Source organism: Pseudophryne corroboree, chromosome 1 (genome assembly GCF_028390025.1).
Source record: "Pseudophryne corroboree isolate aPseCor3 chromosome 1, aPseCor3.hap2, whole genome shotgun sequence".
NCBI lineage: Eukaryota > Metazoa > Chordata > Amphibia > Anura > Myobatrachidae > Pseudophryne > Pseudophryne corroboree.
In genome coordinates, this window is record NC_086444.1 from 88,618,758 (window position 1) to 88,690,846 (window position 72,089).

The window sequence follows — 72,089 nt, forward strand, 5'->3', positions numbered from 1 at the left end:
TACCAGCTTGATTAGAGCAGTTTTCCACTATTTATTGCAGTTCAGAGAGGCATAGATGGAGCCAGCATTAGGAGGGCATGCTGGGTCCTGTGGTGCCATTTGGAGGATACAGGGGTGCCTCCAGGTAAACTAGCTCTCAATCTGGATATGTTCTGTATGTGCCATTATCATGTGGCCATACATTAAGCAATTGTATGACCCATAGTGGATGTTATTATTATTATGCTGTGTATGGGTTTGGGGGAGTGGTACCCCCCAGGTCTGGTGGGGCTGGGCCACCTTGGGGTAGCATGCCATATTATTTATTTAGCACTTATGTAACACTCCTATTTTTTCACTAATATTACTCTTTTGAGTAATTTATTAACACCCTTATTTTTGTAGCACTTTCTAACCCATAGCCTCTGCTTCTTTCTTAACACATATTAACACTTTAGTATTTCAATGGTGTGCTGCCCTGGGATGGTCGGGCCTGAGCCGACTTTGTGGGGTCCAAGCCCTGGACCTATGCTTAGTTAGGGACCTCCAGTAATAGAGCAGCCGTGAAGTGGCCTGGAGGCTTATCATATCTTTTGCAAAACATATGTAACGAAGAGCTCTAAATTTCCTATTATTACATAGTATATAGTTCTTCTTACTAACAGCCAGCAGAGTGCGTGGGAAAAATCCCTTTTGTATTTCTTGTCTATAGTAACCCCCTCCCGCAGCACCTGGGGATTGTTACCAGCTTGATTAGAGCAGTTTTCCACTATTTATTGCAGTTCAGAGAGGCATAGATGGAGCCAGCATTAGGAGGGCATGCTGGGTCCTGTGGTGCCATTTGGAGGATACAGGGGTGCCTCCAGGTAAACTAGCTCTCAATCTGGATATGTTCTTTATGTGCCATTATCATGTGGCCATACATTAAGCAATTGTATGACCCATAGTGGATGTTATTACAGGTTGAGTATCCCATATCCAAATATTCCGAAATACGGAATATTCCGAAATACAGACTTTTTTGAGTGAGTCTGAGATAGTGAAACCTTTGTTTTTGATGGCTCAATGTACACAAACTTTGTTTAATACACAAAGTTATTAAAAATATTGTATTAAATGACCTGCAGGCTGTGTGTATAAGGTGTATATGAAACATAAATGAATTGTGTGAATGTACACACACTTTGTTTAATGCACAAAGTTATAAAAAAATATTGGCTAAAAAGACCTTCAAGCTGTGTGAATAAGGTGTATATGAAACATAAAAGCATTCTGTGCTTAGATTTAGGTCCCATCACCATGTTATCTCATTATGGTATGCAATTATTCTAAAATACGGAAAAATCCCATATCCAAAATACCTCTGGTCCCAAGCATTTTGGATAAGGGAGACTCAACCTGTATTATTATGCTGTGTATGGGTTTGGGGAGTGGTACCCCCCAGGTCTGGTGGGGCTGGGCCACCTTGGGGTAGCATGCCATATTATTTATTTAGCACTTATGTAACACTCCTATTTTTTCACTAATATTACTCTTTTGAGTATTTTATTAACACCCTTATTTTTGTAGCACTTTCTAACCCATAGCCTCTGCTTCTTTCTTAACACATATTAACACTTTAGTATTTCAATGGTGTGCTGCCCTGGGGTGGTCGGGCCTGAGCCGACTTTGTGGGGTCCAAGCCCTGGACCTATGCTTAGTTAGGGACCTCCAGTAATAGAGCAGCCGTGAGGTGGCCTGGAGGCTTATCATATCTTTTGCAAAACATATGTAACGAAGAGCTCTAAATTTCCTATTATTACATAGTATATAGTTCTTCTTACTAACAGCCAGCAGAGTGCGTGGGAAAAATCCCTTTTGTATTTCTTGTCTAGAGTAACCCCCTCCCGCAGCACCTGGGGATTGTTACCAGCTTGATTAGAGCAGTTTTCCACTATTTATTGCAGTTCAGAGAGGCATAGATGGAGCCAGCATTAGGAGGGCATGCTGGGTCCTGTGGTGCCATTTGGAGGATACAGGGGTGCCTCCAGGTAAACTAGCTCTCAATCTGGATATGTTCTGTATGTGCCATTATCATGTGGCCATACATTAAGCAATTGTATGACCCATAGTGGATGTTATTATTATTATGCTGTGTATGGGTTTGGGGAGTGGTACCCCCCAGGTCTGGTGGGGCTGGGCCACCTTGCGGTAGCATGCCATATTATTTATTTAGCACTTATGTAACACTCCTATTTTTTCACTAATATTACTCTTTTGAGTATTTTATTAACACCCTTATTTTTGTAGCACTTTCTAACCCATAGCCTCTGCTTCTTTCTTAACACATATTAACACTTTAGTATTTCAATGGTGTGCTGCCCTGGGGTGGTCGGGCCTGAGCCGACTTTGTGGGGTCCAAGCCCTGGACCTATGCTTAGTTAGGGACCTCCAGTAATAGAGCAGCCGTGAAGTGGCCTGGAGGCTTATCATATCTTTTGCAAAACATATGTAACGAAGAGCTCTAAATTTCCTATTATTACATAGTATATAGTTCTTCTTACTAACAGCCAGCAGAGTGCGTGGGAAAAATCCCTTTTGTATTTCTTGTCTAGAGTAACCCCCTCCCGCAGCACCTGGGGATTGTTACCAGCTTGATTAGAGCAGTTTTCCACTATTTATTGCAGTTCAGAGAGGCATAGATGGAGCCAGCATTAGGAGGGCATGCTGGGTCCTGTGGTGCCATTTGGAGGATACAGGGGTGCCTCCAGGTAAACTAGCTCTCAATCTGGATATGTTCTGTATGTGCCATTATCATGTGGCCATACATTAAGCAATTGTATGACCCATAGTGGATGTTATTATTATTATGCTGTGTATGGGTTTGGGGAGTGGTACCCCCCAGGTCTGGTGGGGCTGGGCCACCTTGGGGTAGCATGCCATATTATTTATTTAGCACTTATGTAACACTCCTATTTTTTCACTAATATTACTCTTTTGAGTATTTTATTAACACCCTTATTTTTGTAGCACTTTCTAACCCATAGCCTCTGCTTCTTTCTTAACACATATTAACACTTTAGTATTTCAATGGTGTGCTGCCCTGGGGTGGTCGGGCCTGAGCCGACTTTGTGGGGTCCAAGCCCTGGACCTATGCTTAGTTAGGGACCTCCAGTAATAGAGCAGCCGTGAAGTGGCCTGGAGGCTTATCATATCTTTTGCAAAACATATGTAACGAAGAGCTCTAAATTTCTTATTATTACATAGTATATAGTTCTTCTTACTAACAGCCAGCAGAGTGCGTGGGAAAAATCCCTTTTGTATTTCTTGTCTAGAGTAACCCCCTCCCGCAGCACCTGGGGATTGTTACCAGCTTGATTAGAGCAGTTTTCCACTATTTATTGCAGTTCAGAGAGGCATAGATGGAGCCAGCATTAGGAGGGCATGCTGGGTCCTGTGGTGCCATTTGGAGGATACAGGGGTGCCTCCAGGTAAACTAGCTCTCAATCTGGATATGTTCTGTATGTGCCATTATCATGTGGCCATACATTAAGCAATTGTATGACCCATAGTGGATGTTATTATTATTATGTTGTGTATGGGTTTGGGGAGTGGTACCCCCCAGGTCTGGTGGGGCTGGGCCACCTTGGGGTAGCATGCCATATTATTTATTTAGCACTTATGTAACACTCCTATTTTTTCACTAATATTACTCTTTTGAGTATTTTATTAACACCCTTATTTTTGTAGCACTTTCTAACCCATAGCCTCTGCTTCTTTCTTAACACATATTAACACTTTAGTATTTCAATGGTGTGCTGCCCTGGGGTGGTCGGGCCTGAGCCGACTTTGTGGGGTCCAAGCCCTGGACCTATGCTTAGTTAGGGACCTCCAGTAATAGAGCAGCCGTGAAGTGGCCTGGAGGCTTATCATATCTTTTGCAAAACATATGTAACGAAGTGTATAAAAAGGGGGTGAATGGCGCTCGTGTGTCTGGATATTTTGTTTGGGCTGCAACCTATGGATGAAGCACCTCCAAGAGTACTTCACGTAGACAATAATGATAACGGGTTTTCACAGGTGCGCCTGATACCTATGGTGTGTGCAAAGAGGTTTTCTAATGATTTGATTCCTAAAATAATATGTAGTATGACAACCTTAACCCTATGCGTAACGTGATAACGATAAGGAAAAAATGCAATAAACAGTATTATAATGATAAAGATTCTGTTTTTATTATAAATGAATAATAAATGCTGAGAGTGTGATAAAAAGAAGAAAAAAGAAGAAAAGGGGGGGGGGGTCAGGGGAAGTGGGTATGAGGATAATCCTCTGCTGTCAAAAACAGCGATGGAGTTCTAAGTTAGAAAAAGTGGATTTTTTTCTAAAATGTTGGTCACTCCAGAATGGTGGCGTCCCACCTCTGAGTGAATCGTTATTATGTGCAAGGCAAAATGTCCAGAGCTTCAGGTGAAGTAGTCTATTGTCTTTGGATCCGGAAAAAAGGAAAAAAAGAAAAGGAAAAAAGGAACAAGAAAAATATGTGGGGTACCCCTGGGTTGCCGCTGGCGATGAGGGGTCAGGGTATGGTGAGTGCTAAGGTAGTTAGGACTCCGGACAGGCTGTGCCCCTCTACGCCCTGGGCAACCCTGATGTCGCTCTAATGAGCGCAACACGGTGCCCTGGACAGAAGGGGAACAGTCATGAGTCTTGGAGAGGGAGGTAGGGGCTGCTTCTAGCACAGTTAGTGCTGTCCGCCGCGCCTTCTCCTCTCCTACAGAGTCCCTTACCTTGTAGCTTCTGTTCCATCTCCTTGTCCCTCCGCCAGCGGTCTTCTCCGTGTCGGTCGTGGCCCGGCGTTCTCCTGCACTTCCGGGTTGGTCTAACCACGTGACCAGTCTCGGGTGCCTCCGGGTCCCATCTATCTCTCGTCGTCCTCTCGTTCTCTCCGTCCTCCGTCTTTCTGGTCTCTTGTTCTGCCGCTCTGTTAGTTAGATGGTCAGTATATAATTGATGTATGAAGGTAGTAAATGCGTTTGCTCCAACGCGTATCGGCCAGTGTTGGCCTTCGTCAGGGAGTCCGTCGGACTCCCTGACGAAGGCCAACACTGGCCGATACGCGTTGGAGCAAACGCATTTACTACCTTCATACATCAATTATATACTGACCATCTAACTAACAGAGCGGCAGAACAAGAGACCAGAAAGACGGAGGACGGAGAGAACGAGAGGACGACGAGAGATAGATGGGACCCGGAGGCACCCGAGACTGGTCACGTGGTTAGACCAACCCGGAAGTGCAGGAGAACGCCGGGCCACGACCGACACGGAGAAGACCGCTGGCGGAGGGACAAGGAGATGGAACAGAAGCTACAAGGTAAGGGACTCTGTAGGAGAGGAGAAGGCGCGGCGGACAGCACTAACTGTGCTAGAAGCAGCCCCTACCTCCCTCTCCAAGACTCATGACTGTTCCCCTTCTGTCCAGGGCACCGTGTTGCGCTCATTAGAGCGACATCAGGGTTGCCCAGGGCGTAGAGGGGCACAGCCTGTCCGGAGTCCTAACTACCTTAGCACTCACCATACCCTGACCCCTCATCGCCAGCGGCAACCCAGGGGTACCCCACATATTTTTCTTGTTCCTTTTTTCCTTTTCTTTTTTTCCTTTTTTCCGGATCCAAAGACAATAGACTACTTCACCTGAAGCTCTGGACATTTTGCCTTGCACATAATAACGATTCACTCAGAGGTGGGACGCCACCATTCTGGAGTGACCAACATTTTAGAAAAATTCCACTTTTTCTAACTTAGAACTCCATCGCTGTTTTTGACAGCAGAGGATTATCCTCATACCCACTTCCCCTGACCCCCCCCCCCCTTTTCTTCTTTTTTCTTCTTTTTATCACACTCTCAGCATTTATTATTCATTTATAATAAAAACAGAATCTTTATCATTATAATACTGTTTATTGCATTTTTTCCTTATCGTTATCACGTTACGCATAGGGTTAAGGTTGTCATACTACATATTATTTTAGGAATCAAATCATTAGAAAACCTCTTTACACACACCATATGTAACGAAGAGCTCTAAATTTCCTATTATTACATAGTATATAGTTCTTCTTACTAACAGCCAGCAGAGTGCGTGGGAAAAATCCCTTTTGTATTTCTTGTCTAGAGTAACCCCCTCCCGCAGCACCTGGGGATTGTTACCAGCTTGATTAGAGCAGTTTTCCACTATTTATTGCAGTTCAGAGAGGCATAGATGGAGCCAGCATTAGGAGGGCATGCTGGGTCCTGTGGTGCCATTTGGAGGATACAGGGGTGCCTCCAGGTAAACTAGCTCTCAATCTGGATATGTTCTGTATGTGCCATTATCATGTGGCCATACATTAAGCAATTGTATGACCCATAGTGGATGTTATTATTATTATGCTGTGTATGGGTTTGGGGAGTGGTACCCCCCAGGTCTGGTGGGGCTGGGCCACCTTGGGGAAGCATGCCATATTATTTATTTAGCACTTATGTAACACTCCTATTTTTTCACTAATATTACTCTTTTGAGTATTTTATTAACACCCTTATTTTTGTAGCACTTTCTAACCCATAGCCTCTGCTTCTTTCTTAACACATATTAACACTTTAGTATTTCAATGGTGTGCTGCCCTGGGGTGGTCGGGCCTGAGCCGACTTTGTGGGGTCCAAGCCCTGGACCTATGCTTAGTTAGGGACCTCCAGTAATAGAGCAGCCGTGAAGTGGCCTGGAGGCTTATCATATCTTTTGCAAAACATATGTAACGAAGAGCTCTAAATTTCCTATTATTACATAGTATATAGTTCTTCTTACTAACAGCCAGCAGAGTGCGTGGGAAAAATCCCTTTTGTATTTCTTGTCTAGAGTAACTCCCTCCCGCAGCACCTGGGGATTGTTACCAGCTTGATTAGAGCAGTTTTCCACTATTTATTGCAGTTCAGAGAGGCATAGATGGAGCCAGCATTAGGAGGGCATGCTGGGTCCTGTGGTGCCATTTGGAGGATACAGAGGTGCCTCGAGGTAAACTAGCTCTCAATCTGGATATGTTCTGTATGTGCCATTATTATGTGGCCATACATTAAGCAATTGTATGACCCATAGTGGATGTTATTATTATTATGCTGTGTATGGGTTTGGGGAGTGGTACCCCCCAGGTCTGGTGGGGCTGGGCCACCTTGGGGTAGCATGCCATATTATTTATTTAGCACTTATGTAACACTCCTATTTTTTCACTAATATTACTCTTTTGAGTATTTTATTAACACCCTTATTTTTGTAGCACTTTCTAACCCATAGCCTCTGCTTCTTTCTTAACACATATTAACACTTTAGTATTTCAATGGTGTGCTGCCCTGGGGTGGTCGGGCCTGAGCCGACTTTGTGGGGTCCAAGCCCTGGACCTATGCTTAGTTAGGGACCTCCAGTAATAGAGCAGCCGTGAAGTGGCCTGGAGGCTTATCATATCTTTTGCAAAACATATGTAACGAAGAGCTCTAAATTTCCTATTATTACATAGTATATAGTTCTTCTTACTAACAGCCAGCAGAGTGCGTGGGAAAAATCCCTTTTGTATTTCTTGTCTAGAGTAACCCCCTCCCGCAGCACCTGGGGATTGTTACCAGCTTGATTAGAGCAGTTTTCCACTATTTATTGCAGTTCAGAGAGGCATAGATGGAGCCAGCATTAGGAGGGCATGCTGGGTCCTGTGGTGCCATTTGGAGGATACAGGGGTGCCTCCAGGTAAACTAGCTCTCAATCTGGATATGTTCTGTATGTGCCATTATCATGTGGCCATAAATTAAGCAATTGTATGACCCATAGTGGATGTTATTATTATTATGCTGTGTATGGGTTTGGGGAGTGGTACCCCCCAGGTCTGGTGGGGCTGGGCCACCTTGGTGTAGCATGCCATATTATTTATTTAGCACTTATGTAACACTCCTATTTTTTCACTAATATTACTCTTTTGAGTTTTTTATTAACACCCTTATTTTTGTAGCACTTTCTAACCCATAGCCTCTGCTTCTTTCTTAACACATATTAACACTTTAGTATTTCAATGGTATGCTGCCCTGGGGTGGTTGGGCCTGAGCCGACTTTGTGGGGTCCAAGCCCTGGACCTATGCTTAGTTAGGGACCTCCAGTAATAGAGCAGCCGTGAAGTGGCCTGGAGGCTTATCATATCTTTTGCAAAACATATGTAACGAAGAGCTCTAAATTTCCTATTATTACATAGTATATAGTTCTTCTTACTAACAGCCAGCAGAGTGCGTGGGAAAAATCCCTTTTGTATTTCTTGTCTAGAGTAACCCCCTCCCGCAGCACCTGGGGATTGTTACCAGCTTGATTAGAGCAGTTTTCCACTATTTATTGCAGTTCAGAGAGGCATAGATGGAGCCAGCATTAGGAGGGCATGCTGGGTCCTGTGGTGCCATTTGGAGGATACAGGGGTGCCTCCAGGTAAACTAGCTCTCAATCTGGATATGTTCTGTATGTGCCATTATCATGTGGCCATACATTAAGCAATTGTATGACCCATAGTGGATGTTATTATTATTATGCTGTGTATGGGTTTGGGGAGTGGTACCCCCCAGGTCTGGTGGGGCTGGGCCACCTTGGGGTAGCATGCCATATTATTTATTTAGCACTTATGTAACACTCCTATTTTTTCCACTAATATTACTCTTTTGAGTATTTTATTAACACCCTTATTTTTGTAGCACTTTCTAACCCATAGCCTCTGCTTCTTTCTTAACACATATTAACACTTTAGTATTTCAATGGTGTGCTGCCCTGGGGTGGTCGGGCCAGAGCCGACTTTGTGGGGTCCAAGCCCTAGACCTATGCTTAGTTAGGGACCTCCAGTAATAGAGCAGCCGTGAAGTGGCCTGGAGGCTTATCATATCTTTTGCAAAACATATGTAACGAAGAGCTCTAAATTTCCTATTATTACATAGTATATAGTTCTTCTTACTAACAGCCAGCAGAGTGCGTGGGAAAAATCCCTTTTGTATTTCTTGTCTAGAGTAACCCCCTCCCGCAGCACCTGGGGATTGTTACCAGCTTGATTAGAGCAGTTTTCCACTATTTATTACTACTTCAACTAAGCAATTGACTGTCCAACAGTCCTTTGTAAGGAAGATAAAATATGACAGCAGTCATCCTGTTGCAAAGCGTGCGTCCGGTATCCGCGATTAGTTTAGTGGGACTTAGAGAATTGATGGAGGTAGTGTGTTAATGGAGGTAGCGTGTCCCCGTTACCAAATCCCATCTAGATTCCACTTGACTAGACAGGCGATACCGAGAATGTACAGAGACGTCAGAAAAAGTGTTCTCAGTGTCCTAAAAAATGCAGTTGTACCCACTGTCCACTGACATGTGGACAAGTGGAACAGGGCAGACTAAGTACTATATAACTGTGACAGCCCACTGGGTAGATGTATTGCCTCCTGCAGAAACAACAGCAGCAGCACCAGTAGCAGCATCTCGCAAATGCCAACTTGTTCCTAGGCAGGCTACGCTATGTATCACCGCTTTCCGTAAGAGCCACACCACTGACAACCTCTTACGGAAACTGAGGGACATCATCGCACAGTGGCTTACCCCACTTAGACTCTCCTGGGGGGAATATCAGACAACGCCACCAATACTGTGCGTGCATTACATCTGGGTAAATTCCATCCCATGTTTTGCACATACAATTAATTTGGTGGTGCAGAATTTTTTGAAAAATGACAGGGGCGTGCAGGAAATGCTGTTGGTGGCCCAAAAAATTGCGGGCCACTTTTGACATTCAGCCACTGCGTGCCGAAGACTGGAGCGCCAGCAAACACTCCTGAACTTGCCCTGCCATCACCTGAAGGAAGAGGTGGAATTCAACACTCTATATGCTTCAGAGGATGGAGGAGCCGCAAAAGGCCATTCAAGTCTATTCATCTACCTATGATATAGGCAAAGGAGGGGAAATGCACCTGACTGAAGCGTAGTGGAGAATGATTTCTGTCTTGTGCAAGGTTCTCCAACCCTTCGAACTTGCCACACGTGAAGTCAGTTCAGACACTGCCAGCTTGAGTCAGGTCATTCCCCTCATCAGGCTTTTGCAGAAGCAGCTGGAGAAATTGAAGGAGGAGCTAAGATGGAGCAATTCTGCTAAGTATTTGGGACTTGTGAATGGAGCCCTTCATTCGCTTTGCCAGGATTCAAGGGTGGTCAATTTGTTGAAATTAGAGCACTACATTTTGGCCACCGTGCTTGATCATAGGTTTAAAGCCTACATTGTATCTCTGTTTCCGGCAGACACAAGTCTGCATCGGTTCAAAGACCTGCTGGTGAGAAACTTGTCAACTCAAGCAGAACGTGACCCGTCAACAGCTCCTCCTTCAATTTCTCCCGCAGCTGGGGCTGCGGGTTAAAGGACAAGATTTCCTAGCCCACCCGCTGGCGGTGATGCAGGGCGGTCAGGAGCGAGTGCTGACATCTGGTCCGGACTGAAGGACCTGCCAACGATTACTGACATGTCTACTGTCACTGCATATGATTCTGTCACCATTGAAAGAATGGTGAACGATTATATGAGTGACAGCATCCAAGTAGGCATGTCAGACAGTCCGTATGTATACTGGCAGGAAAAAGAGGCAATTTGGATGCCCTTGCACAAACTGGCTTTATTTTACCTAAGTTGCCCTCCCACAAGTGTGTACTCCGAAAGAGTGTTTAGTGCAGCCGGTAACCTTGTCAGCGATCGGCGTAGGAGGTTACTTCCACAAAATGTGGAGAAGATGATGTTCATCAAAATGAATGATAAATTCCTCCAGGAAGACCTTGACCAGCAATTGCCTCCAGAATGTACACAGGGACCTGTGATGGTGGATTCTAGTGGGGACGAATTAATACTCTGTGAGGAGGAGGATGTACACACTGAAAGGGGTGAGGAATCGGAGGGTGAGGTTGACATCTTGCCTCTGTACAGTCAGTTTGTGCAAGGAGAGATTGATTACTTCTTTTTTGGTGGTGGCCCAAACAAACCACTCATTTCAGCCACAGTCGTGTGGCAGACCCTGTCGCTGAAATTATTGGTTTGTTAAAGTGTGCATGTTATGTTTATACAACATACCAACAACAATTCCATCTTGCACCTCTTTTTCTTCTTTGCATCATGTGCTGTTTGGGGACTAGTTTTTTAAAGTGCCATCCTGTCTGACACTGCCGTATAAGTCCAGGGGTACTGCCGTATAAGTTTAGTCCAGTGGTGCTGCCTTATGCTGCATCAGTCCAGTGGTGCTGTCTTGTGCTGCATCAGTCCAGTGGTGGTGTCTTGTGCTGCATCAGTTCAGTGGTGGTGTCTTGTGCTGCCATAAGTCCAGTGGTGATGTCCTGTGCTGTATATTATTTACTCCAGATAAAAGGGTTAGATACATTACTCATATTATTATCCAAATAATGTTTACAGGGTTTGCCCTGTGTGGTGTAGGGGTACGCTCGCCTGTGCTGCATATTATAATAGCTTCAAATAAAAGGATTTTATTATCCAAATTAATTTTACAGGCTTTGCCGTGTGTGTGTTTTAAAGGTTCGCACTCCTGTGCCACCAATATTGTGCGTGTATTACATCTGGGCAAATTCCAGCACATCCCATGTTGTTTGTGCCGCACACTTGTGTTGCTTAGCTTGGTCATACAGCTACCTCATTGCACCTCTTTTTCTTCTTTGCATCATGTGCTGTTTGGGGCCTATTTTTTAAATCTGCCATCCTGTCTGACACTGCAGTGCCACTCCTAGATGGGCCAGGTGTTTGTGCCGCACACTTGTGTCGGGCAGCTTAGTCATCCAGCCACCTTGGTGCAACCTTTTGGCCTAAAAACAATATTGTGAGGTGTTCAGAATAGAGTGGAAATGAGTGGAAATGAATGTTATTGAGGTTAATAATACCGTAGGATCAAAATTACCCCCAAATTCTGTGATTTTTAGCTGTTTTTTTATTTTTATTTTCAAAAATCATCCAGATTCAAAACCAAAACAGGAAAGGGTGGTTTTGGCAAAACTAATCCAGATCCAAAACAGGAGCATGGAACCTACGATGTCAAGCCTAAGTAAGCTCAGGCTCACTCAGCCTGCCGTTGCAGATGAACATTGTGATCGATGGTATCCACCTCCTCCTGCATCTGCATTGCTAAGGATTGCAATCACAAAGCTGCTGCAAACAGCTCTGCAATTGCAATCCTTAGTGAATTTTTGGGCAAACGTGCTAAAACTTTATAATCTTATAACTGTTTTGATTATCAGTATTCTTAGTGCTTAGAGTGTGCGCCTGCATTTTTCTTTTTTCTGCGTGGCACTGCAAAATCCAGCATGATAGCACCTCTTATGTTTAAAATTAAGGTGAGCAGTCCAGCTCTCCTTTCCCCCTAAAACACTATCAGTTACCTATTGCATACCCTCGAACATGACCCTTTCCATCAAAATACAAAATACTGTGCTCCTGGACTTACCACTTAATTTAAGATTACAGTCACCTGTGTTAAAAATATCAACCTCATAAATAATTTGTCCATCACAGGTGACTGTAATCGTAAATTAAGTGGGAAGTCCAGGAGCAGAGCATTTTGTACCTGATGGAAGGGGTCATGTTTAAGGGATTGTGGTGTAATAGGAGGAACCAAGTATCAAGATGGCAGCTGTCACCAATTTCTTTTGTTTACTGCTCTCATCTCTGTCTCGCAACATACTGGAAAGTACCAGAATGTTTAAGTCACGTCACCACATCCTGGGGTGATGGCTTAACTGCTACCTGATTATGCTATACTACATATAGAAAGACCAATCAAGGTTTCATTTACGTTTATAACCTTATTTGGCTACTCATATCCATGCTTTGTCGTATCGACATTGTCACTGTTGACATTTTGACTACACCACATTGTAGGGTGTGCTATTGTGGTAAAACACAGATTCCATTAGATTCTGCCTTCCGGGTTAGCTAGAAGCAATCACAGTTACTGTATATAGTCTCTCAACATCTGGACCATTTTCCTACAGTATTTCTTATGCGATGGATCATGAATATGTGCCATTAGAGGCTCCTAATTTATAGAAGCTCTCTGTATAACTAGAACAATATGGAAACATACAAGAGTAGGTAATTCACTTCCTATCTGAATGGCTGCTTTCCAGGCCTCTTTGGCTCCTACTACTTGCATTCCAGTTTCAACTTCTCCAGTCATAGAAGCTGATGCTGAGAGATGGGTGTGTGTATGTATGTATGTCCACTGGCGTCACAAGGTGGGTGCAGGGGATGCGGCCCGAACCCGGGTGTCATCCGCCGAGGGGTGACACCAAAGTGCCGGCTCCTGCTCAGTGAGAGGTGCCGAGTGCTGCACTGTAACATTATGTTGCCGCAACCTGGCTCCTGCCACCATGTGGGAGCTGGCACTGCAGACACGTTAGTCTCTGGGAGCAAGCAGCAAATCCCGGACCCCCAGAGTGCCAAAAACGGGGGTCGGGGCGCTTAGCCATGCCCCCTCCCGTGAAGCCACGCCTCTCCCACGGGTCATCCCATGAAGCCACGCCCCTTTGCGCCCACTGCCGCACCGGGTTCAGAAGAGGTGAGTGACGGCTGTGTGTATGTCTGTTTATTTGCAGAAAATACACAAGTTCTATATATTTGATCAAATTACTATATATATATCAATATGTGCGTGCCCAGAAATAAAAAAGTATATGTATGCAGGTCTGACATTTGTACCTCCTTACTCTCCGAGAGCTGGGCCATGGGAGGTTATTGGTGGTCAAGCCTAGTCACATCTGACTAGTAAGTAATGTTGTGTTTCCGGGATTGCTGCTGAGGCTATCTCGCACAGAGATGCAGATTTGCTGATCTGTAGCTGTATCACTGAGCCTGAGAGCTGCACAAACGCACTGATGATGATGACGATGACCATGACCATGATGTCAGTAAGCATGTCTAATGTACGCATGACATCTGGAGATACATCCGATGCAGCATATGGGTGTAAATATGCTGTTTTTATGTGGGTCCTTGTGAACCTCAGTCAGTCTCTGATGTCTTAGGCAGGGCACCATGACAGTGGGTCAATTATGACAACCAGGGCCAAATTAACAATGGGAGATATGGGACTAGAGCCCCAGGCCTTCACATTAATATAGGTCCACCATCATGACAGCATGATGATGATGATGATGAGGACCTGCCCAGCTGGCCACAAGGTTGACCATAAATCACACTTATTAAAATTGTATTTTCATTTTTTTTTCACAATATGATGCAATTTTTTTACTTTTTTTTTTAAAGATTTGTTTATTAGAAGTTCACAATACAACATAAAGAAACAAGCTGCCAAAATGCAGAAAAAGAAAAGCAACTGTGTAAAATTGAGTAAGCAGGAGATGGGTCCTGGGGTGCACACTGGTAATGAGAGGTGCGACCCTGCGGAGACCTTTCAGCAGTACTGCATACAAAGACAAGGTTGCAGGTGCATAATTCAAACACTACCAATTTATTAATAATAATCATTGCAATAAAATTTTGCATTTTCAGCGAGGTTCTACGCATAGTTATGGCCATAAGTAATGGCTCGCCCACCGCGTCTAGGTGACCTCATTAGTCGGGCAAGTCCCTAACATTTTGGCGGGTACAAATCTAGAGCGTGAAACACCCCAAAGTGAAAAAATATATAGTGAAAAAGTGAAGATAAGTTAGTGAGAGAGGCTGCTGAAAAGAGCAGGGGTAAATTAGTAAGAGGTAACGAAGTGAGAAATAAAGTAGTGAGAGGTAAAGTAGTGGAAAGTGAAGGTGAGAAATTAGTTACATTGAAACAAAACACACGATAGGGATGAAAGTAAATATGAAAATAAGTGTTAATCTGTGTTGCTCCTGAGGCCAAACAGCCACAGCAGTCCAGGGGGACCCACACCCCGGAAATCCACCCCCCATCTGATAATCCGATATACATTTGTGCAGGACTCACCTTGCTCTGCATGCAGTCTAAGAAATGTCAGGAACCTTAATTAAAACCAATACAGAAATTGAGTAAGACAATTTTGAAAAATATGAAATGTGGTCCATTTTAACAAATTTGTAAAGATATAATAAAGAGGAAGAATAAGAATAGAGGTCTATATGGAGTGGTAATTGAAGAGGGAAGAGAGAGAGACCAGAAAAGAAGGACAGTAAAAGAGAAAAGACGATGAGAGGGAGAAATAAAAGGAAATTGAAAAGCTAAAAGAAAAAGGGGATGAAGAAGGAAGGGTAGATCCTTTGTGAAAGAGAAAAATGTAAAATAATTAAAAGTCAGTGAAAAGGGCTAAATATCAAAAAGCGAAAGGGAAAGCGATTTGCTGAAGGAAGATCCATGGGGACCATTTAGTATTACATTTTTTAGAGGAGTTGTTAAGGATGCTCGTCATATATTCCATGCGATACACGTACCAAATGCGGGATAATATAGAATGGAGCAGCTGTATGTTTCCAGTCCATCGCAATTTGGCAGGTAGTCGCAGAGACCACATGACGCATCAGTTTATTATGTTGTTTGGATAATGCTAGGACGTCTAGCGGTAGAAGAAAAGCAACTTTTTTACTTTTACGTATTCAGGGATACATTAGTATCTTGTCACACCTTCCAGGCTCTAATGTGCCTGGAGTTTTCAAAACTTTGTAAATTAAATATTTCATGACCTTATGTATCATTTTGTTACTGTTTGCTTAGATGACATAGGATACATGTACAGATTGCACTATAATGTTTATTAGAATGTGCTAATCTGTAGCTAATTTAAAAATGTACTTGCCTTGACCTTAGCCCAGTGGTTCCCAAACTTTTGTGAGTCACGGCACCCTGGAGTGTCAGCTTTTTTTTTCACGGCACCCCTAGGCCACAAGTTTCTTATTGAGAAATTTAGAAAAAAATATTAGATTAAGTAAATTATTTTTATATGTCATCCTTAGGGTCAGTTGTGTGGTGAGGGACAAGATTTGCTTCTGTATGTCCTCATATTTTATAATTGGCAGCCACCAGCACTGGTTTTGCCTATTAAATTGACAATAAATAGTTTGAATTGGTCCTTGACAACCAACCTGAGGCACCCCTGCAAGTGTCCCGCGGCACCCCAGGGTGCCACGGCACACAGTTTGGGAACCACTGCCTTAGCCTATAAGTCTAAAAATTATCCAAATATTTCTTGGCTCTGCTAATCATAGCAAAGCTATTAAAAACTGCTCACTGCAACATTTGGGCTTTCCTGAGTATTACACCCTAACCCTTCCCAAGTATGTAGCATCATTCATAGCTGGAACTATCCCAGCACAATTGTCAGGACAGTGGACTGGGTGAAGCCTCTTGAATGCTACAGTATGCTTATCCCAGTGACTGGATGGGTAATTTAAATTGAGATCACATGATTGCAGATCAAATCATTTTCTAGAAGGGCCTGGCTATTAGGGAACGTTCTTATTGGCTGTTATTGGCTGTCTGCACTTTTATAGCACAGACAGGTGGATGCACTCCTTATTTACCACGTAGGTGCAGTTGCCATATATCCCTTTCACACCGCACAAATAACCCGGTATTGACCCAGCATATTGCCGCGTCGACACGGGTCAGTGTGCGGTGTGAAAGCGCCATGTCAGATTTCCCGGGTCGCCTGACCCGGTTATTCAACCCAGGTTATAAGCAGTGTTATTCCCGGGTTGAATACCGGGTCAGTGGCTCTATAAACGGATTCCCGGGTTGAGCTGATCTGGGTCCCATTTACAAGATAGGCAGAGGCGGCGCTGAGATGAGCTCATCTCCCAGCGCCGCCTCCACCCCCGCTGCCAACTCAGCCTCCCGCCGCTATGGCAACCGACCCGGCATATTGCCGGGTCTGGAATCCATCAGAAAGAGGTAGGAATTACCTGTTTCCAATTCCCGTGTGGGATCCGGCATTGGAGATGTGAAAGGGGTATTATATAGTATTTTTGGTCTGTTAAGTTGCCAGTCTCTGATTTTGCATGGATACTGATTATTTTCTGGTTTGCTGCCTGTCCTGACCTTTCTACTTGAACTTTGGATCTTTCTATGACAGTTAGGAGCTGATTAGCTGGTACTTTATGTCTCTCCACTTTTTCTATCTCCAAGGCTTAGTACATATACCCCTTAGCCACCAGTCCATTATTAAATGGATAGCGTAGTCAATCATTATTTTATTATTTCCGCTCAGCACCCCATGCATATGGTAGGGGTAACTCAATAAGATTGTGAATAAATTAACTTTTCCCCTTAATTATAACTGTTGTACGAGCTTTGGTTCCTCAAATTCCTATAAAAAAATTGCCAAGTTTTTTGTTTTTTCAGTTATTATACATTTACAGTAGTATGAACATCAGGAGATGGATTCTACCTACCATTGAGCAAAGAGATGTTATGTACAATATCTAATTTAATTTGTCCGCAGTATTCAAGAATTGAGGGGTCTATGTACTATGCCTTGGAGAGGCATAAAGTGGACAGAGATAAAGTACCAACAAACCACCCTATCATTTTTCAAACACAGCCTGTGACATGGCAGTTAGGAGCTGATTGGCTGGTACTTTATCTCCGTCCACTTTATCTCCATCCAAGGCATAGTAAATAGACCCTAAAGTACCAACCAACCATCCTAACTCTCATTTTTCAAACACAGCCTGTAACATGGCAGTTATTAGTTGATTGACTGGCACTTTATCTCTCTCCACTTTATATCTCTCCAAGGCTTAGTACATAGATCCCTGATACACAGAATGGTGATTGCTCTTTCAAGTTATTAGTCCATCATAGGTTCATGAAAGGGAGCTGCTAATCTAAACAAGAAAAAACTAATTATGTGGGATAGGCATATGAATATCCTTACAAAGAACTAACGATCAAAAAGGGTTGAGATTACCTAAAAGATTAAAAAAAGGGGTAGACTAGATGGGCCAAGAGGCTCTTATCTTCGGTCAAAATCTATGTTTCTATGGGGTAAATTTACTAAAGCTTCTAAAACAGAGAATTGGTGATGTTACCCAATACAACCAATCAAATGCTGTCTATCATTTATCTGTAAAATGATAGACAGCTTCTGATTGGTTGCGATGGGCTATGTTTTAAAAGCTTTAGTAAATTTACTCCTATGTGTCTATTATCATGTAGCGTTAGTAAATACAAACATGCATGACCCAAAGTGGTTGCTATTGTCATGTAGCACAGGACCTCCAAAGCAGAGACACCTTGCCATGGCTGGTGGCTTACCATATGTTTGCAAATATATCCAACTGCGATCTCTGCATTTTTATTATTATGTAGCATTTAAATTTAATTTGCTGGTCCTTTGCAGTGTGCTGGGGGAATCTGTGTTTTTTTCTTAACAGTATTAAAAAAGACTGATATTGTTTTTTCTTTAAACCTACAGTATATGGAGGACATAAAATTGTTATTTGACTAAATGACATGAGAATTTTTTTTTTTTGCCAGATATCTGAATCACACGTATTTCCAAAACCATAAACGCATTTGAATTTACATCATGTCATTAGGCTAAGTAGAGTTAGAGGTACAGTATGTGAAGAACTTGTTGCCAAAGAAAACGATCAACAGGTCAAAGTTCCTGAGAATGTATTGAAATTGTATCTACAAAAGCAGATTGGCCGAAATCTGTAACACACTACTCAAGTAAGTGTCAAGGAGACATGGCTATGGTCAAAGAGCCTTAGCATTTCAGACACACACACACACACACACACACACACACACACACACACACACACACACACACACACACACAGTGTGTGAGATGAATTTTGTGTCTGGTTTGCCAACCGGGGGACCCATGATTGTCTCATGGAACATTTACGGGAAAGGTCAATATAATGCCAACAGTGCAGTGTATTCATAAATGAAGTTGGCAGGGGCGCTTTAAGAGAGAAGGAGGCCCGTGTTCAGCCTCCTCCATACGGGCCCCCTCCTCTCTGCAGGAGCGCTGTAGAGTCTGAGCACTAGAGGGCTCAAACTCTACTGCGCATGCGCAGATCTCCGTGAAAATGGCGCGGCGTCCATTTTCCCAGAGATTACTCTACTGCGCATGCGCAGAACTCCATGAAAATGGCAGCTGCGCCATTTTCACTGAATTTTAACAGCGGCGGTGATGTCGGTGCGGGACTCCGGAGAGGTGAGTATTAAAAAAATGGGTGCAGTGTGTGCGGTATGGCGGGGGGCCCATGTGCACCGCACACACTGCACCCATTATAGAAATGCCAGTGGAAGATGGGTATTTTGTAAACTAGGATGCAAATAGGGAAATAAACAAAAATAACAATATGTATGGCTTAAAGGGAGGCTGACCCTCTAGTATTGTACCTTTCCATTTTATCAAATGCAAAATATTAAGTATATATGATTTCAAAATAGTTCTTCTTATAGGACCTTTACCTAATTTGTAAGATGACAGAAACAAATTCTGCTAGAAGATTTTACCAGTCAGTAGTATAGCCAATTTTATGTTCTCTTTCTCATAATCCCTTTATTCCCCCCACCCAAACTCTCCTGTCAAGCCTATTGAGGTTTCAAAATGCAACAGCTTGTGGTATGGTCTAGAGACCAGGGATGTGTGTGAGCTTATTGAGGACAAGTCATGGCCGGGCATTGACAGAACTGAATAAGTGACAAAGAGACAAACCCTGATATGTCTATCATATACATTCGCCTTGTGAGAGACTGGTGGGGTTGCAATTGGTCTGGATATACACATTAAAATTTGGCTCTTTTCAGATGACGATGCATATAACAACAACAACAACAACAACAACAACAACAACAACAACAACAACAACAACAGTTATATATGTAGCACACAGATTCATCAGTGCTTAACAGAAAATAGAGACCAGAGAGCTCATTCACATCAGTCCATGACCCGGGAAGCTGTTAAAATACAGCTAGTTGGGAAGACTTCCGGTTCCGGCAGCGCATGGAGTAGCTGCGCCTGCGCTCCGTTACAGCTCCGGTGCCCGCTGCTTCAAACTCGGCGTTTCGCCTATTTAGGCGCCCCCACCGCAGCCTCCTACCTCCTCAAGCCTCCAAGGGGTCCCCCTCCCTGTGTATGGAGAAGTACCTGACCGGCACCATGCCTGGGAAACCTACAAAAGCCGCCAAGGAGAGTGACCGCATCGCCACACCTAAGATGGCCGCCACAGCAGTACCAGGTCCTGGGCTCTCAGACCCTGCAGCTCCTGTGGAACTACAGGTACCAAAACGACCCCAAAAAGGTTCTACACCTGATGCAGCGCTTATATCTACACCAGACTGTGCATTGTCTTATGCTGATATTGTGCGGGTTGTTAAGGAAACAGTGCAGCCTTTATTGCAGGAACAGGCTCAATCACAAGCGGCTGCATTACAGCAAGCAGTTTTAGATATTAAAAGCCAATATAAACAGCTCACAAAACGGTTAGCTCATGTGGAACAAACGGTGGGCTCTAATTTTCAGGATGTCGCTGATTTAAAAGAATCCACTGCAGCCCTTCAAAAATCTGACGCGCAAGTTTGGGCGGAGCTAAACGATTTAGAAAATCGATTTGCTTGCCGGAGACAGTCCGTGGCCCTGAATTGTACCGTTTTATACTCCACACGCTACCTGAGTTATTGGGTGTACAGGAAGATTGTGCTGATTTAGTTGTGGAACGAGCTCACAGAACTGGTCCCTCCTGACTCACTGGCCCGAACTCCAGACCACATGTGGTCCTATTTAAATGCCTAAATTTCCTCCATAAGGAAGCATTATGGTCGGCGTCTCGTCGCCTCAGGGATCTCTCTTGGGAAGGAAATAAGCTTCAACTATTTCAAGACTATTCCCCAGAGTTAACACGGCTGAGAAAAGCTTTCAAGCCTGCCTGCTCTAAATTGGTGAAGGCTGGTCGCAAATTTGCCTTATTATACCCTGCCCGTCTGAGAATCTTTGACGGAAATTCCTTCAAAGACTTTTCTACCCCGGAAGATGCTGACTCGTACATCACTGAGGGTTCTGCAGATGATGTCATGAACTAGTATACTCTATACGCTCTATTGTTGTATCCTCGGCGACCGGTTGCAAGATAGTTCTGACGTGGAATATATGGAAGTTTCTCTACCCGTTGGTGAAGGACTCACCGATGATACTGCTATGCTTTCCTTTTATTATTTGCCTTATTGAATCTTTGATACCGATCCTCCCCCCCCCTCTCCCCTGCTGATATACTGCTCTGACGCTGATATTTATTAGTGATCCATACAGTTGGCTCGCTCTCGCTAGCACCTCCCCCCCCCGCCCCTGTAGGCTTGAGGTCAGATTTCTATTAAGTATTCTTTGTTTTTCTAGTTCTTTGGTAGGTTGTGGTGATATTTATTTATTGCATCTCACTATAATGGGCGGTTGAGGCCAGGAGCTCTTTTACTCCTTACTTCTACTACATTTCATTGTTGCGCCGTGAAGTCAATTTACAGTCTATGTAATGGGAGCGCATGTTATGTGTTTCTATTATTATGTTCTCTATTTTGTTGTTTGTCTTGTGTCCCCCTTTCCCTCCCCTCCTTTTGTTTCCTTGTAACTAGGTGTTGGGTTGCACTATCCCTGGTTATGCGCTGTGGGTATTGTTTCTGTTCCCTCTGCGGGAATGATAGCGGGTCTTCATCTTCCTGGAGGGATCCTCCTAACAATAGAATTCTGGTCTAATGTCCACATTTAAAATAGCTACGTGGAATGTAGGTGGTATCCACTCCCCCATCAAAAGAAAGAAGGTGCTTTTATATCTTAATAAACTCCGTTTAGATCTGGTCTTTTTGCAGGAGACTCACCTCCTTTCCCCGGAGTCCCAGAAATTGGGCACACTTGGATGGTGTGTTGTGGCTGATGCTCCTTATACGTCTAAGCCTAGAGGGGTCCTTATTCTGGCTAAACGTTACTTGGGACTGGAGGTGATTTCTTCTGTAATTGACCCGGAGGGACGATTTCTAATTTTAGAAGTTTCCATTTATGCCTCCCGCTATGTGCTCTGTACGGTCTATGCTCCTAATAAGTATTCTAAAACATTTTTCTGTTCCCTGCTTACTAAGCTGTACCCATTCTCCTCGCTCCCTCTGATTATAGGCGGAGATTTCAATATTATTGTTTCAAAATACATGGATACTAATTCTGTCTCCTCCGCTCGCACCCCCCCTAAATGTGGGATTTCATATATGGAGCAGCAGCTTCCGATATCGGATATATGGAGATTTTTGCACCCAACTGAGGAGTACACCTGCCTTTTTGCCGCCCATCACTCTCTTTCCAGGATTGATTACTTGCTGATCTCTGATTCCCTGGTTGTTATACCCTAGATTCTAATATAGAACCAATGGCGTTGTCGGATCACTCCATTGTCTGGGTCTCCTTGTCCACTGCATTAGACGTGGGCTCGTTTAAACGCTGGCGCTTCCCCACGGACTTCTCCTCATCCATGGAATTCCGTGGGGAACTCGAATCTTTCTGGAATGAATACTCCACTCTGAATGCCCAAATGGTTCGAGACGATCCTTTGGTTTTTTGGCAGGCCTCTAAAGCAGTCCTTCGGGGACGTCTTATTGAATATGTTTCATGCAAAAAAAAGAAGTTTGCAGCGACCTTTAAGAGGTCCCAGCAACAATTGTCAGTGGCCTATCAGAGATTCAAACAATTTTGGGTTATGGATTGCAAAAGTAACATGATTTTAGCCATACCTCTCAACTTGTGTAGATTAAGAACCGTGACTGGAGGGCCATCTCTGTTCTCCTATGACTGAATCTGAAGTTGAGAAGGCTATCAAACACCTAAAACCCCTTAAGTCCCCTGGCCCGGACGGGTTTTCTGGGGAATATTATAAACTACTCTCCAATAAACTGGTCCCATCTCTCCCTTCCTTATTTAATGTCATCCTTCTATCCCATATAGTACCACCATATTTTAATGACGCTATCATACAGTACGTCTCCTTCCTAAGCCGGGCAAATATTTACAGCTCCCTGGCTCCTATAAGCCAATATCACTCTTGAATGTGGATTACAAGTTATTCACGAAGATCCTTGCGGATAGACTAAAAACCCTGCTCCCCTCTGTAGTTCACCCTGGCCTAACGGCAATTATCTCTGGGAGGCATTCTAATAGCAATATACGTAAGATACTAGCTGCGGCGCACTGGTTGGGCCACACTGGGAACCCAGACCCGCATTTTATTTTTTCCCTAGATGCCGAAAAGGCCTTTGATCTGGTGAGTTGGGACCATCTATACACTGTTCTAGCGAGGTTTGGGTTCCCTCTGGGCCTGGCTCATGTGCTGCAGGCCTTGTATTCTGGGTCTAGTTCTCGTATCCTATGTAATGGTTATCTCTCAGAACCTGTGCTATTGGGATGGGGTACTAGACAGGGCTGCCCTCTATCACCCTTACTGTTTGCGCTCGCTATAGAGCCCTTGGCTTTAGCTTTGCGAGGCCTCCCCTCCTTTTCAGGTATGACTGTTTTAGATCAAGAACTTAAGGTTAGTCTCTTTTTATTTGCTGGATATCGAGTGAATACTTTGAAATCTGAACTTCTACCCCTTACTCCGGGAGCATCTAATTTGTCCTCTCACTCATATTTCTCTCAACTTATATTCAATACATTCAAATTGAGATACCTTGGAATTTATATCCCGATCAATCTATCTGATCTATACAAGGTTAACTATACACCCGTGCTGACTGCTATTTCTAGTCAACTTCAGTCCTGGACGGCACTCCCATTGTCTCTTCTTGGACGTACGGCGGTCCTGAAGAGCATTATATTCCCAAAAATTACTTACTCGCTCCAATTACTGCCATTAAAGCTTACTACAGCTGATAATGCTCTTTATGACTAATTATTCACTAAATTTTTGTGGGCAAATAAAAAACCGAGAATAGCACTGGCTAAACTTAAATTGAGGCGGGAAGAGGGAGGTCTCGCAATCCCAGATTTATCTGTCTTCTCTAAGGCTGTTGTTTTTACACATTATTAAAATCTCCTGTATAATCAAACGCAACTATAAGCTATTGATGACTGATTCGATTCTAAGTGCCACTCTCCCTGCAAATCCTACGATCATCTTTAAGAAAGCTAGAAACTTTAGAGACATACTGGCTCCCAGCTTTTTTAGTGGATCACGTAAAAATACGAATTTGAGCGAACAGCAAACAATAGTGGGTCCAAAAGTTATGGGTTTCTTTAGATGTAATCACAACAAATGTACAACGTGTAACCATGTAGTTAATAAAATTAAGCATATTTCTGCACCATGTTCAAAAACAGAGTTTAAGATCCAATAATTTATCAACTGTAGCTCGCATTTTGTAATTTATTTGTTGCGCTGTTCCTGTCAATTATATTATGTGGGACGCACCACTAGGGCATTAAAACCGCGATTCATGGAGCATAGGAGAAATATCCTTAAAAGCTACATGAATCACAGTGTCTCACGCCACTATACAGAAGTTCATGCCAGTAATCCTGCATGTTTGCAATTAATCGGTCTCGAACAGATCAAGGTTACCCCAAGAGGAGGGGATCGTTTTACTGTAGGACACTATGCCATCAGGAAGCTGCCAGGATCTGGAGACTGCAGTCCTTGAAGCCACATGGGCTAAATTAAACAATAGATCTTGAATTCATTTAGTTAGTGTAAGATCCATGAAACGCTGTGTGCGTGTGCCTTCCTTGGTTTTTCTCTTTTCCCTGTAATAACTCCTACTCATACACTCTCTTCCTTCATTTTACTCTTGGTTTTTTTATTTCTATGGCCCATTTTGTAACTGCACTACTAGATGGGGGTAATTTCTGGCCAGTGCCCATGACTGCGACCAGATTTGACATTGTCTCTATACTGCTAGAGACATGTCTATTTTAGAGTCTGCTCGCGTCTTTGGGCACTGGTCTATATGATTGTAAAAACTTTATTAAACAGTTTTTTTAATTGAAGCCACCAAAATTAATTAAATGGGAAGGCCCAATATATGTGTGTTAGTAAAGACAACATAGCTATGGAGCTTTTTTAATTGCTGTAATTCTAATAGATATCGGTACATATATGGTACATTGTGAGCGCATATGCAGAGATGTAGAGCTCTACATCCTGCACAGCGCTACTATAAGAAAACTAACGTAATAAAAATATTAGAAGTTTATGTAGTTTAGAAATTAAAAACATAAAATAAAGATTATATTATCACGATTTTGCTATTCATAAAATTGAGGAATTATATTTTTATTATCAGAGTTTGTAATAGTTTGGAGTAATGATATTAATAAAGTCTCCCATTCTGTCCGCATAGTATTAAGTATCTAGTTTTATATGAGCACTTTGTATATGTATTAGTACAATACTATTAAGTACTTTTAAATGTTACTTTTGTTGTAATTTAAACAGACCACTTCAGTGATACTCTGAGCTAAATACTGCTATATGAGAGTGATAATTGCACTACACCTGCTGAGTTTCTATACACACCTGTCCCTACTAATTACAAAGGACAGGGTATAAAAGAATGAAAGAAATGCTCAGAGTAGAACACTCTGCCTCTTGAAGAAGCCGCCTGGGGTGCGGAGAACGCGTTGAGGGCGCAGAGAGAAGGGGTCGCCAACACCTTTATTGCCCACAAGAATCACATTGTGTCCTCATAGCAGCTGATTACAGCATTTGCCGGCAACTGCATATTTTCAACGAGATTGCACCACTAACTTTCCTTTACCACACTGGGAACGCCTTATACCCTGTCCTGCTGAGCACTATTCCGGTTGTGCTGAGGGTATAGAACGGCGTATTGGTGCATCCACACTGTGCCGGAGAGTGGAGAGCGGCTCCCTGCTTGCGCCGCAGACGGACTGTGCCATTAACGAATCCTGCCGCGGACGGATGTCTCACCCGTGCACAGGGTGATATAAAGCGGCTCAACACAAATACCTGCGGTGCACCGAGGATAAGTCCACATAGACTGTAAGTAATAGTTACCATACAACTCCATATTCCCGCACCACTCACATATTCAGTGGACTTTAAAAGTTGATGAACTTTTTCCAGCTGGAATTGAACTTCTAGTAATTGAGGACACTCACATGCACGGCCGTGTTAGAATCTTTGTGCTTCCATTGTGGGCGAGTATTCAAACAAAGATAAAATCAAACAGAGAATTAACTCTTATTTAAGGTTTTGCGACTGCCTTCCAAGTGCTTGCAATTAGTGCATTTTAATACATATTATAGAGGTTTTGAAACCTCAGCTTTGTACGACTATTTTTCTGTGGTCTTATTTATTTTAATTGTTATATGTTTTTAGTTTGTTTAATAAACTGTTTTATTAATTTTTGTGTACATCATTGGCATTGAGCGCTAACCTGGTAATCCTTTACACTTGCTTTGTTGTTTGAGGAGGCTGGCTACCCCCTCACCAGGCAGCAGCTAATCCCAGGATGTACACACACACAGTTCTGCCCAGCGCCATCAAAACCGTCTTTTTTCCTTTGTTTACATATATTAATGACTGGTTATCGATGACGTCATCCTTATTATTATTATTATTATTATTATTATCCTTTATTTATATGGCGCCACAAGGGTTCCGCAGCGCCCAATTACAGAGTACATAAACAAATAATCAAACAGGAAAACAGCAACTTACAGTTGATGACAGTATAGGACAAGTACAGGGTAAATAAACATAGTTACATCAGCAGATGACACTGGAATAAGTATCAGGTGGCAGAAGACTGATGGAATTGGTGCAGTTGAAGATTATTAAAGTAAGAAAGGATAAGCACATGAGGGAAGAGGGCCCTGCTCGTGAGAGCTTACATTCTAAGGGGAGGGGTAGACAGACAGGGGTGACACAGACAGGGTACATAGAGAGCGTGGAACAGAGGGTTAGGATGAGATTTGGCTGGGTTTGGTGAAGAAGTGGGTCTTGAGAGCCCGTTTGAAGTTTTGTAGAGAGGTGGAGAGTCTGAGGGGGAGAGGTAGGGAATTCCAAAGAAGTGGTGCAGCACGTGAAAAATCTTGGAGGTAGGAGTGGGAGGAAGTAATCCGTAGACAGGAGAGTCGGCGTGCATTAGCAGAGCGAAGAGGACGGGTGGGATTGTAAAGGGAGATAAGGTCAGAGATGTAGATGGGAGAGGAGTGGGTGAGGGCTTTGTAAGCGAGTGTGAGAAGCTTGAAATGGATTCTGAAAGGGAAGGGGAGCCAGTGAAGGTCTAGTAAGAGAGGAGAGGTGGACGTAGTGCGTTTGGTGAGGAAGATGAGCCGGGCAGCAGCATTGAGGATAGATTGCAGTGGAGAGAGGTATTTGTCAGGAATGCCAGTCAGGAGCAGATTACAGTAGTCCAGTCTGGAGATGACCAGTGAGTGGATAAGAGTCTTAGTAGCATCCTGGGTCAGAAAAGGTCTGATCCTGGATATATTTTTTAGATGAAAATGGCAGGTTTGTGAGAGGTGCTGAATGTGTGGTTTGAAGGAGAGGGAGGAGTCAAGGATTACTCCAAGGCAGCGCACTTGGGGGCTAGAGGAGATAGTAGTGCCATCAATAGATAATGAGATTGTAGGAGGTGAGGTTGTGCGGGAGGCAGGGAAGATGATCAGCTCGGTCTTAGACATGTTAAGTTTAAGAAAGCGCTGGGACATCCAGGAAGAGGTAGCAGTTAGACAGTTGGAGATACGAGTGAGCAGAGCAGGGGAGAGGTCTGGAGAGGAAAGATAGATTTGGGTGTCATCAGCGTAGAGATGATATTGGAAACCAAAAGAACTGATGAGCTTACCTAGTGAGGACGTATAGAGAGAGAAGAGAAGAGGACCAAGGACAGAACCTTGGGGTACCCCTACAGTTAGTGGAAGTGAGGGGGAGGTGGAGTCATGAGAGGAGACAGAGAAAGAACGGTCAGAAAGGTAGGAGGACAGCCAAAAGAGGGCAGTGTCACGTAGACCAATGGAGTGAAGAATTTGCAGTAGGAGAGGATGGTCCACAGTGTCAAAAGCAGCAGAGAGATCAAGTAGAATAAGTATAGAGTAGTGTCCCTTAGATTTAGCAGCATGGAGGTCATTGCATACTTTAGTAAGGGCAGTTTCAGTGGAGTGGAGAGGACGGAAGCCAGACTGGAATGGGTCAAGCAGTAAGTGTGAGGAAAGTGTCACGATCCGGGTATCTGGACGCCATTTCTTACCCATCAGATGCCTCCTAAGGCTGGCTCAGCGCTCCAGGACCGGATCCCATCTGTTATCCTAATGTTCACATTCCTGCATCCTCTCCTGTCTCTCTGAGACGCTGTCACAGTAACGCCTTATTACATCTGGCATGGCGTCTCCCGCGGCCTCCGCCGCCGTCCCTGAGCTTCTGCATGCAGAGTGTCAGAGTGGCGATTACATCAGCCGCGGCCTCCGCTGTGTCCGCGTGGTTGGATGTGCACTTGTCAGCCTGGCGTCTCCTGTCTCCAGTGGCCGGCGCCGCCATTACTGTTTTCATTACCACATGGATTACAAACCAAACTTCCCTCCAAGTGTCTGCATGGGCGCAGCCATCTTGGATTCTGTCAGCTGATCATTTCCTCCAATCTGTTGTCAGTATTGTTAATCTGCATAATTGCCTTGCCAATCCCTTCCTTGCTGCAGGTATAAATACACTGTGCCTGAGCAAGGAAGGCGTCAGTGCTTTGGTTGTCAAACCTAGTTCCTGTTTGTCTCTCTCCTGTGATTGTCTTCCAGGTTCCAGCTCCTGTCTCAAGACTTCCACCATAGAGACCCGCACCAGCATTCCACCTGCGGTGTAGCCTGACTCTCCAATCCATTGTGGATTCATCTGTTTCCAGCTACAACATTACCTGCTTCCAGCTCAGCTTCCAGCAGAGTACAGCTTCCCTTAAAGGGCCGGTGTCCTTTCTACACTTTACCACTCTCCACCGGTATTATTATTTCTCCGCTCTCAAGTTCTACATTTCAGTTCATATTTCATCGCTCCCAAGTTCATTTATTATTTAACTGGTTCCAGCCAGTATCCACTCCGTGCTAACAACAGTCTGGTTCCAGCCAGTATCCACAGCAGCTGTTTTACTTTCAGCAACCCAGCTTTTCTTGGAACACCAGCTGGCACAATCCTGGGTTATCTCCATTGCTACAGTCGGGCCTGGTAAGGACTTTCCATCTAGAAGATCATAAGAACTATCTCACACTACCAGTGCCCTGTGGCTCCTGCCATCCTGTAGTACCCAGGAACTGTATTTATTATTTGCTGACTTTTACGTTTTCTTTTACTGCTGCTGTGTTGCGGAGTTGTCATAATAAACATCATTGACTTTTATCCAAGTTGTCGTGGTCACGCCTTCGGGCAGTTATTATTCATGTTACTTACATGTCCAGGGGTCTGATACAACCTCCCAGGTTCCGGTACATCTCAGCCCCTACAACTGAGGCTGCCTCCCGTCAGCTCAGGCCCTCAGTTGTGACAGTAAGCACTGACCTAATGAATCCAGCCGGAGACCAGGATCAAGCGGCCAGGCCGATGCAAGAACTGGCAGCCCGACTAGAACATCAGGAGGCTGCACAGGGCCACATCATCCGCTGTCTCCAGGATCTCTCTACTCGGCTGGATGGGATTCAGACAACTCTCCGTGGATCAGGCGCATCTGGTGCGTCAACCACAGTGACTCCAGCTATAACCCCACCCACCTTACCCATTTCTGCTCCACGTCTTCATCTTCCAACGCCAGCAAAATTTGACGGATCTCCAAGATTCTGCAGGGGATTTCTCAACCAGTGTGAGATTCAGTTTGAGCTACAACCTGGCAATTTTCCCAGTGACCGTACAAAAATTGCCTACATCATCTCTCTTCTCAGTGGCTCCGCCCTTGACTGGGCATCACCGTTATGGGAGAGGTCCGACACCCTGCTATCTTCTTACACTGCATTCGTGTCAACATTCAGGCGCATCTTCGACGAGCCAGGCCGGGTAACCTCAGCTTCATCCGAGATTCTCCGTTTACGCCAGGGGTCACGTACTGTAGGACAATATCTGATACAGTTCCAGATCCTGGCATCCGAACTGGCATGGAATGACGAGGCCCTGTATGCTGCATTCTGGCATGGCTTATCTGAGCTTATTAAAGATGAGTTAGCTACCAGAGACTTACCTTCTAAGTTAGATGAGCTAATCTCACTCTGCACGAAAGTTGATTTACGTTTCAGAGAGAGAGCAACTGAGCGTGGAAGATCATCTGCTCCAAAATCTTCTGCTCCTCCTCCTCGTCAACTGTCACCATCTAAAGATGAGCCCATGCAAATTGGCCGTTCCCGTTTAACTCCTGCTGAGCGCCGAAGACGTCTCTCTGAGTCTCTTTGTCTTTACTGTGCAGCTCCGTCTCACACCATCAATGCCTGTCCCGAACGTCCGGGAAAACTCCAAACCCTAGCTCGCCCAGGAGAGGGCCGGCTAGGAGTAATGATCTCCTCTCCATCTCCTCATGATTGTAATCTCCCAGTCTCGCTTCAAGTTGCTCAACGTTATCGGAACGTCATTGCTCTCCTTGATTCCGGAGCAGCTGGGAACTTTATTACTGAAGCCTATGTTAAACGGTGGTCCCTACCCACCGAGAGACTTCCTTCCTCCTTTTCCTTAACTGCCGTGGATGGCAGTAAAATTTTTGATACTGTTATTGCTCTAAGGACTCTACCAGTTCGTCTGAGAGTGGGAGTTCTTCATTCCGAACTTATTTCACTTTTAGTGATTCCAAGAGCCACACATCCTGTGGTCCTGGGCCTTCCATGGCTCCGTCTTCACAATCCTACAATTGATTGGACGACTACGCAAATCCTGGCATGGGGTTCCTCCTGTGCAGAGACATGTTTGTTTAAAGTATTGCCTGTCTGTTCTTCCTCCCCCAGGTCGTCTGATGTTCCACCTCCTCCATATCAAGATTTCACGGATGTGTTCAGTAAAGCTTCTGCTGATATCCTTCCTCCTCATAGAGAATGGGACTGCCCGATTGATCTCGTTCCAGGGAAGGTTCCACCTCGAGGCCGAACTTATCCGTTGTCTCTGCCTGAGACGCATTCTATGGAGGAATACATTAAAGAGAACCTAGCAAAGGGGTTCATTCGACCTTCTTCTTCCCCAGCCGGCGCAGGCTTCTTTTTTGTAAAAAAGAAAGATGGTGGTCTGCGGCCGTGCATCGACTACAGAGGTTTGAACGACATTACCATCAAGAACCGTTATCCTTTACCCCTGATTACTGAGCTCTTTGACAGAGTTAGCGGAGCTACCATCTTTACAAAGCTGGACTTGCGAGGTGCATACAATCTCATCCGGATCCGTGAGGGTGACGAGTGGAAGACCGCCTTTAACACCCGTGACGGACATTATGAGTACCTCGTCATGCCCTTCGGATTGAGCAATGCTCCAGCTGTCTTCCAGCATTTTGTCAATGAGATTTTCAGAGACATTCTATACCGTCATGTCGTGGTCTATCTAGACGATATCCTCATTTTTGCCAACGATTTAGAGGAACATCGTTTTTGGGTTAAAGAGGTTCTGTCCCGTCTCCGTGTCAATCATCTCTATTGCAAATTAGAAAAATGCGTCTTTGAAGTCAAGTCCATTCCGTTTCTAGGGTACATTGTGTCCGGTTCCGGACTAGAGATGGATCCTGAGAAACTACAAGCAATTCAGAATTGGCCGGTACCCTTAACCCTCAAAGGGGTCCAGAGGTTCTTAGGGTTCGCCAATTATTACCGAAAGTTTATACGAGACTTTTCCACCATTGTGGCGCCTATTACTGCTTTCACCAAGAAGGGTGCTAACCCGTCCAAGTGGTCTGAAGAAGCCATGCAAGCTTTTCATCTTTTAAAACAGAGGTTCATCTCTGCGCCTGTCCTGAAACAGCCTGACATCGACTCTCCTTTCATCCTAGAGGTGGATGCCTCCTCCGTTGGAGTAGGAGCGGTGTTATCTCAGAGGGCTAAAGATGGCCATTTACATCCTTGCAGTTTCTTCTCCCGGAAGTTCTCCCCAGCTGAGCGCAACTATGCCATTGGCGACCAGGAGTTGCTAGCCATCAAGCTCGCTCTAGAAGAGTGGAGGTATCTGTTGGAGGGAGCTTCTCATTTAATCACCATACTTACAGACCACAAGAACCTTTTATACCTGAAGGGCGCACAATGTCTCAACCCTCGTCAGGCCAGATGGGCACTTTTCTTTTCCAGGTTCGACTTTAAACTCCAGTTCTGTCCGGGCTCTCAGAATCGCAAGGCCGATGCCCTTTCCCGCTCATGGGAGCAAGAAAATGAGTCAGAGTCTTCAGACAAGCATCCTATTATAAATCCGTTGGCATTCTCCACGGTACTCTACGCCCCCATCAGGGAAAAGTTTTGTGAAGCCGATGCTAAGGAAGAAGCTCATGCATTGGGCCCATGCTTCCCGTTTTGCCGGACATACAGGTATCCAAAAAACCCTGGAGTTTATCTCTAGGTCCTATTGGTGGCCAACTCTGAAAAAGGACGTCTTGGAGTTTATTGCATCTTGCCCAAAGTGTGCCCAACATAAAGTATCCCGCCAGTCGCCTGCGGGGCAACTGGTTCCACTATCCGTTCCCCGTCGACCATGGACCCACTTGTCGATGGATTTCATTACAGACTTACCCATGTGCAACAAGTTCAATACCATCTGGGTGGTAGTTGACCGGTTCACCAAGATGGCACACTTCATTCCTCTCACCGGTCTTCCGTCAGCTTCCAAGTTGGCTCAAGTATTCATACAAGAGATCTTCCGACTCCACGGTCTTCCTGAAGAAATTATCTCAGATCGAGGAGTTCAATTCACAGCCAAATTCTGGCGAAGTTTATGTCAAGTCCTCCAAGTCAAGCTAAAGTTTTCCACGGCTTACCATCCTCAGACCAATGGTCAAACCGAGAGGGTGAATCAGGACTTGGAGGCCTTCCTCCGCATCTATGTGTCCTCCTCTCAAGATGACTGGGTTCAATTACTTCCCTGGGCCGAGTTCTGTCATAACAACCAGTATCATTCTTCATCTGCTTCAACACCATTCTTCACTAACTTTGGATTCCACCCTAAAGTTCCTGAGTTCCAACCGCTTCCAGCAACTTCTGTTCCCGCAGTGGATATCACCTTGCATCAGTTTGCCAATATCTGGAAGAGCGTACGATCAGCTCTGCTCAAGGCATCGTTCAGGTACAAGAAGTTTGCGGATAAGAAGCGTCGAGCAGTTCCTGCTCTCAAGGTGGGTGATCGGGTATGGTTATCCACGAAGAATTTGAGGTTAAGAGTTCCCAGTATGAAGTTTGCACCTCGCTATATCGGTCCTTTCAAGATTGAACAAGTCATCAATCCTGTTGCTTACAGACTCCAGTTGCCTCCCTTCTTAAAAATACCCAGGACATTCCATGTTTCCCTGTTGAAACCGCTGATCTTGAATCGGTTTCATTCCTCACTTCCTCCAACTCCGAAAGTCGAAACTCAACGAGGCGTTGAGTATGAAGTGGCCAAGATCCTGGACTCACGTCACCGTTACGGTCAACTACAATATCTTATTGACTGGAAGGGTTATGGTCCTGAGGAACGTTCATGGACCAATGCTTCTGATGTCCATGCTCCTGCCTTGGTCCGGAGATTCCATTCCAAGTTTCCTCAAAAGCCAAAGAAGTGTCCTGGGGCCACTCCTAAAGGGGGGGGTGCTGTCACGATCCGGGTATCTGGACGCCATTTCTTACCCATCAGATGCCTCCTAAGGCTGGCTCAGCGCTCCAGGACCGGATCCCATCTGTTATCCTAATGTTCACATTCCTGCATCCTCTCCTGTCTCTCTGAGACGCTGTCACAGTAACGCCTTATTACATCTGGCATGGCGTCTCCCGCGGCCTCCGCCGCCGTCCCTGAGCTTCTGCATGCAGAGTGTCAGAGTGGCGATTACGTCAGCCGCGGCCTCCGCTGTGTCCGCGTGGTTGGATGTGCACTTGTCAGCCTGGCGTCTCCTGTCTCCAGTGGCCGGCGCCGCCATTACTGTTTTCATTACCACATGGATTACAAACCAAACTTCCCTCCAAGTGTCTGCATGGGCGCAGCCATCTTGGATTCTGTCAGCTGATCATTTCCTCCAATCTGTTGTCAGTATTGTTAATCTGCATAATTGCCTAGCCAATCCCTTCCTTGCTGCAGGTATAAATACACTGTGCCTGAGCAAGGAAGGCGTCCGTGCTTTGGTTGTCAAACCTAGTTCCTGTTTGTCTCTCTCCTGTGATTGTCTTCCAGGTTCCAGCTCCTGTCTCAAGACTTCCACCATAGAGACCCGCACCAGCATTCCACCTGCGGTGTAGCCTGACTCTCCAATCCATTGTGGATTCATCTGTTTCCAGCTACAACATTACCTGCTTCCAGCTCAGCTTCCAGCAGAGTACAGCTTCCCTTAAAGGGCCGGTGTCCTTTCTACACTTTACCACTCTCCACCGGTATTATTATTTCTCCGCTCTCAAGTTCTACATTTCAGTTCATATTTCATCGCTCCCAAGTTCATTTATTTAACTGGTTCCAGCCAGTATCCACTCCGTGCTAACAACAGTCTGGTTCCAGCCAGTATCCACAGCAGCTGTTTTACCTTCAGCAACCCAGCTTTTCCTGGAACACCAGCTGGCACAATCCTGGGTTATCTCCATTGCTACAGTCGGGCCTGGTAAGGACTTTCCATCTAGAAGATCATAAGAACTATCTCACACTACCAGTGCCCTGTGGCTCCTGCCATCCTGTAGTACCCAGGAACTGTATTTATTATTTGCTGACTTTTACGTTTTCTTTTACTGCTGCTGTGTTGCGGAGTTGTCATAATAAACATCATTGACTTATATCCAAGTTGTCGTGGTCACGCCTTCGGGCAGTTATTATTCATGTTACTTACATGTCCAGGGGTCTGATACAACCTCCCAGGTTCCGGTACATCTCAGCCCCTACAACTGAGGCTGCCTCCCGTCAGCTCAGGCCCTCAGTTGTGACAGAAAGAAAGGAAGTAAGACGGTTGTAGACAATACGCTCAAGGAGTTTGGAGGCAAAAGGGAGGAGAGAGATGGGTCGGTAGTTGGAGAGAGTGTTTGGATCAAGTGTAGGTTTTTTAAGAATAGGAGAGATGAGTGCATGCTTGAAGGCAGAGGGGACAGTGCCTGATGAGAGGGATAGATTGAGAAGGTGGGAAAGATGGGAACAAGCCGAAGGAGAGAGGTAGCGGAGGAGGCGAGAGGGGATAGGGTCAAGTGGGGAGGTGGTGAGGGGACAGGAATGAATGAGGGCCATGACTTCCTCTCCAGATGCATGGGAGAAAGATGACAGAGTAGGTGCGAGGGATGGGGAGGGTTGGTAAGGGATAGGAGAAAGCTGGTTACTGATGGACTGGTGTGATGTGATATCCTGACGTATGGAGTCAATTTTGGATGTGAAGTAATTGGCAAAGTCAAGAGCAGAGAGTGAGGAAGGGAGACGAGGTGGAGGTGGGCAGAGGAGTGAGTTGAGAGTGGCAAAGAGGCGCCGGGGGTTGGAAGACTGGAAGGAGATGAGGTTCTTGAAGTATGACTGTTTAGCAAGAGAAAGGGCAGCACTGAAGGATGAGAGCATAAGTTTGAAATGGAGGAAGTCTGCCTTAGAGCGTGATTTCCTCCAGTGTCGCTCAGCAGTACGTGAGCATTTTTGCAGATATCTGGTGCATTTGGTGTGCCAGGGTTGAGGTGTTAATTTGCGAGGGTGAATAGTGGTTGGTGGAGCAACAGAGTCAAGAGCAGAAGTAAGGGATGCATTGTATGTGGAAGTGGCTTGTTCAGGGCATGAGAGAGAGAGAATAGGAGAGAGAAGTGAGTCAAACAGGGAGGAAAGGAATGTAGTGTCAATAGCTTCAATGTTACGCTTAGTGATGGTAGCCTTAGGAGGTAGAGATGGGCAAGTCGAGAGAGATAGGTTAAAGGAGAGCAGGTGATGGTCAGAGAGGGGAAATGGGGAGTTGGAAAAATCAGAAATATCACAGCGGTGAGTGAAGACCAGATCCAGTGAGCTCCCATTCACATGGGAGGGTGAGGAGGTCCACTGGGAGAGACCAAGTGAAGAGGTGAGGTTAAGGAGTTTAGAGGCAGGGGATTGTGTGGGGATGTCAATAGGGATGTTGTAATCGCCTAGGATAATGGAGGGAATGTCAGAAGAGAGGAAGTGAGGAAGCCATGAAGCAAAGTTGTCGATGAATTTGGAAGCAGTGCCAGGGGGGCGGTAAATGACAGCTACTCTAAGATGTACTGGTTGGAAGAGGCGTATGGCATGGACCTCAAATGTTGAGAATGTAAGGGATGGTTCTGGTGGTATGAGTTGGTAGGAGTAACTAGAAGGTAAAAGGACCCCAACACCACCTCCATGGCGACCCCCAGGTCGGGGTGTGTGTGTGAATGTGAGGCCCCCAGCAGAGAGAGCAGCAGGAGAAGTAGTGTCAGAGGGCGTAATGCAAGTTTCAGTAATGGCTAGTAGGTGTAGGGATTTGGAAATGAAAAGGTCATGAGTGGGGACCAGTTTGTTACAAACAGATCTGGCATTCCAGAGGGCACAGGATAGGGGGTATGAGTGTGTGGGAGAGATGTGAATGAGATTATCAGGGTTGCTGTAGCGATGAGGTGAGATTAACTTTGAGGGCAGGGATGGTGAGAGAGTAGTGATGGTACGGGTGCCTGAGTTAGGAGGGGAAAATGCAGGAGTTGGGCAGGGAGAGAGGTCAGTGTGATGTGGATGGGGATATGGGCAGGTGACAGGGAAGGGAGAGAGGGAGCAGGGCTGAGTTGTGGGGTAGCAGGACCATGGGGCTGAGGTAAATGAATGTGGGGTAACAGGAAAGGAGGGGGAAGGAAACAGAGGGATGGAGGGGAGACAGAGGAGTCATTTACTTATGACTTGAAGGCCCTACTACATACTCCAATTCCCTTATTACCTCTACTGGCGAGAGACAATTTGTTGTTCTGGGACTCTTACTTAGCTTGGAAGGCAATTAATAAAGTAATGCACCGGAATTATGAACGCTCAGCCTTTATCCCTCTCTGTGGAAACCCCTGCTTTACTCCTCCTTTGGAGAATACAAATTTTGCTATGTGGCGAACTAAGGGAATCAGTAGTATTAGGGATGTGTTTGATCCAGGGGGGAGTACTGTACTCTTTTTCGGGTCTAATGGAAAGGTATGGTGTACTTCGTTCGGAATTTTTTTTATGTACCTCCAAGTTAGACATTATGTTCAGTCCTTGCCTGTAACTCTGCTTCATCCCAGTGGTTCTGACCCTCTTACCTCTTTACTCATTCGGACCTCCAAAACACCTTATAAAACTAAGTGGTTAAACTGGGACCTCCTTCCTATTAAAACTGACAAGGTATGGCAATCGGTATTTGAAAAATGGAAGGCAGACCTTTCTTTACCGGGGTCTATTGCTGATTTACTCCGTCTTCTACCGATTATTTTGAAAGCTCTTCATTCTTCAAACCTCCAGGAAATCCATATAAAATTCCTTAATCGAGCATACATATCCCCGAGTCAGAAGTCACATGGTGCTCTCATTGTCCGGGCACTGTCTCAAATGCCACGTACCTCACGCCTCCCTGATGCATGCCTTTTGGCATTGCCCTAAAATACAACGGTTTTGGAATAAGGTCTTATGGTATATCAATACTAAATATAAATTGCACCTGCCTCTTTCACCTATTGCCCTATTGGGTTTACAATTCTCGGATTGGGGTATACCTGCTGAGTTCCACTACCTTCGCTCTTTTTTCTATATATTGCTTGCAGTAGCTAAGAAAGCTATTTTGATGCAATGGATTTATAGGCCCCCTCCTAGATTGGAGCAGTTGTTGTCTATGGTAAAGTCAATTATGTATTATGACCGACAATCCACCCTTTCTGATGTTGATAAATGTGCCCCCCTTTTCTATAAGAAATGGGGACCCTTCATAGAAATTTTAGATCCTATACCTAGACCACACATTCTAGAATTCTTTGACTCATTAACCTGGTCATCTTTTCGGTAATTATACCCTCCTCCCATACCCCCACAGCAGGAACTTTATTTGTCAAATTCACTTTATGCATTTGCCACCTTACATATCTCATTCTCTATATGTTATGTTTGATTATTGACGCATCCAGTTCTATATGCCTTTGCAGAATATGTGTGACTTATTACACTGATTGTTTTATTCCTTGTCTTATAGGCCCTACACACATGCCGATTTTTTTTGAAAGATATGAACGATCTCGTTCATAAATGAACGAGAACTCGTTCATATCTTTCAGTGTGGAGGCTCCAGCGATGAACGATGCGCGGCCCCGCGCTCATTCATCGCTGGTCCCCCGTCGGCTGTGCATGCAGGCCAATATGGACGATCCCCCGTCACTGCCCCCCCCCCTCCCCGCCGGGTCGCTCGTCGGCCGTATCCGCCGTCGGGCAGCTCGGCGGCGGATCGGCATGTGTGTAGGGCCCATTAGTCTTGTCTTATGTGTGTTTTGTCTAATATATTATTGTTTTGTTTTGTAAGTCAGATTATTTCTCTATTATGCTGTAAAACATATGGCTATATGTGACATTACTATGGAGACTAATCCTTTAATTGTTTTTGTTTTACTATTGAAAAATTTCAATAAAAAAAACAAACAAACAGCTAGTTGGGATCCCGGCAGTCACAATGCCGGCGCAAGAGTCCAGACTAGCGGTGAAATCCCACTGCCGGAATACTGGCGCCACAGGCTATTCTCCCTCTGTGGGTGTCCACAACCCCCGTAGAAGGAGAATGTAACCTATGGCAAGCACAGCGACCCACAATGCATGCAGCGTGGCGAGTGGATCGAGCCCACAAGAGGCTTTGTAGCGTTCCCCCCCCCCCTCCCCCGGCATACTAGTGGTTGGGATGTCGCTGTTGGTATACTAACGGTAGGCATCCCAGCCGCCGGTAATTCATACTGAACCCCATGACCCGTAGAGCTTGCCATCTATATTCCCTACCACATGCGCACACACACACACACACACACACACACATATATATTAGAGATGAGCGGGTTCGGTTTCTCTGAATCCGAACCCGCCAGAACTTCATGGTTTTTTCACGGGTCCGAGCAGACTCGGATCTTCCCGCCTTGCTCGGTTAACCCGAGCGCGCCCGAACGTCATCATGACGCTGTCGGATTCTCGCGAGACTCGGATTCTATATAAGGAGCCGCGCGTCGCCGCCATTTTCACACGTGCATTGAGATTGATAGGGAGAGGACGTGGCTGGCGTCCTCTCCATTTGGATTATAAGAGACTGAGAGAGATTTACTGGAGCTGACTAGGAGGAGTACTGTTACTGTAGAAGTGTAGAGACTGAGTGGAGAGAGTTTACTAGTGAGGACAGTGCAGTTTACTTTATAATCCGTTCTCTGCCTGAAAAAAGCGATACACAGCACACAGTGACTCAGTCACATACCATATCTGTGTGCACTGCTCAGGCTCAGGCCAGTGTGCTGCATCATCTATTATCTATATATAATATTATATATATCTGTCTGACTGCTCAGCTCACACAGCTTATAATTGTGGGGGAGACTGGGGAGCACTACTGCAGTGCCAGTTATAGGATATAGCAGGAGCCAGGAGTACATAATATATTATATAGTGAGTGACCACCAGACACACAGTGCAGTTTATTTAATATATCCGTTCTCTGCCTGAAAAAAGCGATACACACAGTGACTCAGTCAGTCACATACCATATCTGTGTGCACTGCTCAGGCTCAGGCCAGTGTGCTGCATCATCTATTATCTATATATAATATTATATATATCTGTCTGACTGCTCAGCTCACACAGCTTATAATTGTGGGGGAGACTGGGGAGCACTGCTGCAGTGCCAGTTATAGGTTATAGCAGGAGCCAGGAGTACATAATATATTATATAGTGAGTGACCACCAGACACACAGTGCAGTTTATTTAATATATCCGTTATCTGCCTGAAAAAAGCGATACACACAGTGACTCAGTCAGTCACATACCATATCTGTGTGCACTGCTCAGGCTCAGGCCAGTGTGCTGCATCATCTATTATCTATATATAATATTATATATATCTGTCTGACTGCTCAGCTCACACAGCTTATAATTGTGGGGGAGACTGGGGAGCACTACTGCAGTGCCAGTTATAGGTTATAGCAGGAGCCAGGAGTACATAATATATTATATAGTGAGTGACCACCAGACACACAGTGCAGTTTATTTAATATATCCGTTCTCTGCCTGAAAAAAGCGATACACACAGTGACTCAGTCAGTCACATACCATATCTGTGTGCACTGTGCAGTGCACTGCTCAGGCTCAGGCCAGTGTGCTGCATCATCTATATATATTATATATCTGTCTGACTGCTCAGCTCACACAGCTTATAATTGTGGGGGAGACTGGGGAGCACTACTGCAGTGCCAGTTATAGGTTATAGCAGGAGCCAGGAGTACATATTATATTAAAATTAAACAGTGCACACTTTTGCTGCAGGAGTGCCACTGCCAGTGTGACTGACCAGTGACCTGACCACACTGACCAGTGACCACCAGTATAGTTAGTAGTATACTTATATTGTGATTGCCTTAAAAAGTTAAACACTCGTCGTGTGACTTCACTTGTGTGTTTTTTTTTTTTTTATTCTATAAAAATAAAACTCATTCTGCTGACAGACAGTGTCCAGCAGGTCCGTCATTATATAATATATACCTGTCCGGCTGCAGTAGTGATATATATATATTTTTTATATCATTTATCATCCAGTCGCAGCAGACACAGTACGGTAGTTCACGGCTGTGGCTACCTCTGTGTCTCTGCACTCGGCAGGCAGTCCGTCCATAATTGTAATACCACCTAACCGTGGATTTTTTTCATTCTTCTTTATACATACATAGTTACATAGACATCTTCTCTTTATCAACCAGTCTATATTAGCTGCAGACACAGTACAGTACGGTAGTTCACGGCTGTGGCTACCTCTGTGTCTGCACTCGGCAGGCAGTCCGTCCATAATTGTATACCACCTAACCGTGGATTTTTTTCAGTCTTCTTTATACATACATAGTTACATAGACATCTTCTCTTTATCAACCAGTCTATATTAGCTGCAGACACAGTACAGTACGGTAGTTCACGGCTGTGGCTACCTCTGTGTCTGCAGTCGGCAGGCAGTCCATAATTGTATACTAGTATCCATCTCCATTGTTTACCTGAGGTGCCTTTTAGTTGTGCCTATTAAAATATGGAGAACAAAAATGTTGAGGTTCCAAAATTAGGGAAAGATCAAGATCCACTTCCACCTCGTGCTGAAGCTGCTGCCACTAGTCATGGCCGAGACGATGAAATGCCAGCAACGTTGTCTGCCAAGGCCGATGCCCAATGTCATAGTACAGAGCATGTCAAATCCAAAACACCAAATATCAGAAAAAAAAGGACTCCAAAACCTAAAATAAAATTGTCGGAGGAGAAGCGTAAACTTGCCAATATGCCATTTACCACACGGAGTGGCAAGGAACGGCTGAGGCCCTGGCCTATGTTCATGGCTAGTGGTTCAGCTTCACATGAGGATGGAAGCACTCAGCCTCTCGCTAGAAAAATGAAAAGACTCAAGCTGGCAAAAGCAGCACAGCAAAGAACTGTGCATTCTTCGAAATCCCAAATCCACAAGGAGAGTCCAATTGTGTCGGTTGCGATGCCTGACCTTCCCAACACTGGACGTGAAGAGCATGCGCCTTCCACCATTTGCACGCCCCCTGCAAGTGCTGGAAGGAGCACCCGCAGTCCAGTTCCTGATAGTCAGATTGAAGATGTCAGTGTTGAAGTACACCAGGATGAGGAGGATATGGGTGTTGCTGGCGCTGGGGAGGAAATTGACCAGGAGGATTCTGATGGTGAGGTGGTTTGTTTAAGTCAGGCACCCGGGGAGACACCTGTTGTCCGTGGGAGGAATATGGCCGTTGACATGCCAGGTGAAAATACCAAAAAAATCAGCTCTTCGGTGTGGAGGTATTTCACCAGAAATGCGGACAACAGGTGTCAAGCCGTGTGTTCCCTTTGTCAAGCTGTAATAAGTAGGGGTAAGGACGTTAACCACCTCGGAACATCCTCCCTTATACGTCACCTGCAGCGCATTCATAATAAGTCAGTGACAAGTTCAAAAACTTTGGGTGACAGCGGAAGCAGTCCACTGACCAGTAAATCCCTTCCTCTTGTAACCAAGCTCACGCAAACCACCCCACCAACTCCATCAGTGTCAATTTCCTCCTTCCCCAGGAATGCCAATAGTCCTGCAGGCCATGTCACTGGCAATTCTGACGAGTCCTCTCCTGCCTGGGATTCCTCCGATGCATCCTTGCGTGTAACGCCTACTGCTGCTGGCGCTGCTGTTGTTGCCGCTGGGAGTCGATGGTCATCCCAGAGGGGAAGTCGTAAGCCCACTTGTACTACTTCCAGTAAGCAATTGACTGTTCAACAGTCCTTTGCGAGGAAGATGAAATATCACAGCAGTCATCCTACTGCAAAGCGGATAACTGAGGCCTTGACAACTATGTTGGTGTTAGACGTGCGTCCGGTATCCGCCGTTAGTTCACAGGGAACTAGACAATTTATTGAGGCAGTGTGCCCCCGTTACCAAATACCATCTAGGTTCCACTTCTCTAGGCAGGCGATACCGAGAATGTACACGGACCTCAGAAAAAGACTCACCAGTGTCCTAAAAAATGCAGTTGTACCCAATGTCCACTTAACCACGGACATGTGGACAAGTGGAGCAGGGCAGGGTCAGGACTATATGACTGTGACAGCCCACTGGGTAGATGTATGGACTCCCGCCGCAAGAACAGCAGCGGCGGCACCAGTAGCAGCATCTCGCAAACGCCAACTCTTTCCTAGGCAGGCTACGCTTTGTATCACCGCTTTCCAGAATACGCACACAGCTGAAAACCTCTTACGGCAACTGAGGAAGATCATCGCGGAATGGCTTACCCCAATTGGACTCTCCTGTGGATTTGTGGCATCGGACAACGCCAGCAATATTGTGTGTGCATTAAATATGGGCAAATTCCAGCACGTCCCATGTTTTGCACATACCTTGAATTTGGTGGTGCAGAATTTTTTAAAAAACGACAGGGGCGTGCAAGAGATGCTGTCGGTGGCCAGAAGAATTGCGGGACACTTTCGGCGTACAGGCACCACGTACAGAAGACTGGAGCACCACCAAAAACTACTGAACCTGCCCTGCCATCATCTGAAGCAAGAAGTGGTAACGAGGTGGAATTCAACCCTCTATATGCTTCAGAGGTTGGAGGAGCAGCAAAAGGCCATTCAAGCCTATACAATTGAGCACGATATAGTTGGTGGAATGCACCTGTCTCAAGCGCAGTGGAGAATGATTTCAACGTTGTGCAAGGTTCTGATGCCCTTTGAACTTGCCACACGTGAAGTCAGTTCAGACACTGCCAGCCTGAGTCAGGTCATTCCCCTCATCAGGCTTTTGCAGAAGAAGCTGGAGACATTGAAGGAGGAGCTAACACGGAGCGATTCCGCTAGGCATGTGGGACTTGTGGATGGAGCCCTTAATTCGCTTAACAAGGATTCACGGGTGGTCAATCTGTTGAAATCAGAGCACTACATTTTGGCCACCGTGCTCGATCCTAGATTTAAAGCCTACCTTGGATCTCTCTTTCTGGCAGACACAAGTCTGCTGGGGTTGAAAGACCTGCTGGTGACAAAATTGTCAAGTCAAGCGGAACGCGACCTGTCAACATCTCCTCCTTCACATTCTCCCGCAACTGGGGGTGCGAGGAAAAGGCTCAGAATTCCGAGCCCACCCGCTGGCGGTGATGCAGGGCAGTCTGGAGCGACTGCTGATGCTGACATCTGGTCCGGACTGAAGGACCTGACAACGATTACGGACATGTCGTCTACTGTCACTGCATATGATTCTCTCAACATTGATAGAATGGTGGAGGATTATATGAGTGACCGCATCCAAGTAGGCACGTCACACAGTCCGTACTTATACTGGCAGGAAAAAGAGGCAATTTGGAGGCCCTTGCACAAACTGGCTTTATTCTACCTAAGTTGCCCTCCCACAAGTGTGTACTCCGAAAGAGTGTTTAGTGCCGCCGCTCACCTTGTCAGCAATCGGCGTACGAGGTTACATCCAGAAAATGTGGAGAAGATGATGTTCATTAAAATGAATTATAATCAATTCCTCCGCGGAGACATTGACCAGCAGCAATTGCCTCCACAAAGTACACAGGGAGCTGAGATGGTGGATTCCAGTGGGGACGAATTGATAATCTGTGAGGAGGGGGATGTACACGGTGATATATCGGAGGGTGATGATGAGGTGGACATCTTGCCTCTGTAGAGCCAGTTTGTGCAAGGAGAGATTAATTGCTTCTTTTTTGGGGGGGTCCAAACCAACCCGTCATATCAGTCACAGTCGTGTGGCAGACCCTGTCACTGAAATGATGGGTTGGTTAAAGTGTGCATGTCCTGTTTTGTTTATACAACATAAGGGTGGGTGGGAGGGCCCAAGGACAATTCCATCTTGCACCTCTTTTTTCTTTTCTTTTTCTTTGCATCATGTGCTGATTGGGGAGGGTTTTTTGGAAGGGACATCCTGCGTGACACTGCAGTGCCACTCCTAAATGGGCCCGGTGTTTGTGTCGGCCACTAGGGTCGCTAATCTTACTCACACAGCTACCTCATTGCGCCTCTTTTTTTCTTTGCGTCATGTGCTGTTTGGGGAGGGTTTTTTGGAAGGGACATCCTGCGTGACACTGCAGTGCCACTCCTAGATGGGCCCGGTGTTTGTGTCGGCCACTAGGGTCGCTAATCTTACTCACACAGCTACCTCATTGCGCCTCTTTTTTTCTTTGCGTCATGTGCTGTTTGGGGAGGGTTTTTTGGAAGGGACATCCTGCGTGACACTGCAGTGCCACTCCTAGATGGGCCCGGTGTTTGTGTCGGCCACTAGGGTCGCTAATCTTACTCACACAGCTACCTCATTGCGCCTCTTTTTTTCTTTGCGTCATGTGCTGTTTGGGGAGGGTTTTTTGGAAGGGCCATCCTGCGTGACACTGCAGTGCCACTCCTAGATGGGCCCGGTGTTTGTGTCGGCCACTAGGGTCGCTAATCTTACTCACACAGCTACCTCATTGCGCCTCTTTTTTTCTTTGCGTCATGTGCTGTTTGGGGAGGGTTTTTTGGAAGGGACATCCTGCGTGACACTGCAGTGCCACTCCTAGATGGGCCCGGTGTTTGTGTCGGCCACTAGGGTCGCTTATCTTACTCACACAGCGACCTCGGTGCAAATTTTAGGACTAAAAATAATATTGTGAGGTGTGAGGTATTCAGAATAGACTGAAAATGAGTGTAAATTATGGTTTTTGAGGTTAATAATACTTTGGGATCAAAATGACCCCCAAATTCTATGATTTAAGCTGTTTTTTAGTGTTTTTTGAAAAAAACACCCGAATCCAAAACACACCCGAATCCGACAAAAAAAATTCGGTGAGGTTTTGCCAAAACGCGTTCGAACCCAAAACACGGCCGCGGAACCGAACCCAAAACCAAAACACAAAACCCGAAAAATTTCAGGCGCTCATCTCTATATATATATATATATATATATATATATATATATATATATATCATATCCAAAATAAACGGCACTCAGGGACTGTCATATATGCAAAAGGTATATTGAAGTTAGATCGAACGTAAACGTTTTCGGGGACACAGCCCCTTCGTCAGGATCACAAGACAATAACAGTTAAAACAGACACAAACACACATTTAAATACCTTATTGTAACTCACCTGTCCACGTCCGCTCATCAGAAACGCTGACGCCGGCAAACGACTGTGACGGACTTCCTGTGAAGACAGGCACCGTTACCATGCAGACGCTGGCTTGCGTTCCACCTGACTGGACTTCCTGTTCCTCACAGCCGCCCTTAGTGCGCATGCTCCAGCGCCCGCGATCTACGAGAAGAGGGGCAGGGAGAGACAAAACATGACAGACACTGTGAATAATGACATGCACTACAAATAATGACATGCACTATTAGTGACAATTACCAAACAGTTAATAACAACACATTAAATCACATAAACAGAAAAAACACCATATATGAGAACCTGCTGCGGGAACAGATGAATAATAATAAAGACAAATGGCTAATCAAGCCATACTGCATTCTCAGAACTTATAGGGTATTCCAATTGAGCTTCTCGTTAAGCCCCATTGGGTAAATAGTGCCCAATCGCATGATCCATTGGGATTCTTTAATTAACAGGTTTTTGGATCTATTCCCCCCACGTAAAGATGCTGGAACATGGTCAATCATGAAATATTTCAAAGAGGACAGGGGATGGCCCTTTTCCCTAAAATGTTTAGCAACAGGTTGATCAATAAATCTCCCCTCTAAAGTGAGACGTATGGCAGAACGATGTGCCGCCATGCGCTCACTAAATTTGCGAATAGTTTGACCCACATAGTAAAGCCCACATGGGCAAACTATGATATAAACTACACATGTTGTACTACAAGTGAGAACGTGTCTGATCTCATATGTCTTGTTGATGTGAGGATGCTTGAAGGACTTACACGCAACTAAATGGGTACACGTGGCGCAATTGACGCACCTATAGCAACCTGGCTTTTTGGTATACACGTTGTGAGGCCTAGGGACCCCACAACCTGTAATGTCTGTATGTACAAGACGGTCACGAAGATTACTGCCCCTCCTAAATGCAGCAATCGGTCTGGTGTTCCTGAAAACCGGTAAATCAGGGTCAGATTTTACCATAGGCCACAACGCTTGTGTGGCTCTTCTAATAATAGGACTGGCTACTGTATAATCGGATACCATTGGCAGTACCTCCTGTTTAGCCTTGTGTTGCGGATGTAATAAATCTGTACGTGACATGCCAAGTACTCTGGTTTTCTGTTCCAAGAGGACTTCCCTGTCGTAACCTCTTTCAAGGAATTTAACAATCAGGTTGTCTATATGCCCTTCTATTTTATTTGAATCAAATAAAATAGAAGGGCATATAGACAACCTGATTGTTAAATTCCTTGAAAGAGGTTACGACAGGGAAGTCCTCTTGGAACAGAAAACCAGAGTACTGCCAATGGTATCCGATTATACAGTAGCCAGTCCTATTATTAGAAGAGCCACAGTAATCTTCGTGACCGTCTTGTACATACAGACATTACAGGTTGTGGGGTCCCTAGGCCTCACAACGTGTATACCAAAAAGCCAGGTTGCTATAGGTGCGTCCATTGCGCCACGTGTACCCATTTAGTTGCGTGTAAGTCCTTCAAGCATCCTCACATCAACAAGACATATGAGATCAGACACGTTCTCACTTGTAGTACAACATGTGTAGTTTATATCCTAGTTTGCCCATGTGGGCTTTACTATGTGGGTCAAACTATTCGCAAATTTAGTGAGCGCATGGCGGCACATCGTTCTGCCATACGTCTCACTTTAGAGGGGAGATTTATTGATCAACCTGTTGCTAAACATTTTAGGGAAAAGGGCCATCCCCTGTCCTCTTTGAAATATTTCATGATTGACCATGTTCCAGCATCTTTACGTGGGGGGAATAGATCCAAAAACCTGTTAATTAAAGAATCCCAATGGATCATGCGATTGGGCACTATTTACCCAATGGGGCTTAACGAGAAGCTCAATTGGAATACCCTATAAGTTCTGAGAATGCAGTATGGCTTGATTAGCCATTTGTCTTTATTATTATTCATCTGTTCCCGCAGCAGGTTCTCATATATGGTGTTTTTTCTGTTTATGTGATTTAATGTGTTGTTATTAACTGTTTGGTAATTGTCACTAATAGTGCATGTCATTATTTGTAGTGCATGTCATTATTCACAGTGTCTGTCATGTTTTGTCTCTCCCTGCCCCTCTTCTCGTAGATCGCGGGCGCTGGAGCATGCACACTAAGGGCGGCTGTGAGGAACAGGAAGTCCAGTCAGGTGGAACGCAAGCCAGCGTCTGCATGGTAACGGTGCCTGTCTTCACAGGAAGTCCGTCACAGTCGTTTGCCGGCGTCAGCGTTTCTGATGAGCGGACGTGGACAGGTGAGTTACAATAAGGTATTTAAATGTGTGTTTGTGTCTGTTTTAACTGTTATTGTCTTGTGATCCTGACGAAGGGGCTGTGTCCCCGAAAACGTTTACGTTCGATCTAACTTCAATATATCTTTTGCATATATGACAGTCCCTGAGTGCCGTTTATTTTGGATATTTATGGATGTTTTGTGAACTGGACACCGGGGCATTTATTCTTCATTATGTGAGTGCCGGCTGAGTTGGAGTTATATATATATATATATATATATATATATATATATATATATATATATATATATATATATATACACACATAGGTTTTTTTTTTGTGGGACTCCCATTAATCTAGTAGAATGTTTGTGAATTGTTGGTGGAGAACAGAGCACCCAGAGGAGCTCAGACAAACACTGGGAGAACATATAAAATCCACATAGACTGGTCCATAGTGGGAATCGAACACAAAACCTCAAGTAGTAATGCTATAGTAGCCACTACACCACACACATAATAGTAATAGGATATCATGACGTATATTATTATACTCATTAAGCGAAAAGGCCATGGTTATTGTTATCAGTTAGTACTACAGTGTAAATTGCAGTTTTTCTTATGCACTCATGCTAATATTAGAATAAAGTAAAATGATAACTGTTGTTCAATGTTCATATGAATAATGAGACTGACTAAGGATTTGTACAAGTACATGGCAGTGCTTCATATGTCGGGGATTCATATCTCTTTCCCTGCCAGCAGGAATGCCTGGCACTCCAGGCTCATGAGAATTCAGGGCACCAGAGAATATTGTTCTCTCTCATAGAATGAGCTGTAACAAGTTGCAGAGCCTAACACAGTACAAGACTTTGGTTCCATACAGTAACTCCCCCGATACATGGGGCGCGTTAGTTCCCTTTGTCATCAATTAGAAAACAAAAAGATTTGATTGTGTAAAAGCAAACATGCAGTATGCTATTTCCTTACCAAAGGAAACTGAAGTTTTTCATTTAGTGTCTCGGTAGAGAATTTAAGACCTGATTCAAAGGTGGACGGTACCGCAGCCGCAACAGCATCTTTTTCCGCAGTGCAACTGTGCACTTATGCTAATGTCATAGCCAATGGGATTGCTACTGAGATGCTTATCGGCTGAATCTCTGATCTGCCACTAGCATACAAAGACGCACCATCGAACGCACCTTGGTTACACATTAGACATTAGACCAGCCCTGTGGTGGCTCAGAATGTCCCTCAGTATATGGCCGCCAGTGCAACTGCGAAAACAGTCAGTCAGTGGCCTCAATGTGCCCACGTTTATCTAGTCACCCCCCTTTACATCCCAGGAATGCCCACCACAATAAAATATGTTTGTCCAGTTTTTTTTCTACGATCGCCAGCAGTAAGTTTGGGGACAAGCTTAGGAAGGAGAAGTGAAGCCAAATGCTGTGTCCTGGGTGCAGTTGCGGCTGTGATGATCCATAGCATTGCTGACCCGCTCTCATCCATCTTGCAAGTGGGTTGCAGGTGCGAATTTGCAGCGATTACGATTATTCCCGCCTTTTCTCTGCAAATTTGCATGAGCGTGCGCTCAATGCACCCCTATAGATCGCAGGTGCGTGTTCAGTGCCCGCGAATGTTTGCGGACACACTGTTCATGGCAAATGACCCACTATTGCCGCAAACAGCAACAAAGCTGAGCCTGGCCACATCTGTAACCTGCTGCATGTGTGACTCACTACTTGTGTCGCTCTGCTTCTGTGAACTGCTGCATGTGTGACTCTGCTTCTGTGACCTGCTGCATCTGTGACTCTGCTTCTGTGACCTGCTGCATGTGTGCCTTTGCTTCTGTGACCTGCTGCATGTGTGACTCTGTTTCTCTGACCTGCTGCATGTGTGACTCTGTCAGGGGGTATATTTACTAAAATTCGATTTTTGGAAGGACTTTATGAATCTTTCAAATTGATTGAAATCCTTTTGGTTTTTCTAAACTTTTTGAAAATTGTCTTATTTACTAAAAATCGATTTTGCATTTGATTTTCAAGTTGAATTCAATGTGGATTCATGTTTGGAAGGGATTTAGAATTGAATGTAAGAAATCCCTTCCTAAATCAAACCTCAAATCCCCATTGAAATCCCCAGCAAAATAGAATGTAAAGTCGAATAGAACACCCTCATAGCTTCCTATTGATCCAAATGTATCACACACACAAATTAAAGGGGAAGCTCTCTCTTTACACTGTTTTAAACATAAAATCATAATTGATACAGTTTTTAATTTTTGCGCGATTATGCAATTGACGGCAGCAGAGAGCAATGTCAAACTTTTTTTGCAAAATTAGATAAAAATCAGCATTTTGACTTAAAAAAATGTATTTAAGAAAAGATACATTCTCTCATGAATTGGGTGGCAATATGTGCCTCTTAATTAGATGCTTTATTAACACACTCTGGTATCTTACACAACAGCCATCCCTCTGGCATTTGTCAAACAAGATTTTTGACAGACAGGGATGAATTGCTGAGAAGGTAGGCATCATGGGATGAATCAGGATAGGCAGTTACTTCACTCATGTTTTTGGTCAATTTCAATTTATTTTTCAGCAAATTTGCCCAAAATTGTGCTCTGGTGCAATCTATTGCATAATAATAAAAAATATATGTCTAAGTATAAATATGTGCTCTATTCAACTCATGAAGATGCTGATGGTGCTCATATTGATCCTCCAGGGTTTTCTCAGGCAGGTAGGTTTTTGCATTGTGCACAACATAACATAGCCTTGGGCATCCATTTTTGCTATGTCCACACTGCCCTATGTGTTTTGGGGTACTTAAAATGTCATCACTATCAATTTTCCATCTTTACAATGTCTAAGATCATTCTAAACATTTGGAGATTTGAGGTTCGATTTGAGTTCGATTTTGAGGTCGATTTCAAATTGAACTTTACCAAATTTGGGGATTTCATGTTGTTCTTTGGGAAAACATTGATGTTTTAAAAAATTTATTTCTATTGGGATATGAGTTGAATCTACCTTTAGAATAGATTTGACATTCGATTTGGGCTTTAGTAAATCTGTTGAACCCAAATCGAATGGAAATTGAATTGAAACAGAATTTCAAATCCATTAAATAACCAAAATCGAAATGTAGTAAGTTTTGCCCCTGCTTCCATGTGATGGAAATAGACAGCAGCCCCAATAATAATAATAATAATAATCATAATAATAATAATAATATACTGTGTCGGCTGCCTCTCACATCGCCTTTCCATACAGAGCTTGGACTATAATTCACATTTGTAGTAAATTCACTTACTACACTCAGGGCCGTAGCAGGGATATAGTCTGCCCTGTGCCGGATATGCCCCCTGAACATGTGACATATGGCAGCACAATGAGGGGATGGCACCGCAAGGACCTGGAAGTAGAGATGTGCACAGAGACTTGTGTTCTGGTTTTGGCTCTAATTTCATTGTTATGTTTTGGTTTCAGTCTTGCAAAACCACCCTCAAGTGTTTTGGTTCGGAATTTGGATTTAAAATCGGAATCCTGGGTTCTGAATTTCTAAAAAAATAGCTAAAACATACCTCCCAACTGACTCCAGCAGGACAGTCCCACTATTCAGACACTGTCCTGCTGTCCCTTCGCCGGCCGCAGTGTCCCACGGACGGGGAAGGGGGGACACACACATTTGGGAGAGCTAGTGATCACAGCTGCTGCTTTGCAAAGCAGCCGGTAATCACTGAATAGATATGTACGTCATCTAGTCATTGCGGGGAGGTGAAGCGGGGGCTACACAGCAGCTCAGGGAGCGCTGGACATGCCCCCAAAATGACGAAAACTGGAATTGTGCGGCGAGGCCACATCCCCTTTTCGGCCGATGTCCCACCTACAGTCACGATTCTTAATCTACACAAGTTGAGAGGTATGGCTAAAATCATGTTACTTTTGTAATCCATAACCGAAAATTTAGCTTTAAAATCTAAATTCCAAATCGCAGGAAGATCTGAACCAGGATGCATTTTGGTGTGGATCTACAAAATTCTGGTGGGTTCGGATTTCTAAAAAAAGGGATTGCACATATCTACATGGAAGTGGCTGACTGCCCGAGGTGTATTCTGTGGCAGTTTTCTAGGCTACAGGAGACTGTTCCAGGTATTGTGCTAGCCAAATATTGGTGCCACATGGGTGTGATGGTGCCACCTCCTAGGCCTTGTGCATGGTCAGCGACACCCTACTTACGCTAGAGCACTAAAAACAGGTGTGTATCAGGCTCCCTTTAAGAACAGAAGCTTTAATTACTGATTATTTAAGTCCACTTATTACTTATTAGGCACAGAACAGCCTGTGTTGCAATTTATGAAATGTTTCAAATTTTTTCTCAGCAGATCACAATTACTGACAGATGTAACACCTTTCGATAATTTCCTGCCCTTCACTAAAGGATCCCGATTCATCTGCCCTTCAGCTTCTGTTACAAGTTGTCTTTCAGGGTCTCCTCATCAGAACTGTATCCCTCCCTTTCCGTGAAATAAATAGCCATTAAGGGATTACTGACTTAATTTTGAATTGGCAGGTTTTCAAGGATTGTCCGGGAATTAGGAACAAGACTATTAAAGTTATTGTGATGCAAACTAAAAGTTTCGGCACACATCTAAAACATTCAGTAGATGTGACTTTTGGGACTCAAAAAAAATTTGGACTCTTGATGCTGAATTTAGAGTAATTAGCACACAACCTGCATGCAATGCAATGCAGAAATTTTACGTGCAACTGTGTCTGAGTCTGAGTCACTCCGGGCTACAGCACTTATAATGCATTGTGATCATTCCGGATCACTGCTTTCCTCTTCTGATCTCCTCACACAACTGTCACCTCTATGTTCAGTGTGGTGCACACAATGATACCATACAGCACATTGACAACTTCTTTGAGTTTGAGGACATGTGTGATGCTAATTCAGGAAAGTACTGTAATTAGTTTGAAATATCACTATAATTCAATTATTTATTATCTTTTCTAATAAATCTGTCTGTCCAGGTCATTTTGAATATCTTTGGAGAATTAGCAATCATTTATCTGTTTTCACAGTTAATTTACATGAGACAATAGCATTTAATTTCATCACATTTCAAGAGGAATGAAGCTTTGTTCCAATGAGCTGTAAGGGTACCAGCACATTTATCCAAGTCTGTATACAGTATATAGCACAACAGAGACATTAATGTGTTGGTTCATGTTGAGATTAAAACATTTAGGACAGACTCTGATTTGCGCGCTATTGACGGTAACCCATCTGTGACTTGAGACGCCCACTTTTAGTGCCCATCCACCATCAGTGGTACCAATGAACATTTCACCTGCCTATGGCAAGTGCAGATTCTCTGTCTGACCACGGCCTTCTTTTTGGATTGTAGGTGGGTGGTGCTCACCGTGGAACGGGGCACTTGAGGGTCTTCCACCCCGATGACTGAATCTCATAAGTATGTTTGCGATTACTTTTCCAAGGCCACCACCTCTGTGGAAGTGATAAATACAATTTGGATCTTCCCGTCTGAATCATATCATGTGGTCATTTACTACGATTAGACTGTCATTGGGGGATATCCAATTAGCCCCGGTAGTTTACCAGGGGCTAATTGTCCCACCGGGGGCTATCTAATTAGTCCTGAAAAGAGGGCACAAGACCCGGCTTATCAGGGATTTTATTTAACCTGCCTCAGCCTGGCAAAGCAATATCCCCGGAAACAGCCTGTTTCATCCAAAAACACACAGGTTTCACTGAACCTGTGTGTTTTCGGGAGATCAGCTTTTTTTATTACGTGCGATCCATTTTGGATAGCCTGTAAAAAAAAAAAAAAAATTATCGGTGGAACATTGGAAAACAGTCTGAAAAACGTCTGTTTTCGAACCCAATGGATAATTGGATAATTAGATATCCCCCATTATCTGAAAAGCAGTATAAGGGTTTAGTGAATGATTTAGACAGCAGATAAGCCATCATATAGTACTTTACCATCTTAAGAAAAGTATAGGAAATCATGTTAAAGGTAAAGGCTATAAGACCATTTCCAAGCAGATTGATGTTCCTGTGACTACAGTTGCACTTGCAAATGTTATTAAGATGTTTACAGTACAAGGGACTGTAGCCAACCTCTCTGGATGCAGCTGTATGAGGAAAAGTGACCCCAGATTAAACAGAAGGAAAGTGAGAAGTTAGAATGGTAGAAAAAGAGCCAAGAAAACATTCAAAGAGATTCAAACTGAACAAGGTCAACATACGTCAGTGTGCGATGGCACAATCCAACACTTTTTCAACAACACTGGGATCCATTGGAGAAGAACCAGGAGGACCCCACTTCTGAAAAAGCATTTATAAACTAAACAAAAAAAACCCTGGAATTTGCTAAAATGCACATTAACACAATAATTCTGGGAGAATGTCCTTTGGATAGATGAGTCAAAACTGGTGCTTTGTGGTAAGTCACATCAGCTCTACGCAGGGCCGTCGAGGACTGGGGACATAGCCAAATTGTGGAGGAGTGACCATGCCGATTCCCTTGAATTAAAAAAACCCCAAGAACTAGTGTTGGGAAGAGGGGTGTATTCTGCGTCGGACTACCTCACTGGGGATCCGCTTCCGGTCCATTCATGCTGGCACAGTGTTTAGAGGCACCTGGTTCTCTGTACTCACACCTGCAATCCACGGATGTGCAGTGAGCTAAATGGCTCAGGAGGCACTGGCTAGCACCAGAGCCAGATTTACACGCAGTATATGAGTCAAAGGGTACATCTGGTCATTTATACACAGTATAAACTCCCGGAAATTTGGTGAGCTTTGATTAGAGACGTGCAGAAAAGATAGGCAGGGGAGGCACTGCCTCACCTGCCATAGACTTTACTCCAGAGTTTTGGCTATAAAAATGATTAGAATAATACAAAGAAGATATTTCAAACATATTCTTTGTATTTTTCATATACTTTATACAGTCAAATCTCTGGCACAAACGTTAGTATGACAGGAAAGGCTCTGCCTCACCTGCCTCACCACCTCCACTGCATGTCACTGCTGCAATCACCTTGTGTGATACATGCAGTGCAGTTAACGAGTGTAAGGTGCTGGGTGCTTCTAAACATTGCACCGGCATAAATAATGCTGGGCGGATTGTCCACCTTCAGCCAGGAAGCAGATTCAAGAAGGGTGTTTGGGATCAGTGCTACCGCTCCCCCTCTTAACCTTGTAACTCTTTAAGGGATAGAGAGGTGACTGCTGCTGTGCTGAGGAAAAGAGACTACATGTTGACATTCTGACCATATCGACACTCTCATGTCGACCTGAGAACTAGTAGTCATCCTTCAGACAGACTACTAGCACTTTTGTGTTGCAAAGAATGATACCTTGGTGGTTAGGGACAAATTAAGGCTTGTGGGGACCCCATTGCAACTAATTTGTGGGGGCCCCATCCTTTAAACTGGACCCATAACTTGCCCCCACAAACTGTGACCACAATGCTCCCCCCCTCCGTATGCTACAGAGTGCCCCCCCCCCCCAAACACTCCTCCCCTATGCCCCCCAAGTACTCACCTCTCGTGAGGGTGCCATGTTTCTGGCTGTTTTGTATGCACAGTCTGCATACTGCGCAGAGTGTCTCATGAGTTCCCTTGTCAATGGTACGGATATGATGTGTCATGTGACACTGATGAGGGGACTCAGAAGCTGCTCTGCGCTGTATGCAGTCTGCCTGTGCATGAAGAATGGAGTGCCACGGCAGCCCCCGTCCGGGAACAGGTGCTGCTAAACACCTGTTCTTGGCAACTGCAGGGTTAGACTGACCCCATGTGGTGTCCTCATGGTAACCACCCCTATCGCCCCATCATAATCCGGCCCTCTTGGTGGTGCCCTCGCTTCGAAAAGGGAAAAATGTAATGAGGAGCACATGAACACACCAGCGTTTCAGAGCTTGACCTGCTCTTTCCTCGGGGTCATTGATCGGTTGTAACATATATATATATATAAAAGCATACACTGGCAACTGAGTATTTGCATGTAGGCCAAGTTTAGTGAGGGTTTATCAATGGAATTACAGACTATGCAAAATTGTGCATGCATGTAATGACACCCTAGATGCCTACAACTCCTTATGTGGGTGCGCATCTGCTTTTAGTTGCTTGTACCCAATACAGGTGCAATATTAGGACCATCAGCCCTGTGTCGGCCCTGTTGTGTATAATAAGCCAGTATTCAGAGTGCAGCAGGGACACACATGGATCGAAATAACAGCTGGTCAGATTATTTTTTGTTTCGCTGCCCAGTGTCCTCTGTAGAACCGTTTACAAAAAGAAAAAAAAAAGACAGAAATGTCAGTGTTGAATTTGTCAGCAGCGGGTGTTCCCAAATAGCATTAGTAATTGCAGGCAAATGTGTAATTAACATGGAACCTCACACAATAAATGGATTTTGTATATCCCTTTATTGTGATACTGTACAATGAAATGTACAAACAATATAGGCCCTCATTCCGAGTTGTTCGCTTGTTCTTTTCCTTCGCATCGGTGCGATTGTCCGCTAACTGCGCATGCGCAATATTCGCACTGCGGCTGCGCCAAGTTTCTGGGAAAAACGCGGGAGTGGCTGGAGAAACGGGGGAGTGTCTGGGCGAACGCTGGGTGTGTTTGTGACGTCAAACCAGGAACGACAAGCACTGAACTGATCGCATTGGAAGAGTAAGTCTGGAGCTACTCAGAAACTGCAAAGAAAAATCTTTTCGCAATATTGCGAATACTTCGTTCGCAATTCTGCTAAGCTAAGATTCACTCCCAGAGGGCGGCGGCTTAGCGTGTGCACTGCTGCGAAAAGCGGCTCGCGAGCGAACAACTCGGAATGAGAGCCATAGTTAGCCATTTACATTATTTTACAATGGTACACTGGCCATACATTGATCAGGCAGCTCGGTAGGATCGCCGCCAGATTTTGCCATATATGTGCCAACCACAAGATTCCGCCATGTATGTGCCAAGCATCCAGATCTTAGAAAGCTACAAATACGTTAGGTGGATTGCCAACACATGCAGATCAGGATCAGTTTATTTTTGTGCTCATCGTGCTTATGTCCTAACAGACTTCAGACCAGATGTTAAAAAAAAATATTTAAAGTGGAATTAACAGCAAAAACTATGGAGGGACAAAAAGTATCTGGGAGTTTAAGTTCAGTACCAGAAACTAAGAAAGGAGTTTTGCTTGTGGAGTGGAGCCCTTAAGTATGCTTTTTTTTTTAGTAATTAGATTGCATTTCCCATACTTGCAATGGGAAATGCGATCTGGACGTAATTACTAAAAAATAAAAAGTAGAACATTACTGGAGGGAGCCTTGTGATAATAACGCTATCTTCAGATAGCATATCAGAGTTTCTCTTTGGTTTCCCAACTCCTGCACAGCCCATCTCTGCCTGCTGGCAGTGAAGGCTGAGCTCGGATCTGGCCCCTGTGATCAGCCATGTGTGTCTGATAGACTCACAGTCTGATCACTGTGTACAAAAACAAAAATATATATATAACAAAATAAAAAACACTTACGTGCGCACAGGGACCAGTGATGGTGATCAGTGAGCTCCAGTCATTTTTTCCTGTGCTCCTGCTGTGACCCCGTCATCAGGTCAGTAAAGTGAGCTCAGATGCTGCAAAGTCTCAGCATCTCAACTCACTTCACTTATCACAGGGGTCACAGCAGGAGCGCAGATGACTGAGCTTACCGATCACAATTTCTGGGTGTAGGTATGTTTCCTCTTAGTGGCAGGGACATGCACACGGGCATACGGGGTAGCCAAGGTGCATGCCTGGTTAGACTCTAAAGGTATTTTTCTGGAAAAATGCAGATTGAGATGCTGATTGTATTAAATATGCTCAATAGTTTCATCACCATCTGCATCTGAGGATTCGGATGTGATGTGATAAAATCGCCCCAATCCACAATGCGATAATTGATTACATGCCAGGTAATAATACTGTGGGCATAATGTGTAAGGAGCATTACAACGCATAGTATAAGGAGCACTACAAATGTGGGCATACTGTAAGGTGCACTACAACAGTGGGCATAATGTCTAAGAAACACTACAACTGTAGGTATAGTGTAAGGGGCACTACAACTGTGGGCATAGTGTAAGGAGCACTACAACTGTGGGCATGATGAGTAAGGGGCACTACAACTGTGAGCATGATGAGTAAGGGGCACTACAACTGTGAGCATGATGAGTAAGGGGCACTACAACTGTGAGCATGATGAGTAAGGGGCACTACAACTGTTCGCATAGTGTAAGGATCTCTACAACAGTGGGCATAATGTGTAAGGGGCATTACAACTGTGGGAATAATGTGTAAGGGGTATTACAACAGGAAGTGATTAAAACAGCTAGTCGGGATCCCGGCGGTCATAATGCCGAAGCCCAATGCTGGAATCCTGACTAGCGGTGAAATGCCAGAATACCGACGCCACAGACTATTCTCCCTCTGGGGGTGTCCATGGCACCCATAGAGAGGGAGAATATAACCTGTAGCAAGCACAGCGAGCCACCATGAACACAGTGTGGTGAGCGCAGCGAGCCCACAAGGGGCTTTCTAGCGCTCACCCCGCTGCCGGCATACTGGTGGCCAGGATGTCATTGTCGGTATACTGACGGCTGGCATCCTGGTTGCAGTAATTCATACTGAGCCCATTACAACCGTGGACATAGTGTAAGGTGCTGTACAACTGTAGGCATAGTGTAAGGGGCTCTACAACAGTTGACATGTGTAAAGGGGCACTATTACAGTGGGCATAATGAGTAAGGGGCACTACAATAGTGGACATAGTGTATAAGGGGCAATAATACTGAGGTAAAAATGTGTAAGGGGCATTACTATTATTATTATTAACAGTTTCTTATATAGCGCAGCAAATTCCCTTGCGATTTACAATTGAATACTACTGAGGGCATAATGTGTATGGAGCACTATTATGGTGGGCATAATATTAAGGGGCACTACTACGGTGGGCATAATGTGTAAGAGATACTACTACGGTGGGCATAATGTGTAAGGGATACTACTGCTGTGGGCATAATATGTAAGGATGACTACAACTGGACTTTTCCCATGAGACCATGCCCCCTTACTTTTTTCAGGTACTCCAGGGGACACCAAAGTATATATTTGCTTACCAAAACATTTGGCTCTGGCCCAGGCCTGCCGCCGGTACCATGGATGTGGGAACACTTTCAGCCAGGCATCTGAAACGTGTCTAAATGAGGGGATCATACTGTCAGGATCCTGTTACTTCCTGCAGCAGCTAGAGCACCATGGTGTACATGGAATAATTTATGTAGTAAAAGGCACAAGGGTCAGAAGGGGGGTGCAGGCCGCTCCCAGGTGTCGGAGTGGGTGGCACCAAAATGCCAGCTCCTCCACAGTGACAGGAGCCCAGTGCTGCAGTGTGACATTATCCTGCAGCAAGTAGCTCTTGTCACTGAGGAGCTGACATTGCAGGCGCAAGTCTCTGTGGGCAGCCCAGCATCTCCCAGAGTGATGTAACTGTAGGGGGCTACCTGCTAGGCCACACCCCCTACATGACAGCAATGATGTGCTCCCACAAGGTCACGCCCCTTATCCAAGGCCACACACCTTTTTGCCACATGCGCTTTCGATGCATGAGGGTTACTGGTAAAACTCCTTTGCATCTGGTCCCTCAGTCACTATTCAATCCAGCTCACCCTTATGTGGCGTACATACTTGGCCAATGGATTGACCGACTTATTTGGTAAGTATGTGCCTGTACATGCACACTTACCACTTAGCCAACTGATGTGTGACCAGAGGAACCAGTGGTGATGGTTGGTTCCTGTGTGACTGGTGTATTTCCTGGTTGCCTGTTTGACTTCCAGATTTGCCCTTTACCTTGTGACTTTGCCATTGTCCTAGATACAGGGTCGGACTGACCCACAGGGGTACCAGGGAAACCACCGGTAGGCCCCCCTCCTTCCTCTAGGAATCATGTTCCAGACTGTGCCCGTGTATTATACATGGTGTCACGATCCGGGTATCTGGACGCCATTATTTACCTTTCAGGTATCTCCTGAGGCTGGCTCAGCGTCCTAGGCCCGGTTCCCAGCTCTATTGCTAGCATTCATATGTTACGTCTCATCTCTGCTGGTCCGTGGATATTGTCCTTCCAGTGCCCGGGCGACTGGCATGGTGTCACCTGCCGGCGGGGCCTCGGGCATCGTCTTTGTATTCTCAATGCATTACAGGTTATGTGGGACTCCTCATCTACTGCGGCCGTCCGTGCTGGAGGTCTGAGACGCAAGTCTGCGTTCTCGGTGTTCACCGCCGCCATTACAGAGGAATCTCCATGTGGTGTTACAAACAAGGTTTCCCTCCACTGGCCGGTATGGGCGCAGCCATCTTAGTTCTAGTCACATGATCCTGTCCTCCAATCCATAGCTCCGCTGAAGTCTGCTTAATTGCTCATCCAATCCCTGCATACCTAAGGGTATAAAGGGATTGAGCCTGAACCAGGAAATGGTCAGTGCTTTGGTTGTCAAACCTTGTTTCCAGTCTCTCTCTCCTGTGGTTGTTTCCATTCCAGGTTTCCAGCTCCTGTGTCCAGATTCCACTAAGAGACCCGCACCAGCCTACCATCTTGCGGTGCAGCCTGACTCTATAGTCTCCTGTGTTTGTTCCAGTCTCCAGCTACAGTCTCATCTGCTTCCAGTGGTCAGCTTCCAGCAGTGATCAGCTTTCTTAAAGAGCCGGTGCTTTTCCAGCGGTTACCTGCATACCATCAGTTACCTGCATACTATCGGTACCTGCAAACCATCGGTTTCTACATCTTCGCTCCCTAGCTTCATTCTACTATCTGGCTGGTTCCATCCAGCATCTACTGCATGTCTTAACACCTGGCTGGTTCCATCCAGCGTTCTCAGCAGCTACCTCAACTACAGTGCTACCAGCTTCCTGTGAAACGTCTGCTGGTGTGTTCCTTGGCTATATCTCATACTACGGAAGGGTTTGGTAAGGACATTCCATCTCTGGGACATTAAGAACTGTACCTACTGCTACCAGTACCCTGTGGCCGTTGCCAACCCGTAGTTCTCCAGGAACTGTTTTTACCAAATCTGCTGTATATCTTCATTGACTTATTACTGCTGTTATTACATGGAGTTCTGTTAATAAATACTTATTGACTTTTAATCCTGCTTGTCATGGTCATGCCTTCGGGCAACCTTTCTACATCCTACTCGTATGTCCAGGGGTCTGATAAAACCTCAGAAGTTTAGCTTCACCCCAGCTCCTACAACTGAGGCTTCCTCCTGTCAGCTCAGGCCCTCAGTTGTGACAGTAAGCACTGACCAGATGAATCCAGCCGGAGACCAGGATCAAGCGGCCAGGCCAATGCAAGAACTGGCAACCAGACTCGAACATCAGGAGGCTGCACAAGGCCACATCATCCGCTGTCTCCAGGATCTCTCTACTCGGCTGGATGGGATCCAAACGACCCTCCGTGGTTCAGGGGCGTCCGGTGCGTCCACCACAGTGACACCAGTTGTAACCCCACCCACCTTACCCATTTCTACTCCACGTCTTCATCTTCCAACGCCAGCAAAATTTGATGGATCTCCAAGATCTTGCAGGGGATTTCTCAACCAATGTGAAATTCATTTCGAGCTACAACCTGGCAGTTTCCCTAGTGATCGCACTAAAATTGCTTACATTATTTCCCTCCTCAGTGGCTCCGCCCTTGATTGGGCATCACCTTTATGGGAGAAATCCGACACCCTGTTGTCCTCATATACTGACTTTGTAACGACATTCAGGCGCATCTTCGACGAGCCAGGCCGTGGAACTTCTGCTTCCTCTGAGATTCTTCGTTTACGCCAAGGAACGCGTACTGTGGGACAGTTCTTAATACAATTTAAGATCCTGGCATCTGAACTGGCATGGAACGACGAAGCCCTGTATGCTGCATTCTGGCATGGCTTATCTGAACGCATCAAGGACGAGTTAGCTACCAGAGACTTGCCCTCTAAGTTGGATGAGCTAATATCCTTGTGTACAAAAGTTGATCTACGGTTCAGAGAAAGGGCAACCGAGCGGGGAAGGTCATCTATCCCGAAATCTTCTGCTCCTCCTCTTCGTCAACCGTCTCCACCTAAAGATGAGCCCATGCAAATTGGTCGTTCCCGTCTATCTCCAGCTGAGCGTCGAAGACGCCTTTCTGAGTACCTCTGTCTTTATTGTGCAGCTCCGTCTCACGTAATCAATGGCTGTCCCAAACGTCCGGGAAACTTCAAGTCCTAGCCCGCCAAGGAGAGGGCCGGCTAGGAGTAATGCTCTCTTCTCCATCTCCTCATGATTGTAATCTCCCAGTCTCGCTTCAAATTGCTCAACGTTATAGGAACGTCATTGCCCTCCTAGATTCCGTAACAGCTGGGAATTTTATAACTGAAGCATATGTTAAATGGTGGTCCCTACCCACTGAGAGACTTTCCTCGTCCATATCTTTGACTGCTGTGGATGGCAGTAAGATTTTTGATGCAGTTATTTCCTCAAGAACTCTACCAGTTTGTCTGAAAGTAGGAGTTCTTCATTCAGAATTAATTTCCTTCCTAGTAATTCCAAGTGCCACACATCCAGTGGTTTTGGGCCTTCCATGGCTTCGTCTCCATAACCCTTCGATTGACTGGACGACTACCCAAATCCTGGCATGGGGTCCTTCCTGTACTGAGACCTGTTTGTCCAAAGTGCTTCCCGTATGTTCTTCCTCCTCCAAGTCGTCTGATGTTTCACCTCCTCCGTATCAAGATTACACGGACGTGTTCAGTAAAGCTTCTGCCGATATCCTTCCTCCTCATAGGGAATGGGACTGTTCAATCGATCTCATCCCAGGGAAGGTTCCACCTCGAGGCCGAACCTATCCGCTGTCTTTACCAGAAACGCATTCTATGGAAGAATATATTAAGGAGAATTTGGCAAAGGGCTTCATTCGACCTTCTTCCTCCCCAGCTGGCGCAGGTTTCTTCTTCGTCAAGAAGAAAGACGGTGGCCTGCGGCCATGCATCGACTACAGAGGCTTGAACGACATCACTGTAAAGAACCGATATCCTTTACCTCTGATTACAGAACTCTTTGATCGAGTTAGCAGAGCAACCATCTTCACGATATTAGATTTGAGGGGTGCCTACAACCTCATCCAGATCCGAGAGGGTGATGAGTGAAAGACCGCATTTAACACCCGTGATGGACATTATGAGTACCTCGTCATGCCTTTTGGATTAAGTAATGCTCCAGCTGTCTTCCAGCATTTCGTGAACGAGATCTTCAGAGACATCTTATATCGTCATGTCGTGGTTTATCTCGATGATATCCTCATCTTTGCCAACAATCTGGAGGAACATCGTTTCTGGGTAAAGGAAGTTCTGACCCGCCTCCGTGTCAATCATCTCTATTGCAAATTGGAGAAGTGCGTTTTTGAAGTCAAATCCATTCCGTTTCTAGGCTACATTGTGTCCGGTTCTGGACTAGAGATGGATCCTGAGAAACTACAAGCTACTCAGAATTGGCCGATACCTTTAACCATAGTGCAACAGATGTTATCGGTGTATATGCGCATAAGGGAATAAGGGTATAAGGGAACTAACCCTGCGAATAGGCCCTTTGAGGTAAAAACCTCAAATAGATTTACATCATTAAGGGACAGAGATGAGGCTGATCCTTCTTTTTTAGAGTTTAGTCCAAGGACTCCATTGGGAAGGAGATAGCGAAAAGGACTGATGTTACTACTAAACGAGATCAACATATAAGAACTAAAAGGGGAAAAAGGGCAGGTAAAAAGACTGGAATTAAACGATCTAAAATTAAAACCAAAACTATACCTGGGATCATTTTGGTTAATGATAATCAGATTCCAGCCCCTGACCCAGCCCCTTAGCCTCTTAGTGGAACCAGCCTGGAAGGTAAAATATTCAACCTATCTGATAGATCACTATCTGTACATGAAACTAAGGTCTTACAGAAGGGACTTAATTTTGCACCCTCTAGTAAGCCAAACTCGTTTGACATCTTTCTAGATGTACAAAAATTTGTCCGCAAGCTTACTATTAAACGTTTTTTTCTAAACAAAGAGAATGACTGTGTAGATGTTGAGACTCCTGGGGAGGTATCCCGTTTCAAGGCACCATCCACTTTTTACCCTATTCAGTCTAGAGGGAATTGTCTTGATGTGTTTAATAAGGTGGTCTGTGAGGAAATTGAAAGAGAAATACAAAAGATCCCTAAAAAGAGTAGGCCCAATCTAACAAAAAAAGAATTTGAGGCTATTCGTTCACTAAGTGAGGATAAGGACGTGATTATCAAGCCTGCCGACAAGGGTGGAGGTGTGGTCCTTATGAAGAGGGAGACATACATGGAGGAAGTGTACAAGCAGTTGAAAGATGGAACTACCTATCAGAAACTCAGGGCTGATCCCACAGTGCGTGTTGCTAAGGCACTTTTGGAACTAAGCACTCAGGCACTGGACAATAAGATCATCTCAAAAGGTGAATTCGAGTTTCTGAATATTAAAAATCCATCTATTCCTACCATGTATGTTCTCCCCAAAGTACATAAGGACCCCCTCCACCCCCCAGGACGGCCAATTATATCTGGCTGCAATAGTCTAACCTGTAACCTTTCTGCAATGGTTGACCACTATTTACAGCCTCTAGTGGTTAGTACTAGATCCTTTGTAAAGGATACAGGAGATATTTTAAGAAGTTTAACAGGTTACGAGTGGGAAGCTGGTGACTTTCTCTGTACAGCTGATGTGTGTACATTGTACACAATCATAGAGATGGAGAAAGGTTTAACCGCGGTTTCCCATTTTTTAAATTTAAGTGGCTATAACGAGCTTACCAAAGCTTTTATACTGGAGAGCATTAAGTTTATTCTCCTTAACAATGATTTTTTCTTTGATGGGGCTTTCTATTTGCAGCGAGTTGGCACCGCCATGGGCACCAGGTTCGCCCCCAGTTACGCCAATTTATTTATGGCGTGCTGGGAGGACATCAAGATCTGGCCAAGCGGCAGTCTGGTGGCGGGCCTGGTGTCCTGGTGGCGCTATATCGATGATGTACTCTTTATTTGGCATGGAGGTGAGGAGTCTCTGCAGCTCTTTTGCGACACGCTGAATTTGAACGATATGGCTATCAAGTTCACGTTCACTAAGAGTGACACTGAAATATCCTTCCTTGATCTAAGCATTTATATCGCTGGTGGTCAAGTTCAATCTAAGACATACAGGAAGGATACAGATTCAAATAGTTTTATCGATAGGACAAGCCAACACCATGCTAACTGGCTGGACGGATTACCGTTCAGCCAGTTTACAAGAGTTAAGAGAAATTGCACAAATGCTGATATGTGCGACCAACAGTTAGATGAACTCTCGAATCGTTTATCGCAAAAGGGCTACACATCAAAAACTCTTGACATAGCTAGAAGAAAGGTGAATCACATTGATAGGGCCAATTTGTTGGAAATAAAAGAAAAATCTGCTTCTCATGACGACAGATATAAATGGGCTTTCATTAGTCAGTTTAGTAGGTCGTTCAAAGGAATAGAAAGAATATTTAGTAAAAACTGGAACATTCTTAAACAGGACTCAGTAATAGGTGACATATTGCCTGAGAAACTCACCTTTATTTACAGGAGAGCCCAGTCTTTAAATAATCACTTGGTAAGAAGCAGTTTGGACACAGAGATCAGGCAGAGCATTAGGACTAAAGGTTTCCACCGGTGCGGTGATTGCCTGATGTGTAGAACGGTCAAAGTACCAGTAAGAAAGTTCACCGAATACACTGTTAATGGCCAAACTTATCCCAACAGGGATTTTATCACGTGCCACACGAAAAAAAATGTTGTATATGTGCTCGAGTGCACCTGTGGTCTTGCCTATGTGGGTCGAACAGGAAGGAGTGTCAAGGTTAGGTGGGCCGAGCACATATACAACATTCGCAAAGGTCTAGATACTCATAATGTCTCTTCCCACTTTAAGAGAGTACATAGGGGGTCATTCCGAGTTGTTCGCTCTGTATTTTTTTTTTCTCGCAACGGAGCGATTAGTCGCTAATGCGCAATGTCCGCAGTGCGACTGCGCCAAGTAAATTTGCTATGCAGTTAGGAATTTTACTCACGGCATTACAAGGTTTTTTCTTCGTTCTGGTGATCGGAGTGTGATTGACAGGAAGTGGGTGTTTCTGGGCGGAAACTGTCCGTTTTATGGGAGTGTGCGAAAAAACGCTACCGTTTCCGGGAAAAACGCGGGAGTGGCTGGAGAAACGGGGGAGTGTCTGGGCGAACGCTGGGTGTGTTTGTGACGTAAAACCAGGAACGACAAGCACTGAACTGATCGCAGATGCCGAGTAAGTTTGAAGCTACTCAGAAACTGCTAAGAAGTGTCTATTCGCAATTCTGCTAATCTTTCGTTCGCAATTTTGATATGCTAAGATTCACTCCCAGTAGGCGGCGGCTTAGCGTGTGCAAAGCTGCTAAAAGCAGCTTGCGAGCGAACAACTCGGAATGACCCCCATAGTTCCAATACTTGTTGTTTGAGGAACTTTTGGGGTATACAAGTGGTACATCAAAAGTGGAGAACGAAGGACTTAGAAAAGAGACTTGCACAAGCTGAGATGAAATGCATACACCGTTTGGGTACCCTTACCCCCAGGGGTCTCAACGAGGATTTCTAATTGAAATGTTTTCTCACTTAGTGCATGTCTTTATGAGCTTCTACCTTCACTATTATACACTGCTTTATATATATCACCTGATATGAGACTGCTAATTCTTATTTGTTTTGTTTTTGTTTTCTATGTAATATATGCCAGTTCGGGACTTTGTTCTTGGGACTCTATATATATATATATATATATATATATATATATATGCATGGAGTTCTAATAGGTACTTTATCTATGGCTGCGGAGAGCAGACTATGGGACTTCCTGATTAATGGAACGTATGAATAGCTAAGTTGTGCGTCTAGGGAGAACAGGAAACATCATCTCCTGAGACGCATGTGGAACGCAAGATCTACTTCCGGTTCCGGCTACTGATGGCGTGGAACACAAGAGTTATTTCCGGTTCCGGCTACTGACGGCAGTGGCGCATGCGCTCCTTCGGGCGCACAATGTTTAATGAGATGGACATCACCTGAGATCCCTAATGGATGGCCTTTATAAACTGCCTTGTGGAGTTAATGGGTCATGCTTCTGAAGAAGGACTCAACGTCCGATACGCGTTAAGCGTGACCCCTGTTTTATCCTGTTAAGCTGACTCTGACACCAACTTTATCACCTGCTTGGAGATCGACCCTGTATGCTGCTGGGCATCCGGAGAGCCTGTCTGCATCCCACATCGTTTACATCTGTGGTCCTGGGTCCATCTTGGTGATATACCCGCTGTGCCATTTTATGGAGTCTTTATTGACATGCTGTTGTATTTTAACTTTTTTGTAAATTTAATCTGTGGTATTAAATCTGTGCGTGTTTTTAATCCGTACTACACTATGGTTTGCCATTTTTAGTACCTCTCATTATTCTCATTCATATTGGGAAGAGAGGTACTTCTTGTTTCAGGTTAATTAAGGTAATCAGTTAATTAAGGTAATCAGTCTTACCTGTGTCCTGTATGTGAAGGAAAAGATTTTTCCAGGAAATCCTTATTCCATTTGGTCCACCATTGAGGATTATCATCCTATTAAGGGTGAATGTATTCAGTTCATATCATTATGTCCGTCATGTCACACATGGGGTTAATATGGTAATTGGTGAGCGCTTCTTTTGTATGTGCACTATTTCTGCCTCCCGATACCTTTAACCATCAAAGGGGTCCAGAGATTTTTAGGATTCGCCAATTATTACAGAAATTTAAACAAGACTTTTCCACCATTGTGATGCCTATCACTGTGTTAACTAAGAAGGGTGCTAATCCGTCCAAGTGGTCTGAAGAAGCTATGCAAGCCTTTCATTTATTAAAGCAACGATTCATCTCTGCTCCGGTATTGAAACAGCCCGACATCAACTCGCCTTTCATCCTTGAGGTGGATGCCTCTTCCGTTGGAGTAGGCGCGGTGCTATCCCAGAGAGCAAAAGATGGTCATCTGCATCCTTGCAGTTTCTTCTCCTGGAAGTCTTCCCCAGCTGAGCGCAACTATGCCATTGGCGATCAGGAGTTGCTGGCAATCAAACTCGCTCTGGAGGAGTGGAGATACCTGCTGGAGGGAGCTTCTCATTCTGTTACCATACTTACCGATCACAAGAATCTTTTGTATTTGAAAGACGCACAATGTCTCAATCCTCGTCAGGCCAGATGGGCACTTTTCTTTTCTAGGTTCGACTTTAAACTCCAGTTCTGTCCGGGCTCTCAGAATCGCAAGGCCGATGCCCTTTCCCGCTCTTGGGAGCAAGAAAATGAGTCGGAGTCTTCTGACAAGCATCCTATTATCAATCCGATGGCATTCTCCACGGTAAGGATGGTCTCTACGCCCCCACCAGGGAAAAGTTTTGTGAAGTCGGTGCTAAGGAAGAAGCTCATGCATTGGGCACATGCTTCCCGTTTTGCCGGACATACAGGCATTCAGAAAACCCTTGAGTTCATCTCTAGGACTTATTGGTGGCCAACTCTGAAAAAGGACGTCATGGAGTTTATTGCTTCTTGCCCAAAGTGTGCCCAACACAAAGTATCCCGCCAGTCGCCTGCAGGGCAACTGGTTCCATTATCTGTTCCCCGTCGACCGTGGACCCATTTGTCGATGGATTTCGTTACAGACCTGCCTATGTGCAACAAGTTTAATACCATCTGGGTAGTGGTTGACCAGTTTACCAAGATGGCACATTTCATTCCCCTCACCGGTCTTCCGTCAGCTTCCAAGTAGGCCCAAGTATTCATTCAGGAGATCTTCCAACTACACGGTCTTCCCGAGGAGATCATCTCTGACAGAGGAGTACAATTTGTAGCCAAATTTTGGCGGAGTTTGTGTCAAGCCCTCCAAGTCAAATTAAAATTTTCTACAGCTTACCATCCTCAGACCAATGGTTAAACTGAGCGGGTGAATCAGGACTTGGAGGCCTTCCTCCGCATTTATGTGTCTTCCTCTCAAGATGACTGGGTTCAACTCCTTCCCTGGGCCGAGTTCAGCCATAACAACCAATATCATTCCTCATCTTCTTCAACACCATTCTTCACCAACTACGGATTCCCCCCTAAAGTTACAGAATTCCAACCGCTTCCAGCGACTTCTGTACCAGCAGTTGATATCACTTTGCGCCAGTTTTCAAACAACTGGAGGAATGTTCGAGCGGCTCTGCTCAAAGCATCGTTTAGATACAAGAAGTTTGCAGATAAGAAGCGTAGGGCAATTCCTACCCTCAAAGTGGGTGATCGTGTTTGGCTGTCTACAAAGAATTTGAGGTTGAGAGTTCCTAGCATGAAGTTTGCTCCCCGTTGCATTGGTCCTTTTCAAATTGAACAAGTTATCAATCCTGTTGCTTACAAACTCCAGTTACCCCCATTCATGAAAATTCCTAGGACATTCCATGTTTCCCTTCTGAAACCGCTGATTCTGAATCGATTCCATTCTGCACTACCTTCGGCTCCTAAAGTCCAGACTCAACGGGGAGTTGAGTATGAAGTTGCCAAGATTCTGGATTCACGTTTCCGTTATGGTCAGTTACAATATCTTATTGATTGGAAGGGCTATGGCCCTGAGGAACGCTCTAGGACCAATGCTTCAGATGTCCATGCTCCTACCTTGGTCCGGAATTTCCACTCCAGATTTCCTCAGAAGACTAAGAAGTGTCCTGGGGCCACTCCTAAAGGGGGGGGTGCTGTCACGATCCGGGTATCTGGACGCCATTATTTACCTTTCAGGTGTCTCCTGAGGCTGGCTCAGCGTCCTAGGCCCGGTTCCCAGCTGTGTTGCTAGCATTCATATGTTACGTCTCATCTCTGCTGGTTCGTGGATATTGTCCTTCCAGTGCCCGGGCGACTGGCATGGCGTCACCTGCCGGCGGGGCCTCGGGCATCGTCTTTGTATTCTCAATGCATTACAGGTTATGTGGCACTCCTCATCTACTGCGGCCGCAGCCGTCCGTGCTGGAGGTCTGAGACGCAAGTCAGCGTTCTCTGTGTTCACCGCCGCCATTACAGATGAATCTCCATGTGGTGTTACAAACAAGGTTTCCCTCCACTGGCCGGTATGGGCGCAGCCATCTTAGTTCTAGTTACATGATCCTGTTTTCCAATCCATAGCTCCGCTGAAGTCTGCTTAATTGCTCATCCAATCCCTGCATACCTAAGGGTATAAAGGGATTGAGCCTGAACCAGGAAATGGTCAGTGCTTTGGTTGTCAAACCTTGTTTCCAGTCTCTCTCTCCTGTGGTTGTTTCTATTCCAGGTTTCCAGCTCCTGTGTCCAGATTCCACTAAGAGACCCGCACCAGCCTAGCATCTTGCGGTGCAGCCTGACTCTATAGTCTCCTGTGTTTGTTCCAGTCTCCAGCTACAGTCTCATCTGCTTCCAGCGGTCAGCTTCCAGCAGTGATCAGCTTTCTTAAAGAGCCGGTGCTTTTCCAGCGGTTACCTGTATACCATCAGTTACCTGCATACTATCGGTACCTGCAAACCATCGGTTTCTACATCTTCGCTCCCTAGCTTCATTCTACTATCTGGCTGGATCCATCCAGCATCTACTCCATGTCTTAACACCTGGCTGGTTCCATCCAGCGTCCTCAGCAGCTACCTCAACTACAGTGCTACCAGCTTCCAGTGAAACATCTGCTGGTGTGTTCCTTGGCTATATCTCATACTACGGACGGGTCTGGTAAGGACGTTCCATCTCTGGGACATAAAGAACTGTACCTAATGCTACCAGTACCCTGTGGACGTTGCCAACCCGTAGTTCTCCAGGAACTGTTTTTACCAAATCTGCTGTATATCTTCATTGACTTATTACTGCTGTGATTACATGGAGTTCTGTTAATAAATACTTATTGACTTTTAATCCTGGTTGTCATGGTCACGCCTTCGGGCAACCTTTCTACATCCTACTCGTATGTCCAGGGGTCTGATAAAACCTCCGAAGTTTAGCTTCACCCCAGCTCTACAACTGAGGCTTCCTCCTGTCAGCTCAGGCCCTCAGTTTTGACACATGGTAGATATGTTGCATTACACTGAACTAAACTATTGTGTATTTCAAGCCTCTGTGGAGGCTGGCCACACTTCCTTTGTAGGCTGGCCACACCCCTAAGTATGTGCCCCTACAACTGCATACCCCAGGTGGGCCCTTCATGCCACAGTCCGACACTGCCTAGATATCTTGCATGAGTCACTGAGTTGGACTTTTGAGCTTTTCCTGTACTTTACACTTATCTTGCAATTGACTCTTGCTGTTTTCTTTCTGTTCTTGCATCTTAAATAAACATTTGAAATGACAGTTTGTTGTGTTAGACCTTGCACTAAAGGCCCATATAGACAGGCCGATGTGGGAGAGATGTGTGTTGAGCGAACCGCTCAGCACACATCTCTCCCGCCGCTCAGCACAGCGCGATCTGTGCTGAGCGTGCGGGTGGAGACGGGGGGGCCGCTCACTTCACCTAGAGGGTGAAGTGAGCGACCCGCTAGATTGGCCTGCATGCAGGCCAATCTAGCACCAGCGATAGCGATGCGCGGGGCTGCGCATCGCTAACGCTGTAGGGGGTACAGACGGAGCGATAATGCTCAAATTCTAAGCAATCTAGTCAGATTGCTTAGAATATCGCTCCGTGAGTACCCCCCTTAATTTCTTACTTTTATATAAGGGTCACAGTTTAGTACGCACAATTTACATTGATTTATTGTATGTAA